The sequence below is a fragment of the Helianthus annuus genome, chromosome 1 (assembly GCF_002127325.2).
Source record: "Helianthus annuus cultivar XRQ/B chromosome 1, HanXRQr2.0-SUNRISE, whole genome shotgun sequence".
NCBI classification, from domain to species: Eukaryota; Viridiplantae; Streptophyta; class Magnoliopsida; order Asterales; family Asteraceae; genus Helianthus; species Helianthus annuus.
In genome coordinates this window covers 119,022,731-119,094,819 of record NC_035433.2, presented here as the reverse complement: position 1 = coordinate 119,094,819, position 72,089 = coordinate 119,022,731, and the positions used below count along the sequence as shown (strand labels likewise).

The 72,089-nt window shown below is 39.0% G+C and overlaps 3 protein-coding genes, 1 long non-coding RNA gene and 1 other non-coding gene across 11 annotated transcripts in view; 2 read left to right on the top strand and 3 right to left on the bottom strand.

Annotated features, from left to right (window-relative positions):
- LOC110875651 (probable glucuronoxylan glucuronosyltransferase F8H) overlaps window positions 1–2,173 on the bottom strand; it is a 2,531-nt gene extending 358 nt beyond the window's left edge. The window contains exons 1-4 of the mRNA XM_022123852.2: window positions 1,685–2,173; window positions 1,217–1,575; window positions 871–1,109; window positions 1–784 (exon numbers count right to left, since the gene is read on the bottom strand). The exon at window positions 1–784 is cut by the window's left edge and continues 358 nt beyond it. Of these exons, the coding sequence (XP_021979544.1) occupies window positions 319–784; window positions 871–1,109; window positions 1,217–1,575; window positions 1,685–1,919 (1,299 nt within the window). The 5' untranslated portion in view covers window positions 1,920–2,173 and the 3' untranslated portion in view covers window positions 1–318. The remainder of the gene's footprint in view (window positions 785–870; window positions 1,110–1,216; window positions 1,576–1,684) is intronic.
- Window positions 2,174–27,330: 25,157 nt separating this feature from the next.
- Window positions 27,331–52,457, bottom strand: LOC118479559. The gene is made up of 2 exons (XR_004859723.1): window positions 52,338–52,457; window positions 27,331–27,599 (listed from the first exon to the last, which is right to left on the bottom strand). It is a non-coding gene; the product is annotated as an uncharacterized LOC118479559 (long non-coding RNA).
- On the bottom strand, window positions 33,803–33,909 carry LOC118482873. The gene has a single exon (XR_004869093.1). It is a non-coding gene; the product is annotated as a small nucleolar RNA R71 (small nucleolar RNA).
- Window positions 52,339–55,527, top strand: LOC110875657. Of its 7 annotated transcripts, none has more exons than XR_004859721.1 (7): window positions 52,339–52,513; window positions 52,615–52,691; window positions 52,930–53,040; window positions 53,195–53,831; window positions 54,274–54,465; window positions 54,837–55,051; window positions 55,133–55,527. XR_004859721.1 is itself a non-coding variant. In XM_035974131.1 (7 exons), the coding sequence occupies exons 1-5, from the start codon at window positions 52,496–52,498 to the stop codon at window positions 54,366–54,368; spliced, it is 453 nt and encodes a 150-aa protein (XP_035830024.1). In that variant the 5' UTR covers window positions 52,339–52,495; the 3' UTR covers window positions 54,369–54,465; window positions 54,837–55,051; window positions 55,140–55,527. The 7 variants fall into 7 exon arrangements, 3 of the variants coding, with proteins under 3 accessions (XP_035830024.1, XP_035830021.1, XP_035830026.1); XM_035974131.1 differs by lacking the exon at window positions 52,930–53,040 and having other exon boundaries at window positions 53,195–53,316; window positions 53,691–53,831; window positions 55,140–55,527; XM_035974128.1 differs by lacking the exon at window positions 52,930–53,040 and having other exon boundaries at window positions 53,195–53,316; window positions 53,691–53,831.
- Window positions 55,528–66,035: 10,508 nt separating this feature from the next.
- On the top strand, window positions 66,036–67,277 carry LOC110875681. The gene is made up of 2 exons (XM_022123886.2): window positions 66,036–66,217; window positions 66,590–67,277. Exons 1-2 carry the CDS (start codon window positions 66,164–66,166, stop codon window positions 67,181–67,183), a joined length of 648 nt encoding a protein of 215 aa, XP_021979578.1. The 5' UTR covers window positions 66,036–66,163; the 3' UTR covers window positions 67,184–67,277.
- The last annotated feature ends 4,812 nt before the right edge of the window (window positions 67,278–72,089 follow it).

The window sequence follows — 72,089 nt, the reverse complement described above, 5'->3', positions numbered from 1 at the left end:
GTCCCCATCATGTACACAGTGAGGGACCATTCTACGATAGCCCAACCCAACCTTAACACCCTGGCTAGCTTGTCTGCTTCTCAATCCATGCAATAACCTGTCCACCCGCCCATCTCCACCAATCACATCCCGCCACCTCAACATCGAAACAAAACTTGCCAGCAGGGCTTCCAATAACACCATGTGGCCCCCACAAACACGGGCGTCACGGCTACATACAATTCTGGCATTTTGTCCCTTCACTAGTCCAGCTGTATTCCAACAACTTATCCACGTCATCACCTCAAAACCCAAACATTCTTTCCACGTGTCCACACCTCATTTGTTCACAGCCCTCCACCTCCTATATGACCTATCCAGCCTGTCACTCAATGCGACAAGAACATGCCACGTGGCGTCACCATCCTCCACGTCATTATTAAACAGTAAGGCATGCCGTACCTTTGGGTCCCACAACCTTCTCTGAATCCACGTCAGATTCGTCGCCGCCACGTCATCAAGTATTCCGGCCAACTTTCCGACGTCTTTCTCCGCCACCGTAACTGATATCTCCGCCCACGGGACGGCGGCCTCCAACGGTAGACGTATCTCGTCGGCGACTATCACCGGCACACATCCCAACGCTGCAGCTTCCACCACGCGTGGGCTCCACGGTGCCCATCCACGTGGACACAAACAAAACACCGACCGAGCTATTTCTGAATAATAACCGTCGAAACGATGCCGTTTCAAATAAAACCGCTTGTTCTTTCCAAACTTCTTCAATATCTCCGTTCTCACACGCCTAATTTATTAATTCATTGAAATAAAGTCAAAATTAAATTAAAAAGTCAAACAGAATTTAATTAATTTAATATCATTTATTATCACCTGCTGTAAAACCGCCCGCTGACGTTCTTAGGGTGGACTTCCATTTTACCCCTAAAGAACACAAAAATATCTCGATTGCCGTTGACTGGCGTTGACCGAACCTTTTCCGGCGAAACGTACGGCGGAATGACGACGTGCTCTACGTCTTGACACCGGTGACGGTGTTTCACGGCGAACGTCTGTAATATTATCGAGTTTTTCATAAATTCCGGTATTCCGTTAGCCACAGCTTTATCCTCCTACATTTTAACAAAATCAAATCAAATCATTTATTCAATGGCTAATGAACTTATGATATTAACAATTAACAGAATAGAATGATCTAGAATGTTCATGAATCAGTTACCATTGCATGAAAACAAGCTCCGTGATCGTGAGAAGCAACGAACACATGATCAGATCCATTACTCCGGTTCCAGTACGGAAGCTCTGAAGATATTAACTCAACTGCTGATTTGAGAAGAGATCGTGCGTGGCCGATGGCAGGAAAGCCGTTAGTGCTGAAATTGCAGGATACGTAAACCGGAACGAAGAAGAAATCAGCCTGTAATGGATCAAACGTCCGTATATCGCTGTTCATCAACGCCTTATGAATCGCAACTTCCGATGCAAACAAATGATTGCTACACCTCTCGTTCGTTAGCCAATCGAGATTATATCTCGACGGTAAGTTGTATATGTATATTTTCATATCGTTAAAAGAACCTGCAAGTGTAAAAATACGAATAATATGATTTACATAAAGTCATAAACCCTAGATATTTTGTTGTAACAGTTTGGAGAAGAAGAAGAAGAAGAAGAAGCACAAACGAACCGTGATTTCGACGGAGAAACGACACCGTATCTGATTCGGAAATCATATTTGAAACGGCATTGGAATGAGAGTGAGGGATTAGGTTTGTTCGTAGCGAATTCGTGTTAGGTTGATGACGGTTGATGAATTGAATGTAGAAGATGAAAGAGATAACAAGCCAGATGAGCAATTTGAAGTAACGGAATCCGTACCTGCTTCGTAACAACTTCATCTTCTTGTTTGTAAATCGATGCATTTCAACTGTTTTTCATGGATATTATCTTCTAATGTGGAGAAAAACTGAAGAAGATGACAATGGTGATATTCAATAGAAGAGGAAATTAGCAATGAAAACTGCACAATGCAATTAATATTGGATGGAACAACAGAGGGTTTGGTCGAATTGGGTAGTTTTCAAGATGAAGAATAATGATGATAGAATATTTAATGGATGTTCGTCTTGTTGTTGCAGGTCAGGTCTAGAGAGAGAGTAGGAAAAAATTTAAAGCTAGAGAGAGAAATATTGAAATGGCGAAATTGTCCTTTTGACAGAATGTTTAAATGTGCATTGATGGTAGAAGTGAACAAATCTTTATTTTTTTTTTAAATTGGTTCGGTTTTTAACTGAACCGGTAATTTTTTGTATAGGAAAAAAACGATTTTTTTTAAAAAAAAAAAAAACTGGTTTGCTTTTTTAACTGGTTTTTTACGATGGGAACCTAAATTGGTATAATCAGTTCGGTTCGGTTTATAACCGGTTTATGAAAAACGGTTTTGGTTTTTAAACCAGTTTCGAAGATCAAGATCCTTAACCAGTATACTAACCGACAGTTCGGTTTGAATTGGAACCAGTTTTGGTTTTTACCAGTTTCGGTCCCAAAACCCTTTTTTTACACCTCTAGTTGATGGGGGTAATCTGGTTGGTTTACTGTGGGGGGGGAAGTAACTAGAGGGGTAAAATGGGAAGTAAAATGTAGGGTGGGATTTGAATGCATCAAGAAGTGGAGTCTGAAAAGTAGTTTGAAAACAGCTGGTTTTTGCAATTTATTAAATAAGAGAATAAATTCAGGAAATAACTTAAAGTTTATTATATGTTTGTCATCGTGTGCATATTTACATATTTCAAAACTTAGAATAAGATGGAAATAACTTAAAGTTTATTTGTCATCGGGTGCATATTTACATATTTCAAAACTTAGAATAAGATTTGAGATATATATTTAATGTTATGTTGTTTGCTTCTTAAAAAAATGGTATTAAGTTTAAATTAATATGTAAAAAATTGATGTTGAAAACAAATATATAATTAAAACAAAATATTACACTAATTTGTCTTTTGAATATGATTTTTGGTGTTCATAAAATATAAAGCTTGTAATAGATAAAATATAAAGTTTAAAATAATACATGAATCAGTAAATGCGACAATGAAAGAAAAAAAAAAAGGGGAAATCACGAAAATAGCCAAGTCAGCGCCGTTTTTTCAATTTTGGCCAACTGACACGGCTCCCCAAGCCTTTACACAAATTCCAACCCGGCTTAAAAGATCTTTCCTCACGCCCAATGACCTTCTGCCACGTGTGCAGCTGCATTTTTTCTGCACCTCTGTCCATTCAGTCCCCTCTCTCTCTCTGTCATCTCCCTGTTTATTGTCAACTTCAAAGAAAGTCTGTCATCCACTTTGTTTGACCCAATTCAGTAGAGTTCTTCTTCACCAAGCATCACCACCACCCTCAACGAGCACCACCACCCTGCAACCAACCACCACCCTCACCGAGCACCACCACCACCTTAATTGTATTATACATACAATACAATCCAACCGTCACCCACAACGAGCACCACCACCCTGCAACCAACCACCACCCTCACCGAGCACCACCACCCTGACCGAGCACCACCACCACCTGCCTTCTTCTTAACTTTGGCCATCGCAGCAACCGGTTTCGCCGTCGAAACCACCTCGTAGTTGGGAGACGGTGATTGCTCCGACAAAAGAAACGGCGATTCGGCGGCTTTCTTGGTCGTCTTCCGCCGCCTGGTTATGCTGCTGCTGCTCCGGCGAAACGAGAAGGGGTTCGTTTTGCCCATTGGTTGATGTTATCGAAATGATGAGTTGAAAAGGATGTTTGTTTCCATAATCGGTTATTGTTTCCAAGTTTACTTTGTTTGCCATGTCATTAAATTTAAGGAAATATGATACATATATGAAATTTATTCAAGGAAAAATATGCAGGTGGTAGAAGGGCAGAAAGAGCGTGGGAGGGGTGATAGGCTGTTCAAATAGGAGAGAGAGAGAAAGAGGAAAGAGATGATAGCAGTTCTTGCATTTAATGAAAAAAAAGAAGAGAGAGAAAGGGTAAAGGCTGCAACAGGAATGAGTGGCACTGCACCATGAGAGGTGTCAAAAGGTGAGTGGCAATTGAGAAAAGTTCTCAACTTTTAACTTGAGCCGGGTTGGAATACGTGTAACGGCTTGGGGAGCCGTGTCAGTTGGCCAAAATTGAAAAAACGGCGCTGACTTGGCTATTTTCGTGATTTCCCCAAAAAAAAAAGACAATAAAAAAATAGTTAAAATACGGTTCATCCATTCAGTGGTGAAATTTGAGATTTCTGACCGAGGGGCGTAAGTCACCAGACCTAAAAACTTCTATAAAACAAAGAGGTCGAAAACGTATATTCCCAAAAATTTATATACGAAAACTACATACTCTGCACTATAGAGCGAAAAGTTCGGAGGGTTGGCCGCCCCTTAAAAGCTTCACCCATGCACCCATTGACACGGTTCACAAATTAAACAAATTGTCATCATACCGATAGAAGGCAACTTACAAATACTCAACTGGACCGGTGCTGTAGACAGTTGTTCGTCTGGTATGATTCTCATAACACCGGAAATTAACCTTTTTTTTTCTTATTGTTATTATTGTTTTAATTTATTTTATTACTATAAATAAGCAACAAAAATATGCAATACAACTTGTACCTTGTGTTTTGGGACCTTTTCAAAAAAAAAAAAACTTGATTTCTTACTTTTAATCCAAAGGTTTTTACCTTTTGCAATTTTAACCCTACATAATTTATTTTTTTAACTTTAACCCAAAACTTTACTTGGTTTTTTACTTTTAATCCAAAGGTTTTTACCTTTTACAATTTTAACCCTACATAATTTGTTTTTTAACTTTAACCCAAAACTTTTCATTATTTGCAATTTAACTTCACAACTTTTATCACTTATACTTTTCATCTTTGGCAAATTTTCATTTTACGTATAGTTCTAAATTTTTCGAGTTAATACGACGCAACATACGACTGTGGTTCAACTTTTTTATGTTTTGTTTAAAATTTTGCAAGTTAACACGACGCAACGTGCATGCGTAGTTCAACGTTTTTACCTCTATTTATTCATGTTTGACAGGTTGGTCGCAATACGCAGATCCTTGGTTGACTCAGTGTTGGTGGTCGATGACGGTTGTGTGGCATTAGTACTATTTGAAACCGTTTTACGCCCCGCCGCAACGCGGGGTGTGCTTTGAGGGGTTTTCAAAGAAAAAATTGTTATGCATATGGTTGTTGTAACCTTGGCTTTGGGGGTTTTCCAAAAAAAATTGATATTTTTTAACATTTCACCCAAAAGTATTTAATAAATTACTTTTAACCCAAAACTATTTGCTTTTTTACTTTTACCCCAAAACTTTTTATCTTTTGCAATTTATCCTCACAACTTTTTTTACTTTCAACTGTGGTAATTTATAGTTTTCATTTTCCGCAAATTTTTCACTTTATGCTTGGTTCTAAATTTTGTGACTTAACACATCGCAACGTGCGACTTTGGTTTAACGTTTTTATGTTTCGTTCTAAATTTTGAGAGTTAACATGACACAATGTGCGTGTGTGGGTGAACGTTTTTATATCATCTATTTTTTCCGTTTAACAGGTTTAACATAACGTGCGGGTTGTAGTTCGACTTAGTTATAACTAAAGAATCCCCGCCGCATTGCGGCAGGTCGCAATCCTAGTTTTTTAATTGTTAGTGCTTGTGATGAGAGAGAGAGTTTTCTAGAGAAGAACAGGATGTCTATAGGTCTTTATAAGTTGGTCTAGTGGTTAGTCACTTAATTTCTTTCCTTGAGGTCACAAGTTCAACTCCCACTAGCATCACTCAGTTCGAAACTGACCCGAACCGGGTTTTACCGCAGTGGGCTTTCGGGTGGGCGGGTTTTCCCCGAAACTAGTGGATCGGGTGTTGGAATATATATTATATAATATTTTCTTTCCCTCAATTCAATATCTTCGTTGTATTTGTGCCCCTTTTAATCCTTTCCTTTTCTTTTCTCATATTTCCATTGCTGAGCTTTTGGACTCGGTTGGGCTGCTTTCTCGATGTGGGCCTCTCCTGTTCATTTAGGGCAAAAGCCCTCCTCCTATTTATTGGTGGGGCGCTGGCTTGGGATTGATGCACACAAAGATATCATCTATTCATCACAGAAGTCTACACTTTTTCACCAGAACCTTCTACTAAGGTTCTTTACATTTTTGTCTGTCGCGTGTCTGTCTTGTGAGTCTTAGAGATCGTGTTTTTTATCTCAGTTTTGTAACAGATCTTTCCTGGTCTGAGTTGTGTGACTGTGAGATTAAACCGGTAACGTTGCCGGAATCATTTTGTACTCATTTGGGTTTAATCACGCCGATTGGTGTCTTAATAAAGCTCTTGTGTTCTTGATATCTTGTTGTTGACATGGTATCAGAGCATTAGGTGCTCTTGGGGTTCCTGTTCTGTCATCTGCTGCGTTCCAGGGTTCCGGTCAGATCCGGTTTGATCGTTGAAGGCCGTTGTTGTTTTCCGGAGTCTTGGTAGCCTCTATTGATTCTGCCGATTCCGGTTCTGATGGTATTCATCCTCTTGGAGGCTATAGTTTTTTTATTGAAGAATTAAAACCCTAATATCGAAGGGTTTTTTGTGCTGAGAAGAGTTCTTGTTGGTCTCTTTTTAAGGGCAAACCAACAGAATTTTGATTTTGGTCTTCTGATCAGTTGCTTGTAACCCTAAGTGAAGGTTACAGGCCTGATCCGCTGGATTTATACGCACTCTCTGTGAGAGTATTCTAACTCTTTCTCGTTTTACTCTCTGTTGCAATCTTGTTGATTGTTTGCTTTCTTGTTTTTTAATTATCTGTGATTGATCTGTGTTGGTTTGTGGCTCCCTGGACATAGTTTGTAGAGGCACCCTTTGAGTGACGAACCTCTGATCCTACTCCCTGTCTTGGCTTCGCCGTAGTTGTAACTGTATTTGTTTTCTTGATTGCCTCTTATCATGCCTGATAAGGATAGTGATTCTGTTAGTGGCACTCTGGTTAGTAAAATTGATGCTGGTGACCCAATTTACCTTCATCCTAGTGACTCGGCTAATCTGACTATTGTTAATATAAAATTGAAAGGCATCGATAATTACAATGTTTGGGCTAATGCTATGAATCTGGCTTTACAAGTTAAAAATAAGTTAGGGTTTATTGATGGATCCTGTGCTAGATCTACTACTGATGAAGTGTTAGGAAAACAATGGGATCGTTGTAATTCTATTGTTCTTACCTAGATTTTGAATTCTGTATCTGAAGAATTATATTTGTGGTCATATTTATTCTAAACTTGCCTCTGTTGTGTGGAAAGAACTAAAAGAAACCTATGATAAGGTTGATGGATCGGTGGTCTTTAATTTGTATCAAAAAAATAATTCCTTTTCTCAAAATGGCATGCCTGTCTCTGAGTATTACCATAAACTTAACTGCATGTGGAAACAATTAGATCAAATTCTATCTCTACCTACGTGTACTTGTGATGCATCCAAACAATTTAATGATTTCAATCACTTGATTAAACTGATGCAGTTCTTAATGGGTCTTGACAGTACTTACCAGTCTGTAAGAACTTCTTTACTAACTAGGGAAGTTCTTCCTTCTGTGAAGGAAGCCTTCTCTGTTGTTTCTAGAGAAGAATCTCATAGAAATTCAAACAATTTTTCTAAAAAAATATCTAGTAATCATGTCGGCTTTGCTGTTAAAACCAGTCAATCTTTTGATTCAAAAAAGAAAATTGTTAGACCCCCTAATCCAAATCTTAAATGCTCACATTGTAACAAGACTGGACACACTGTTGAGAGATGTTATGAACTGGTTGGTTATCCTTCTTCGATGAAATCTAAAAACAGTGGTAATAAGGGAGGTCGGGTTAGTAATAATGTGGTTGTTGATGCTTCTGAAACTGCTTCATCGTCTACTATGAATGGTTTAACTAATGAACAGATTGCTCAATTACTTAGCCTGTTGAATGATAAGTTCAGAAGTGAAACTCAAAGCAGCAACTTTGCTGGTAGGTCTAATTACGTTTGTTTTAACAGTTATACTAATGAGTTTAAACCTACATGTGACTTTAAACCTGCTTATTGTTTCTCCAACTTTGGAAATAATGGGAAAAAGTCTGGGTGGATAATTGATTCTGGGGCAAATCAACACATGATTACAGATAACACTAATCTTATAAGACTGCGGGGTATGGTGGGGCTTGGGTTGGGCGTGGGTTGGGGCGGGTGATGACACGTGGAATGGGAGCCCCCCCCCCACTGCCTGGTACGTGTCCGCGGGGTATGGTGGGGCGTGGGTTGGGCTTGGGTTGGGTGCACCGCGTGGCAGGGTAGTTTATAAAAAATATATATATATATATACAAAATTTAAAAAAATCACACAAACATTTATAAAAAAAAAACATACAACTTCATTAATATTTATAAAATTACATAAACCTAAAAATTACAAAATAAGAAACCTAAAGCGTTAAATAAATTTCAAAAAGGTCGATCTTGTCGAACGCCTTTTTTTCCTTGCCGCGAAACTCTATGTTCGCCACCGCCACCCGGTCCTCGTGGCTTAACTCGCTCCCGGGAACGGCTTCGTAGTAAGCCTTGAAACGCTCGAGCTTGGGACGTAGCTCGCGCCATTTATGTTGGCACACGTTCATGTTGTGGCGGTCGTTACCGACGTTTAGTCGGTAGGCCGCGAAAGCTTCCGGCCAATATTTGGTTTGGCCCGGTGGCCGCCCCTTCATAGCGTCAACGACGCTTGTGACTAGGGCAAGTTCTTCGTGGTGGGTCCAGGATGCCATAGCGGGTTCGTGGGATGTTGGGTTTGTGGTGACCGGCTGGGGCAGCGGGTGGGTTTTGTCGAATTTTTGGGACCACGGTGGGGGTTGGGATGGACCACCCGGTTGGGGTTTGGGGGTATTTATAGAGGATGTTAGGGTTTGGGTGACCGCTTGGGGTGACCGCTTGGCCAAGCCAACGGTTTGAATTTAAAAATTCAAAACTTTTGGGATGGCCCGCTATGACGTGGCGGGTGAGCCAATGATATTCAGCCAACTAGGATGGCCAAACCGCCCCACGCCCGGCTTGAAACCCATGCCCCAAGAGCCACGCCGAAACCCATGCCCACCCGGGGTGGTGGCTTGGGCGTTTCCCCCCTACCCACGCCCAAACTCCCGCCCCATACCCCGCAGTCTAAATCAAATGGATGTTACAGAATATAACATCAAAGTTAAACATCCCAATGGGACAAGTGCCTTAGTAACTAAGATTGGCGATGTTAAACTAAGTGATAAGGTCATTCTATATGATGTGTTTGTTATTCCTAATTATTGTGTCAATCTTGTTTCTGTTCATAAACTTGCCAAAGATTGCAATCTTACTGTCTCTTTTGATGAACATAATTGTTATATTCAGGACTCTCAAACAAAGAAAGTCCTGGTGACTGGTAGTCAACTTGATGGTCTGTATTTCTGTGGTAGTTCGTTAATGTCTGACAAGGTGTGTAATGCTAGTCTTGATGTTAATCTTTGGCATGCTAGATGAGGACACCCTGCTGAACCTGTGTTGCATGTTTTAAGAGACAAACTAGATATTAAAAAGGATGTTAAACTTGAACCTTGTGAAACATGTCATAGGGCAAAACAGCATAGGGAACCGTTTCCTTTAAGTGAACATAAGACTAAGTCTTTAGGAGACCTTGTTCATCTTGATGTATGGGGTCCCTATAGGGTTCAAAGTATGGAAGGTTTTAGATATTTCCCCACAGTGGTTGATGATTACACACGGGCGGTTTGGGTCTACCTTATGAAAAATAAAGATGAAGTGTTTTATAATATTAAGGGTTCTTTAACATGCTTAAAACCCAATTTAGTAAACACATTAAGATATTCAGGAGTGATAATGGTACTGAGTTTATAAACAAACAAATGAAAGATTTTTGTTACAATAATGGTATTATTCATCAAACCTCGTGTGTTCATACCCCACAACAAAATGGGATAGTTGAAAGGAAACATAGGCACCTGTTAAATATTGCTAGAGCCTTATTATTCCAAGCTGGTTTTCCTCTTAAATTCTGGTCTGAGTGTATTCTAACTGCTTCCTATTTGATTAACAGGACTCTGTCTTCTGTCTTAAATGGTAGGTCTCCTTATGAACTTGTGTTTGGTTTTGCTCCTGTGTTGAGTCAGCTTAGGATTATTGGGTGTCTTTGTTTTAGCATTGTTTTAAACAATTCTGATAAGTTTAATTGTCATGCTGAAAAACGTGTTTTAGTTGGATATTCTAATGAGAAAAAAGGGTATAAACTATGGAGTCTAGATCAAAGAGTTATGTTTTATTCTAGGGATGTCAGATTCTATGAATCCGTTTTCCCTTTTAAAGAAAAGAAAATCTCTCTTGATCCAGATTCTAAAATTAATACCTAGAATTTTTTTAACTTATTTGATCAAAATGACACCCAAAATTCTAAATCTGACTCTTCTCCCTATGATGATAACACAAGCATGAATCCTGCAGTCCTTAATCATTCTCAGCAACCTGTTAATGACTCTGACAATACTTTAGGAAGGGTTGATATACAGCAACCAAGTAATGTTGAGTTAGAAACTGGTAGGGTTGAGCCTGATTTAGACATTGAGGAAAACATTAGCAATTCTGAGGGAGATAATATAGAGCAACCTAGTAGTGTTCTAAGGAAATCTTCTAGGAATGTAAAATTTACTTCTAAACTTGATGACTTTGTTATTGATGGCAAAGTTAAATATGGTCTTGAAAAAGTGTTGACTTATGCTAATCTTGATTCTGAAAGTATGTGTTTTGCTTCTATGCTTAATAAGAGTTGTGAACCTAAAAACTACTTTGAAGCTAAATCGGATAACAATTGGGTTATTGCCATGAATAATGAGTTAGAAGCCTGACACATGAATTATACGTGGGAAATAATCGATTTGCCTCCCAATAGGAAAGCTATAGGATGTAAATGGATTTACAGAATCAAATATAAAGCCTCAGGTGAAAATAGAAAGGTACAAGGCTAGACTTGTTGCCAAGGGTTTTAGTCAAAAGGAGGGTATAGACTTCTTTGAAACCTTTTCTCCTGTTGTGAAAATGGTTACTGTTAGATGTGTTCTAACTATTGCTATTAACAACGGTTGGGATGTTCATCAACTTGATGTAAATAACGCCTTTTTATATGGTAATTTAAATGAAGAAGTTTATATGACCCTTCCTGATGGTTATAATCCCAACCATGTTAATAAAGTTTGTAAGCTTAAAAAGTCTCTTTATGGTCTTAAACAAGCTCCTCAGATGTGGAATGAGAAGCTTGTTGATGTTTTGCTTGAACTTGGTTTTGAACAAAGTAAGTGTGACCACTCCATGTTTGTCAAAACAAGTAAGTCTGTGTTTTTGTGTTGCTTGTTTATGTGGATGATATAGTCATAACTGGTAGTTGTTCTACTGAGATTTCTAAAATTAAATCCCTTCTTAAATCTAAGTTTTTGATTAAAGATTTTGGAATGTTAAAATATTTCCTTGGGATTGAGGTTTTAAAAACCAAAGATGGCTTGTGTCTATCACAAAGGAAATATTGTCTTGACTTACTTGCTAAATTTGGTTTGACTGGGTGTAAACCAGTTAACAGTCCTATTGAACCTTATCATATTTTAACCCACTTATGTGAAAAAGATAATCAAACGTTACTTGATATGTGTTTATCAAAAATTAGTGGGAAAACTAATATATCTTTCTCATACTAGACCTGATATTGCCTATTCAGTTCAATATCTAAGTCAATATATGCACAGTCCCACTAATGCTCATCTTAAAATCACTTTAAGACTCTTAAGATATCTTAAGGGTTCTCCTGGGAAAGGTATATTATTTAAAAAGGGGGATTCCTTAGAGCTTAAAGCCTTCACTAATTCTGACTGGGGCAAATGTGTAAACTCTAGGAAACCTATCACTGGTTTCTATGTCTTCTTAGGAAACTCTCTTATTTCATGGAAAAGCAAAAAGCAGTCTACCATTTCTAGATCATCTGCTGAGGCAGAATATCGTGCTATGTGTGCTGCGACATGTGAAATCATTGGCTTCTTAACATATTAAATGAACTTAAAATTAATGTCAAACTTCCTGTTTCCCTTTTCTGTGATAATACAGCAGTTATTTCAATAGCTGCTAATCCTGTTTTTCATGATTGGACAAAACATTTTGAAATTGATCTCTTCTTTTTAAGAGAAAAAATCTCAAAAGGTGTTATTAAGACTGTTGGTATCTTGTCTGAAGGTCAAACTGTAGATGGTTTTATGAAAGGATTGCATGTTCAAGCTAATGACAAGGTTTGTGCCAAACTTGGTCTTTTTAATTGTTTTGCATATTGAATTGAGGGGGGGGGGTGTTGAAGTATATATTATATAATATAATATTTCCTTTCCTTCAATTCAATATCTTCCTTTTATTTGCGCCCCTTTTAATCCTTTCCTTTTCTTTTCTCATATTTCCGTTGCTGAGCTTTTGGACCCGGTTGGGCTGCTTTCTCGATGTGGGCCTCTCCTGTTCATTTAGGGCAAAAGCCCTCCTCCTATTTATTGGTGGGGCGATGGCTTGGGATCGATGCACACAAAAATATCATCTATTCATCACAGAAGTCTGCACTTTTTCACCAGAACCTTCTGCTAAGGGTTCTTTAAATTTTTGTTTGTCGCGTGTCTGTCTCGTGAGTCTTAGTGATCGTGTTTTTGATCTCAATTTTGTAACAGATCTTTCCTGATCTGAGTTGTGTGACTGTGAGATTAAACCGGTAACGTTGCCGGAATCATTTTGTACTCATTTGGGTTTAATCACGCCGACTGGTGTCTTAATAAAGCTCTTGTGTTCTTGATATCTTGTTGTTGACATCGAGTATGCATCCAACTCTGACCGTTATGAAGGAGGGGATATATTTACTCAGTTAAGGTGATTTAGTTGGCCGTTAAAAAAAATAGGATGCCTATAGGTTTAAACATAGTAAATTCAAGGTTTTATTGAGATGAATATGTCTTCGAAAGTTTTCATTGATGGCCTTCCGCTAGAGAGAAAATGGTAGACAAAGGTATTGATATTCTTTCTTTGGATGCATACATACGTTGTAGACTTCTCGAGTTAGAATCCTAGCACAACAATTTATATATTATTAATTTAAAACATAGTTGGGCAATAGGTGGTTATACATTATGCATAAACTGTTTTTTTGTGCTCATATATATTATACGATGGGTTGTGTTAGTTGTACAGTGAATATGGTTTGCTGAAGAGTCGGCACAGGGATACGTGGCTTACAATCTAACACTCCAACACTAACCTATCTCCATCATATCTCCATTACATTGCCTACCTTTCTTTCCTCGTCCCGTTTTAGAGGGAGAGATGGACGTGCTTATCAACCGCTCCACCGCCGCACCGGCGTCACCATCAGCCACCGCTGCCTGCTTCTGATTAGGATAGTTTTGTTTGAGTGAGGAGATGGAGTTAGTTACGCAATCATCCCAGTTTTTTGTCACACCCTGGCTTTTGCAGAAGCGTGGATTATTTTGGTGTGACTTCTTAATACCATAGCAACAATCATAACAATGCTATATGATAAAATACAAGATGGTCATCCATTCATTAAGTTAAAAATACCACAACAACATTGTTTGAAAGTGTTGACACATAAAGTAAGTTACAACCATGACATGATTAACAGAGTTCACAATGACTCAACAAAAGCACTGAATAAAAACCCAAGTTTAGAATTGTGCATCCCGTCCAGGAAAAGGATCCACCTCCTAAACTCAACGACTCAGATGACATCTTTATTCACTACGCAGCCTTGACACAACGCATACTCCGCCAGATCCACTAATTTCCTGAAATACATGTAATTTGAAAAATCAACAAAAGTTGAGCGAGTTCATATGTATGTAAGTGTGTAAAACCTTTAAAAATATGTCTGTAAGTATGAAAATCCCTGGTATGTAGCAATTAAGGAAAAAACTGATCACCAATGGGTTGCAAAGCCAATGGTATGTGTGAACTGGTGCAGGAAGACTCAAACCTAGCAAATTTGTCTCCGGTATGAAGACATAGTCACCACTATGAGCCGCCCCGGCCTCACGGGTGTGGGCTCGCTACATCCAAATAGATCTATCACTCATGTCCTTTGGTCCTACAATGAGGATTAATGGCCTTAAGTGTCGTGCCCACCACTCACATGATCGCGTAGTAAAAACCCGCCCTAAGCTAACCATACCATGTAAATAAATGTCTGTAATAATTGTAGCATGTATTTCACCCCCGAAGTATAAAACTGAAAACAGTTAAGAGAAAAGGGGGACATGAACTCACAGAAGTGCGTCTCCTGTATCGTAACGTCAATCTCAAACTTGATCAGCTACCCGACGACCTACAACGTACTAATGTCTATTAGACGAACGGGTCGTGCCTTGGTTTAGGGTTTAATGTTTTGAGTTGCGTTACTTTGATATTATACCAAGTTTGTGACTTTTTGTTAAAATAATAATAATTATTTTAACTTAAATTTTGTTTTTAGGAATAATAGTTAGGCAACTATTTCGTATCCACACTTCTCAAGTATTTTACATGTGTATTTCCTTCCCAGGGATGGGGGTATTTACACATGTACATTTGTAATTCCGAAAAATATATATTTTAAGTCTCACTTAGAAAAATATATTTAGATTACTTGTCTAAAACATCTTAATTCAAAATATATATATTTTTCCCAAAGATATTATATTTTACTTCATAAATTTCCAAAATAATATTTTACCAAAAATGTATGTGTAAGAGTATTTTCTGAAATATCACATAAGTTACGTTTTAGCGTTTCGTATTGCAATAACAATTGCTTGACTTAAATATTTATTTCGTGAGAGTTTTGGTATTATTTTGGAGTCGTAATTTCATGGTATTCATAAGTTACGTTATTTTATCCTAAAAATAATATAACTAGTTCACAAAATAAACAAATAATCACACAAGAGTTTTAGTATAAAATATATATTCTAAATATATATTTATCAAATTTTATTTACGAAAATCAACCTCCGGCACTTGGTATTTTTGTAATAAAAATCATGGCGAAGTTTATTTTGAAAACAAGGTTAAAATATGTTTGTAAACACTTGCTAGAAAAATATTTTCTAAGTGTTGGAATTTTAGAAAAATTTCGCCAGAGTTTCCTTTGTAAATGGAGGTGTCCATGCTTACTAGCATATCATTTTCTTTTCAAAAATTCATTCAAACAATTCTCAATCAACAACATACAACCTCTACTTACCAAACTTGCCAAAAACAAGCATAAACTATAAACTCATGAACTTGAAACTTTATAAAAATAGGTAGTAACTTACTAGCATACTTAGTAAGTCTTGTTATCTTTTAAAATGTGATTAGTTATTTAAAAACTTTATTTTTAAAGAGTTTAAGTGTTTACAACTTCCAAACTTATTTTCTAAAAATATTTCTTCATGAAATTTTCTTGTCATACAAGTGTTTCTACACTTGTTTATCCACCAAAAATGTGATTAGTTTATGTAGGATCCAAGCTTTAATGAAACTTATATTTTTCACTTGATTCTTTCGAAAAACCACTCATGAATCTTTAGATCTACATGATTATAACCTACCTACTTTAATCTTTATTTTTCAAGTAAACATTCATTCATTCAAGTTCATAGTTTATGTGTGGATGATTCCATCATCCTACAACATTTTTACTTTCTCATCTTGCTAGACCATGTTTTTAATCATGATCTAGCAAGACCATATGATGATCCATATCAACTACATGAGTAAACAATAACCAACAAGCATCACCACACATGAATATCATGATTTCTTAATCATTTTAACAATACTTCATCACCAAGTTAGTTTATGTTCAAGACTTTGTTTATGGTCTTTAGTGTTTCTTGAGATTTCATCATACTTTAACTATTAACCATCAAAAACATGAAGTGGATGAAGATTCAAGAGACTTACCACTAGCTCAAGGCTAGAGGATTTCAAGTGACGAAATGTGGTGGTTAAAAGAAGATAAGAGAGGTCCTTGAGCTTCCGAACACACCGAGCTTAGTTGTTTGCACTTTAACACCTATGGATGCTCTTAGAATGGTTGAAAGTGATTGGATGATGATGGTGATGATGGTGGTGGCTCACGACAGAGATAGAGGAGAGGGAGAGAGTGTTTGAAGTGTTGGTGTGTTTGTGAATGAGAAATGGCTATGTCTTAAGGTCTTTAAGTAATGGTCCTCCAACACTTCTTTGTCCATTAGGTCTAATTACCCCCATAAGTACATACAAATCCATTATACTAATCAAGAAAATCAAGTGCTGGGGTCCCACTTCACAACCGGTTATGGGGGGGGGGTTGGTTTAGTTGAGTTTCAATGGTGGTTAACTTAGTTAGTTAGATATTAAGTAATTTAGTTAGTGGTTTATGTGTGTTTATGCAATATATTGTGTGTTAGGGTGTTCGGGGACCCTAACTAGCTCAGAAATAGAAAAACAATGCTTCTAGCATTATTTTGGTGTTCCGGGTAATGTCCGGTTGTTTGGTTTGATACTGTCCTGTTAAAGTGCTTTGAGATGTGCAATTGCTGACGATCTTAATATTTTTACCTCTGTTTGTGAAGCTTTGAGGGTGTCCGGACAATGGTTATGTGGTGAGTGTATGTGCCCGCATGCTTTCAGTCGGGCGTGCCACCATGAGGATAACGTTATTCGGTTTGTGCCAGGTGAGAGAGATGAACAGGGTTTTATTGTTGGCATCACTAGACCCGGTGTTGAAAACGTTGATACCTCGTCGGAAGAGTTGGGTGTAGATATTGCTTTGCTTGACCGTGTTTTCTCTCTCCCCATCAAGACTGTTAAGAGTATCCCCCTTAGTTGTCGTATGGCATTTGCCATAGTCTTAACTACGGCTTTGGACAAGGTGGTTGCTATGCCTGATTCTGTTGAGGCATGGGTTCGACTTTTGATATTACCACGTTGCACCTTGCGGGTGTTCAAGCCTGTTGGTCGTCAGGAAAAGAGGTCGGGCAATAGGAAGACGGGACAATGCCTTAGCATCCAACGGTCTTTGGCTCAGTGGGGTGATCGTGAGGGTTTTGCCACTCTTGTCCAATCGTTGTTTGATCAACCCGCGAGGGGGGTTACAGATGGAATAAAAAATGGCACTGAGGATGATAATGAGTGTGGGGGGACCAATGTGAAACAATGTTTACGTAAGATTGCTGGTGGTCATTTCACTGCAGCGGTTAAGGTTTTATGCTCCTCGGGGGTCGCCCCTCTCAATAAGAATACTCTGGAGGCTTTAGTGGCTAAGCACCCATGTATGCCCCCTCCTTCCATGCCTGCCTCCTTGCCTTCTGAGTCTCCTCTTGTGGTGGAGTCCGATTGTGTGCTCGGTGTATTAAATCGTTCCCCAAAGGTACGTCGTGCGGGAGAGATGGCTTAAGGGCCCAACATCTTTTAGATGCTTTTTGTGGGGAGGGGTCTGTGATTGCTGATAGCCTGCTTAGGGCTACTTCAGCTATGGTTAATTTGTGCTTGGAGGGGGAGGTGCCCGAGGAGTCTGGCGGAGTTTGTTGCTTCTGCTCCTCTTACACCTCTTCACAAACCGGATAATGGGATTAGGCCTATCGCTGTTGGGTCGATTTGGAGGAGGGTGATCTCCAAGGTGGCCATGAAAGGTGTTGGGAATGAGATGGCCAAATACCTTGGCGATTTCCAGTTTGGGGTAGGGATTCCGTGTGGGGCAGAGGTCGTTCTTCATAGTGCGAACAGGTTCCTTAATGAGTACCACCAAGATGGGTCTCTTGCTATGCTTACTGTCGATTTTTCGAACGCTTTGAATTTGGTTGATAGGACAGCCCTACTGTACGAGGTCAGGAAAAGGTGTCCTTCTATTTCTACGTGGGTCGATTTTTTATATGGTCAACCAGCTAGATTATATGTGGGGATGAGTATATTTGGTCTTCTACTGGCGTTCAGCAGGGGGACCCCTTGGGGCCCCTCCTTTTTGCCCTTGTTCTACACCCCCTTGTTCACCGAATAAGGGATCATTGCAAACTTCTATTTCACGCCTGGTACGATGATGGAACACTTATTGGAGATGCCACCCAAGTGGCTAATGCTTTAGATATCATCAGAGCTGAGGGTCATTCCTTAGGGCTTCAACTTAATATAAAGAAAACTGAAGTTTTCTGGCCAACCTGCAATGGTGTAAAGGTTCAGGAGGGCTTATTCCCTCGGGGGATTGGGAGGCCGGTGCTGGGTGTGAAACTCCTGGGAGGTGCCGTTAGTCGTGATGCAGAGTTTATTAGTGGTATGGCTCTTAAAAGACCAAACTGTGCAGTCGAGCTGATGAGGTGCCTTAAACGCCTACGGGACCCTCAGAGCGAGCTCCTCTTGCTTCGTTCTTGTATGAGTGTTGCTAAATTACTGTTTGGTCTTCGAACGTGTCAACCTTCTTTGGTCGGGGGAGCTGTCTCTGTTTTTTATGAAGGCCTCCGGGGAGCATTAGAGGATATTGTTGTTTGTGGGGGTGCCTTTTTTGGTGATCTCCAGTGGAGGTTGGCTTCTCTCTCGACCCGGTTCGGAGGCTTAGGGATTTGTACGGCCGAGGATGCCTCTACATATGCTTTCGTGGCTTCAAGGGCCCAATCTTGGGGTTTACAAGACCACATACTCCGAGAATGTGGTGGGGATGTTTTAGACTGCGATTACATGAGTGCGTTGGACCTTTTGCATAGTTCTCTTCCCGACCTTGATATTGGCGGTTTCTACATTAAAGACACCGCCCCTCCTAAATCCCAGAAAATTATGGCGAATGCCTTATATGGCGAAATTGTCAAGAGGTTTGAAGAGAAGTTTGTTTTATCCCCTCGGCAAAGAGCTGTGTTTGAATGTCTGCGTGCCCCACATGCTCAGGATTTTTTGTCTGTCGCACCTATTGAAGGCTTGGGGCAACACATTTCGGCTGTGGAATACCGTGCTATCCTTAGATACCGACTGATGATTCCTTTGTTCCCAGTTGACGAGCCATGTCCGGTATGCCGCAAAGCGTGTTTGGATTCTTTCAGCGAGCACGCGATCCACTGTAAAGAGCTATCAGGGTTTAAATATCGGCATGATTGGGTGAGAGATGTGTTATGTGATGTTCTTAAGCGGGCCGGGATCTCTGCCAAAAAGGAAGCTCCAGTAAATTTCCTGACTGACCCCTTAGAGGGGAGGTCCACTTTACGCCGGGCGGACATCCTTGTGTTTGGATGGGAAGGGGGAAACACGCTTGTGTAGATCTAACTGGAGTCTCCCCCCTTGTCGGGCTCAAGGACAAGGGCTTTGTCGTAGGGCAAGCGGTGCTCAAGGCAGAGGCGAGCAAAGTGGCAAAACATGATAAAGCCTGCCGGGAGAATCAACATGTGTTTGTCCCGTTTGCGTTTGATACCTTTGGTGGTCTCGCTCCTGACGCTGTGCGACTCTTGAATCGGGTTCAAAAAGTCGTTAATAGCAATGCTTTGTCGCTAAAGGTTTCAAACTTTGTATTTAGAAGAATTGGTTTTTCTATTCAAAAGGGGGTGGCGGCGCAACTTGTTGCCCGACTACCTGCTATTGCTTTGTAATTGCCCTTTTTCGTGTGGAATAAAGGTTGCTAATTTGAAGTAAAAAAAATCCGTAAGGTGTCTTTTGTAATACTTTTTGTGACACTTTTAATCCCCGACACTTTGGAAAGTATACAGGACCATTTTGTCAAGTTTTTGCACATTACTAGCATAGTTAAATGCTGAATTTTGTTATTAAGTGCAGAATTCTGCATTCAGAGTGTGTTTTAGGCACTTCCCGGCACTATAACTATCGCCTAGTGACGTGGTTTTATGGTCCTCACTTCCCTACACTCCCTACAAGTGTAGTACCCTGTCTCTGGCTCATACTGGCCTCAAAAAAACATTGTCTGTCCAGGTGCTGGCATTGTCAGCATGTTTTCTGGGTTATCCGCTCAGTGTGCTAACTGTGCTTTGTGCATCAAGTTTGTCACTAAAGTTTGTGTGAAATAAATGGAGTGACAGTATGAAATGTGATGCATATATATGTATGTAACAAAAATCAGAAAGCAGTTTAATCACAGTTGTAATCAAGCACAATCATTGAGCACAAATTAAATATTAATTAAGTGTACGGATACCTGTAATTGTGAGGGTTGTCGCATTCTCCCCCCGTTAAGAAAATTTCGTCCCGAAATTTTAGGTTCTGCTTCTGGATGCATAGGTCTTGGGGAACAAATGTGGGTATTTCTCTTTCATACGATCCTCACGTTCCCACGGGAATTCTGGGCCGTGTCTTGCATTCCATCGAACTTTGACGAGCTTGACATTACTCCTGCGTGTTTTGTTAACTTTCCAATCAGTGACCTCAACTGGTTCTTCAATAAAGTGGAGCGTCTCGTCGATATGAACTTCGTCAGCAGGAATGACTACTGTTTCTTGTGTTGGACTCTTTTCAGGTTTGATACATGGAATGTATCATGAACGCCATTAAGTTCAGTAGGTAGGTCCAACTTGTATGCTACAAGCCCAATCCTTTGCAGAATTCTGAATGGGCCAATGTAACGCGGATTCAACTTCCCACGCTTCCCAAAGCGTGCCACACCCTTCCAGGGTGAAACCTTCAGTAAAACCATATCTCCTACCTCAAATTCCAGAGGTTTCCTTTTTCGGTCCGCATAACACTTTTGACAATCACGAGCCGCTTTGATGCGTTCCCGGATCTGGAAAATCTTGTCTGTTGTTTCTTGAACCACATCCGGACCAACTAACTGTCTATCTCCCGCGTCGGCCCAACAAACCAGTGATCGACACTTACGCCCGTAGAGAGCTTCGAACGGTGCAGCTTGAATACTTGCATGGTAACTGTTATTGTATGAAAATTCAACCAATGGTAGGTGAGTGTCCCAACTTCCACCTAAATCCATTACGCAAGCTCGCAACATGTCTTCTAATGTCTGAATTGTTCGTTCGCTCTGTCCATCTGTTTGCGGGTGAAAGGCAATACTCAAATTTAACTGAGAACCAAATGCTTCTTGAAAGGATTGCCAAATCCTTGACACGAATCTTCCGTCTCTATCAGAGATGATTGAGAGAGGCACTCCATGACGTGCAACAATCTCTCTCAGGTATATCTCGGCAAGTTTGCTCGTGTTGTCTTTCTCCCTAATTGGTAAAAAGTGCGCAGATTTCGTTCAACGGTCTACTATCAGTCTATCACCCAAATCGTATCGTGGCCCTTAGCCGTCCTTGGCAATTTCGTTATGAAGTCCATTGAAATCTGTTCCCATTTCCATTTGGGTATTTCTGGTTGCTGCAGAAGACCTCAAGGCTTCTGGTACTCGGCTTTCACTTTGGCGCAAGTTAAACATTTGCCCACATATATCGCAACATCGCCTTTCATCCTTGGCCACCAATAGAAATCCTTAAGATCTTAGTACATCTTATCCGCTCCTGGATGAATCGAGTACCGTGACTTGTGAGCCTCGTCGAAGATAACCTTTCTCAATCCACCAAACAAAGGAACCCAAATTCGTTTCATAAAGCATAAAGTTCCTTCCTCGTTTGGTACCAACTGCTTCTCCATCCCACGGAGATTCTCATCCTCAATATTCCTTTCTTTAAGAGCTTCTCTCTACGCTGCACGAATGCGCAGTGAGAGGTATGTCTGGACAATCATTTCTAGAGCCCTAACCCTTATGGGCTTGATTCTTTCTTTCCGACTTAGGACATCGGCGACCACATTTGCCTTCCCTGGACGATACTTGATTTCACAGTCGTAGTCGTTCAATAGTTCAACCCAGCGTCTTTTCCTCATGTTAAGCTCTTTTTGATCGAAAATATGCTGTAGGCTCTTGTGATCTGTGTAAATTGTGCAACGCGTGCCATATAAGTAATGTCGCCAGATCTTCAATGAAAATACCACCGCGCCTAACTCCAAGTCATGCGTGGTGTAGTTTTTCTCGTGAACCTTCAATTAGCGAGAAGCGTATGCTATAACCTTCTGACGCTGCATTAGCACGCAGCCTAAACCCTGACGCAAGGCGTCGCAATATACCACGAAGTCGTCCGTGCCTTCGGATAGTGATAAGATTGGTGTGTCGCAAAGTTTGTTCTTCAACAACTGAAACGCTTCTTCTTGTTTGTCTCCCCAATCAAACTTCTTGTCTTTCTGCGTGAGGGAGGTCAAAAGTTGAGCGATTTTCGAGAAATCCTCGATGAACCTTCGATAATAACCAGCCAAACCTAAGAACTCTCGAATCTCGGTTGGCGTCTTTGGAGTCTCCCAGTTCTTTATCACTTCGATCTTTGTGAGATCCACATGGATTCCATTTCCATTAACCACATGTCCAAGAAACTGGACTTCGCGTAACCAGAACTCGCACTTCGAGAATTTTGCGTACAACTTTTCCTTTTTAAGTAGCTCCAAAATAGCTCTTAAATGCTGTTCGTGCTCATCCTTCATCTTCGAGTAGATCAAAATGTCATCGATGAACACAATCACAAACTTGTCGAGGTACGGCTTACAAACTCTATTCATCAAATCCATAAAAACGGCTGGCGCGTTTGTCAACCCAAACGGCATCACCAGAAACTCGTAATGTCCATATCGAGTTCTAAAAGCAGTCTTGGGAATACTTTCCTCTTGTATCCTTAACTGGTGATAACCTGATCGTAGATCGATCTTTGAATAGAAACTTGAACCTTGCAACTGATCGAATAGGTCATCAATTCTTGGCAAAGGATATCTATTCTTGATTGTCAACTTGTTCAGTTCCCGGTAGTCGATACACATGCGAAAACTACCATCTTTCTTCTTGACAAACAAAACTGAAGCTCCCCAAGGTGAGAAGCTTGGCCTGATAAATCCTTTGTCTAACAGCTCCTGGAGTTGCGTTGACAACTCCTGCATCTCCGAAGGCCCAAGTCGGTAGGGTGCCTTAGCCACAGGCGCGACGCCTGGAACTAAGTCAATGTGGAACTCGACTTGTCTTTGTGGCGGTAATCCTGGCAAGTCTTCTGGAAAGACTTCAGGATATTCTTTTATGACTGGAATGTCTTCTATCTTTGGCTCAGCGGCTTCTTTACCTACGACATGTGCCAAGAAGGCAACACATCCCTTCCTCAAACACTTTTGAGCTTTGAGACAGCTAATGATCCTCAGAGGCGTATCGCGCTTTTCTCCGTGTACTTCGATCGTTTCTCCATCCGCCATTGGGATGCGAATGGTCTTCTCGTGACAAACAATCACAGCTTTATTGCTCGATAACCAATCCATCCCTACCACCACGTCAAAGCTTCCCAACTCGACTGGTAGTAGATCTAGTGTAAACTCGCGTTCTCCCAGCTCAATTACGCATCCTCTGATGACTTCATTGGTTTCAACTAGCTTTCCATTAGCCAGTTCAATCGAGTATGGAACATCTAATTTACTAGCAGTTAACCCAAGCATATTCTTAAATTCTAACGATACAAAGCTATAGTCGGCACCGGTATCAAACAGAACAGATGCAAAGCGTTGGTTTATAGGGAACGTACCAGTGACAACGTTTGGATCCTGGCGCGCCTCCCTTGCTCCAATGTTGAATACCCTCCCACGAGCTTGATTCAGTTTTGGGCATTCCCTCTTAAAGTGCCCAACGTCTCCACAATTGAAACATCCCGGTCCCCGACCATTACCATTTCCATTTCCACCTTGAGCGTTGTTTTGGTTGCGATTTCAACTCCCAGCTTGGTTCGCAAAATTTCCACGGTTTCCATTTCCGCCATTTCCTCCCTGTTGGCGGTTTCCATTACCATTCCCATAGCCTCAATTACCACCACGCCCAGCACCAGTTTTGGCCCAACATGTATCCTTCGAGCGGCTATTCTTCCCACATGACTCGCATTTCCTCAATCTGCACTGGCCGGAATGATGGCGCTGGCATACCTCACACTTGGGCAAAGTGCCCATGTAACCTTTCCCTTTGTTTTCACTGCCAGTCTTTACTTCAGCTGGCGGATTTGTATCTCTTTTCTTGCTGGCACTGCCGGTACCTTGCTTGAAGTTGGAAAATTTCCGTTTGTTGTCACCAGACGACTCCACATGAGTCTCCTTCTTCTTCGGTTCAGAAATTGAAAACTTGTTCAATCTAATGGCTTCCTCAGTAAGTGCCACACTGAGATCGATGGCTTCAGTAATCGTTGAGGGCTTGGACGTAGTTACCATGCTCATGATCTGGGGTGCCAATCCCCAGATGAAGCGCTCAATGCGTTTAAATTCGGGCGTGACCATGTACGACACCACAAGGGACAAATCATGAAACCTCTGAACATATTCTGCAATTTTAGGACCTTCCATTTTTAGGTGCCAGAACTCAGTTTCTAGCTTCTGTATTTTAGCTCGCGAACAATACTTCTTCCTCATGAGCTCATTCAGCTCATTCCACGTTAACGCATATGCCGCCGCTTCTCCCAAGGTTTGCACTTGCAGATTCCACCACGATAGGGCACCATCAAGAAACAGCCCTGAGATGTAGGTAACTTGTTGCTCAGGAGTACACTTGCTCATCCTTAGGACAAAATCTGTCTTTTCTGCCCACCTGACGAATGCAATAGCACCTCCGTGCCGTCGAAATTTACGGACTTACAGTCAAGGAATTGTTTGTAGGTGCACCCTGCACATACGTTAGAATTTACAGATGGTATTAGCGGATGTGCTAGAAATATCCAAATGTACCGTAATATGTCTCAAGCGACTTAACATTACCATTGGGTGGATTGTTATTGTCGTTGTTGTTCAAGATATTCCCGCTTGTTTCTACTTGGGAGGCCGCATACTGTGTTATAGCTGCGGCAATTATCCCCTGGAGTTCTGCCTCAATAGTGGGCATGCGCGCGTCTCGTCGTGGCGGCATCTTCTAAAAGATGATCATGTTGGTCAGGTCATAATAAGTATAATAAATATGCATATATAGTAACATCCATCAACCACATAATATCCCATGTTATAATATAAAACAAATAATTCAATAAATCATATAGTGAGAACGTTGCCATTGAGCTTTCATTAATCACGACCGCAATATAGTTTTACAGCACATCGTATATCCAAAATAAGATCATAGGGTTACATCACCCTCAAAATACAAGTTAATCTACACAGATCATATATAAAAGTGTGGTCTTCCAAAAGTCTTCGTATGCTAGCCCAATTGCGACTTTCTCACCAAAATGATCTACTTGCATCAAACCAAAAATATTTATGCTGATGGCGGAGGAGGAAGAGGAAGATAAGAGAAAAGCAACCGACGCATGTGCACCCTATCCTCCTCTAGGGCATGAATGACGCGCAGCAAATAGGCAATCTACTGCTCAGATGTAAGGAAACGAACATCCGAATCAGGGGAAACGGAAGGGGAGTGTGTGGTGCGGCAAAAGGAGTCTGACAGTGACATGGAGGACGTGGTGTCCTCTCTAACTCCTGAATGTGACGACTAAGTGCGTCCTGCTGTAGCTGAAGGGAGATGAGTATGTCCTCTGTCGTGTACCCCACATGAAAAGGGTGGTACGGGTCTGATAACGGCATAACATTTGGCGAAGCCCACAGAAACGGCTCGCCCAAAGGTATAAAAGATGGTGTAGTATGAGGGAACTGGGACATGAACGGAACAGATGACGATACAGGTGGAACAAAAACAGGTGGCTGCCTCGATGAACCCTCCCCAGGACGAGGTGGCGGAATGTCCTGGAGGAATGTGATGGGAAGATCAGTGTGATGGACGTCAGAGGTGTGTGGGTGGAACAATGGAATCTCAATGTGAGCGACAAACGGTGCATGGTCAGCATGCACAGGGGCCGAAACAGGCACTACCGGTGCAATAATGGGTGCATCAATAACAGGAACATCGGGAATCGGTGGTACAACGGCGGGCGCAACAATGACGGGTGGTGCTACGTCTGATATAGCGACGTGATCAGGCTCAGGTAAAGGGTCTGGCAAATGTGCAACAGCTGGGGCATCAATGGGGTCATGAGCAACGACCGGCTCCGGACCAACTAGAGCAGGCTCATCAGGCAAAAACTCGACCTTCGGATCTGGGTCAACGTCGTGGGGAACGAGGGGCGCAACAGACATCGCCATGTCTGAGTCGGAGTCAGAGGAATAGAGCTGTACGCCCTGGGCGTGCAGTGAAGCGGACGCTACAGACTCGAATGAGTAAGGACCAAACAAATCAAAAGGAGCCTCCTCGATAGGAGCCCCGACTGGAACAACAGGATCAACAATGTGCACATCAGCAGGAATCTCAGCCAAGGGAACGATAGGGTCGACAACGGGATCAGCAAGAGGGACATCGGCATCCATAAGGGCCACACCATCCTGGTCACCCTCCGGGAGACCCTCTATGAATAAGTCGATGTCATCATCAGCAAACTCATCATGCGGCAGATCCTCGAGAGGAACTGCGGGGAGCGGTAGATGAGCAGGGACCTCAATGAGAGGTAGGTCCCCGCCGAAAGGACCATCAGCAATAGGAATATCATCCCCAAAATCAGGAAGAGCAAACGGCTGGAAGTCATCCTCATCCGTGCTAGTAGTGTCTGACGTGTAAACCTCTCCCTCGGATGGCATCTCATCGTCTGATACAACCGCCATGGGATCCAACGTGTCTGATACTCCCGTATCGGAATAAGAAACCATAGTTTCTGTAACACAACCACACATATGCACATATATCAACATGAAATCAAATTAACATGTAACTCACAATAATGCAAGCAAGTAATCCTCCTAGTCTCCCTAGACTACCACTCACAGCCTCTCAGACTGAACTCCCTAGTCTCTCAAACTAACCCCCTAGTCTCTAAGACCAATCTCCCAGCCTCTAAGACTAAACCTCCCCAATCTATAAGATTGAACCCCTCAGTCTCTAAGACTGAACCTCCCTAGCCTCTAAGGCTAAACTCCCTCAGTCTCTAAGACTGAAATACAAATTTTGAAAAGTGCATTTGTGTCTTTTGTTTGTAAAAATGTTTGTACCCTAGATCTGGATGTTTAGTGTATGCAATGTGAAAATGTTTTCGTGAGAGCCCTAGTGATCATAGTCTAGACTCGAGAAGGAATCCTAGTTTGCTATGATCGAGGCTCTTATACCAAGCTGTCACACCCTGGCTTTTGCGGAAGCGTGGATTATTTTGGTGTGACTTCTTAATACCATAGCAACAATCATAACAATACTATATGATAAAATACAAGATGTTCATCCATTCATTAAGTTAAAAATACCATAACGACATTGTTTGAAAGTGTTGACACATAAAGTAAGTTACAACCATGACATGATTAACAGAGTTCACAATGACTCAACAAAAGCACATAAATAAAAACCCAGGTTTAGAATTGTGCATCCCGTCCAGGAAAGGGATCCACCTCCTAAACTCGACGACTCGGATGACATCTTTATTCACTACGCAGCCTTGACACAACGCATACTCCGCCAGATCCACTAATTTCCTGAAATACATGTAATTTGAAAAATCAACAAAAGTTGAGCGGGTTCATGTGTATGTAAGTGTGTAAAACCTTTAAAAATATGTCTGTAAGTATGAAAATCCCTAGTATGTAGCAATTAAGGAAAAAAACTGATCACCAATGGGTTGCAAAGCCAATGGTATGTGTGAACTGGTGCAGGAAGACTCAAACCTAGCAAATTTGTCTCCGGTATGAAGACATAGTCACCACTATAGGCCGCCCCGGCCTCACGGGTGTGGGCTCGCTACACCCAGATAGATCTATCAACCATGTCCTTTGGTCCTACAATGAGGATTAATGGCCTTAAGTGTCGTGCCCATCACTCACATGATCGCGTAGTAAAAACCCTCCCTAAGCTAACCATACCATGTAAATAAATGTCTGTAATAATTGTAGCATGTATTTCACCCCCGAAGTATAAAACTGAAAAGAGTTAAGAGAAAAGGGGGACGTGAACTCACTGAAGTGCGTCTCCTGTATCGTAACGTCAATCTCAAACTTGATCAGCTACCCGGCAACCTACAACGTACTAATGTCTATTAGACGAACGGGTCGTGCCTTGGTTTAGGGTTTAATGTTTTGAGTTGCGTTACTTTGATATTATACCAAGTTTGTGACTTTTTGTTAAAATAATAAAAATTATTTTAACTTAAATTTTGTTTTTAGGAATAATAGTTAGGAAACTATATCGTATCCACACTTATCAAGTATTTTACATGTGTATTTCCTTCCCAAGGATGGGGGTATTTATACATGTACATTTGTAATTCCGAAAAATATATATTTTAAGTCCCACTTAGAAAAATATATTTAAATTACTTGTCTAAAACATCTTAATTCAATATATATATATTTTTTCCAAAAATATTATATTTTACTTCATAAATTTCCAAAATAATATTTTACCAAAAATGTACGTGTAAGAGTATTTTCTGAAATATCACATAAGTTACGTTTTAGCATTTCGTATTGCAATAACAATTACGTAACTTAAATGTAACACCTCGAAATTTTGTGTCCAATAATGTGTTAACACGTGTCATGAGTTTACACGTGGCATTAAATATTAAATAAAGGACTAAAGTTGACAAACCTTGAAAGTATGTAAATTCGAGGGTTATAAATGTCAACAAAAGGTAAATATACTGTATAGTAACCCTAAACGATGCTCGTACCTTCAAACGAATAAATCATGGATCGTACGGAGCGAAACGCGGAAGAAAGTGAGAGATTACAAGCTACAGGGGTTAACTGTGTCAACATGTTTAATTATACCTCTGAGTGACCCTTTGACGAACCCGAGGCTTTGTAACAGTAAAAAATACTCACTAGAATATATTATATAAATTTCGCGAAGTTCCGTTTTAATACGAGAAAGTTATGATCAAATTCGTATGAGAGGGGTTAAAAGCGTCAACAATAAAAGTTAAGGCTTTTCGGATAGTAATTAAACTAACCGGGGACTTAACAGTGCGGGTAAAAGGCACGAGGCCCTTAACGGCAAATAATCAAGGGCCAAATCGCAAAGTTACCCCTTCGAAACCGAAAGGTCAAGTTAATCATTACAAAAGATTTGAAAATCTTGAAATTCAGGCCTCAGGCGGCCCGCCTGAGTGAAACAAGCAAATCAATGCGGGCCACGAGCCACCTGTAGATACGTTTCCTGACATGAAGATCCAGGCGGCCCGCGTCCATGTTGCATGATCCTAATGCGGGCCGCGTACGAGTCCCAGATGCAGAAACTTTGGACAGATTCAATGATTTAGCTTGTGAACGAACTTGTGAGCATTAATTGAAGCATGGGCGCCCTCTACTTGCCCCCTAGCACCAAGGGCCACCTGCTGATCATCCATGACTCAATGTAGGGTGAGTTGTGATGATCCTAAGCTCAATATCTCACTATAAAAGCCAATGCATTGTGCACAATTGAATCACACCTCAAAACCTGCCTTCTGATCATTCTTGGAGCCCTCAAGCATTCCTCTATCATTCTTAGTCGTGCACCAAGCTTTTGTAAGTTGCCTAACCCTTTGTGGTTTCGTTTTTCCATAGTTTTAGCCTAAAAGTCAATCCGTCGTAATTAACGATTGACTTTGCGATAAATCACGAATGATCCAGTGATTTGTCGAATCAAAGATAGTAATATGATGGCAATCATATGGGCATTAAACCCCTAAAAGGGCACCCTCTGATTCCCACTCTAACTAGATCAAATATCGAGTCAAACGTGCTTAGAAAAAGTCAACAGAAGTGTCATTTTGCGATTTCTTGCATAATCTGTAATGTAGATGATATGTAACCTGTTTGAACACTCATAAAACATGATAATAAGTATATAAACTAATCTAAGCTTGTTTGATCCGACCATTTTCCGTTTAGACCCGGTTCGGAGCCGAAAGTCGCAAAAGTTTGACTTTTGCATTGACTTCAGTTCTGACCCGTTAAAGTTTGATTTAGATATGCCTTAGGACTCTATTAGGACCAGGTTACATGATGGTATAACCCTCTGGGACCGGTTCGTTGTTTGTCCGAGTCTTTTACACATTTCCGTTAAATGCTTAAAAGTTGACCGTAACGCCCTTTTTAATTTAAAACGAGAATTTCGGACATGTGAAAGAATCATAACCTTAGTTACTGATTTCTAAGCATGTCCCTAAAATTTCATGTCAATCCAAGGTCCAGAATAGGAGTTATGCTAAATAGCGCAAATTACGAAACTTTAGTAATTAAATAGCGCAATTAGCATAACGCCTATCTAAACCCGGATTTCGACACCAAACCTTTTACTCACTGATGTAAAATAATATTTTGGGATTTTTAAAGATTTTTAATTATTTTTAACCTGCTCATAACCTGCGGTTATGGCAACGGTTCGGTAAATACCGAATATACCCTTTTCGGCCATAACTTGAGTTCTACAAGGTCTTTTGACCCGATTCCAGTTGCTACTGATTTTAAATAATAAATAAAGTATTTTAGACTTTATAAACTGTTCGAGAAACTCAGATTTCCTGTAGAACTCATAAACCCCTTTTATAATCTTTAAAAAGACTGAAATACCCCTGAGGGGCATAATATCAACTTAAACTCGTTACGGGCATTATGGAAGGTATCCTACTGATACCACAACCTCTTTAAAGCATGTTGACTTAGGAAAACAGTGTAGGACTCTTACGGTTACCCGTTGCGCCTTTTGCGCGCACGGTTCGGCTTATGTAACTAGTTTACATAAATTAGCCGAAACGGGTCAAACCGTATTGTTTTGACCCCAAAATCCAGAGTATGATTATCATACCCATATAAAACAAGTCTTCAAACTTGTTGGGTCAAAATCACATTCCATTCACGGTTTTCGCCTTTCACACGATTAAACCGTAACTATACTTTGAAACTGACCGGTCTAAGCTGCGGCTAAATTAAAGACCCGTTAGGATTCTAATAGGTTAAATTAAACCTTTGTTCCAGATTAGGGGACCAGTAAAAGCTATCTGCAATTTATTTCAATTTAAGGAATTATACTTGCAAAGGTAAATACTTTTAACTTATTTTCCGTTATACGGGCTTGGGTTACGGTATCTAAAATACCGCTTGGTCGGGTGATGTGTGTAAAATGCAACATATAAAACACATCAATTAAGGCATAAAACTAACCCTTTTTAAGTACTAATGTTGGAAAAAGAGTGTTTTTGTCTTCCTTTTGTATTTTCAGGATGAAATGAGCTCAAAATCACAAAAGAAGCAAAAAGACCACTAATTCTACCATAAATACAAGAAAAGGAACAAAAGTGGACTGCCCGGACCCTCAACGGCACCTCCCAAGGCAAAAAGAAGGAAACAGAGTCTGAACACGCCCCGTGTCCAGCGAACACGGGGGCGTGCCCAGGAAGCAGCAGAAAAGACAAACCAGTAGAAGCTTCCATTGCCCACCACGGGGCCGTGTCCAGCGAGCACGGGGGCGTGGTGAAAGTACAGCAGGCGCATTAATTGTAATTCGCAATTACAATTAATGAAGAGAGAGAGTGTCAGGCGGGCACGGGGCCGTGTCCAGCGGACACGGGGCCGTGTCCAGCCTTCTGTTCTGCCTATAAATAGAGGAGCTTGGATTCATTCTCTCTCATCCCTTGGCACACCACCTCTCTCACACCTCATCCACCACCCACCACCACCATAACACCATCATCCACCACCATCATCCATTGTCCATCGTAGAGTGTGTGAGTCGTCTCGGGATCCAAGATTGATCGTAAGAGTTCTTGACAATCAAGGCCATGTTTGCCTAAGTCTCTTACATCACTTGGTGAAGACAAGTGTTTAGTATAATACTTTTTATTTTTAATCTTTTGCACTTTTTATTTGGTTTTGTATTAATGACTTTAATAACTAGTTACTTATGTTGAAGGTGATCTTTCCTTATCGTTTGTCCGTGGTGTCTTGGCGTTATTTTACTGTCTATATAAAATAAAAGATTTTCACCATTCATATCTCCACGGTCTATATGGAGGTATGTTGGCTACCTGGTCGGGGGTTAAGGGAACGGTTTGGTAAGGGTCTTGCCCTTGTTCAGCGTTTAGAGGTCCTGCTTGGGACCTGGGTCAAATTTAGTAGGATCTCCTTCAATGCCCATATGTATTGGATGGCGGGGATCCAAACTCTTTGACCCCCTCATAAGTTAACTACTATTAATACTATAACCCGGCTATTTAGGACTGTATCCCTGCTGACTCAGACTACTTAGCCGAGGGTAACGTCACCGCCAGAAGCGGGGCCTACCACAATTTGCATTAATAACTTAATTCATTATCTTTCAATAATCCGACCCTTTAGGATTGTATCCTTGCTGACTCAAACTACTGGGTTGAGGGTAACGTCGCCTTCAAAAGAGGGGCCTACTACAATAACTAAGATAATCTCTTAAACAAGTGCAAAAGTGCGAAAATAATCAAAGGTTATACTAATACACGTGTCGGATCCAAGTGATTCATCTTGTCTATCTGTTTTTATTTTATTTTTATTTTCAGCATTTAGTTAGTTTTTATTTTTCTTAGTTTAAAACATTTTTCTAACCTTTTTGATTTGATTAGACGTTGAGGATAAACCGGTATTAAAAGCTCTTGTGTCCTTGGACGACCTCGGTATCTTACCAACACTATACTACGTCCACGATGGGTGCACTTGCCCATATGTGTGTTTAGTGTTAGTAAATATCGTGTTTTATAAATTTAAAACTTGGCTAAAAGTGTAAAAAGGGCTTAAATATATATCTAAAAACATATATACACTAACACGCATCAAGTTTTTGGCGCCGCTGCCGGGGACACAAGGATTTTAAGAAAGTTAGGAATCAACGGCCTAATCATATTTTTTATTTTTTTTTTATTTTTTAGGATTTTTTTTAGATTTTTAGCTTCTGCAGAGCTCAGCACGTGGCCGTGCCTGGTCGGACACGGGCCGTGCTCAGCAAAGTTACTGGCAGTTTTTGTTTTTCAAGTTACAGAAGGCTGACCACGGGGCCGTGCCGGTGCAACACGGGGCCGTGTCCAACTTCCAGTAACTGGGATCTGGAAAACAATCACTGTATTTCCGACCACGGGGCCGTGTTCGCTCAACACGGGGTCGTGGTGAACCTTCTGACCGACATTCTTTTTTTGTTTTTATTGCAGGACTTGGAACCCGACACCATCCTCACGTAGTGTATGAGCTCCAGTTCCAATAAAGACATAAAAGAACCGCTAGAAGAACCCGAACGCTTTCTCAGAAAAAGGTTAAAAGCCAAAAACCAAGAGAAGGTTTCGGGTGATCCACCCCCAATGGCGGACCAACGTACCCTTATGGATTATCTACGGCCCACCGTAGGTAATCTAGGCGCCGCTATCAATGCTCCAAATGTCGAAGCCAATAACTTCGAGCTCCGACCGCATTTGATACAAATGCTCCAAAACTCCGCAACCTTCCACGGGCTTGCGGACGAGGATCCTCATCTACATATAACTAATTTCTTAGAAATATGTGATACCTTTCGGATCAATGGAGCATCAAACGACGCCATACGCCTCCGTATGTTTCCGTTCTCACTAAAAGACCGAGCGAAAGCTTGGCTCAACACCCTCCCAGCTGGATCGGTAAACACCTGGGATGAACTAGCCCAAAAGTTTCTATATAAGTATTTCCCTCCTTCTAAAACTGCTAAATTAATGGCTGAAATTAATACATACTCACAAGAGGACGGGGAATCCTTGTATGAAACATGGGAAAGGTTCAAGGAGCTATTACGCAAGTGTCCCCATCATGGCCTCGCAATATGGCAACAAGTATCCACTTTCTACAATGGATTGTTGCCACACACTAGGCAGACACTTGATTCTAGCTCCGGGGGACTTTTAGGTAATCGACGCCCACACGAAATATATAATCAAATTGAGGAAATTGCTCAAACCAATTTTCAATGGCACACTCCCCGGGGAAATAAGTCTATCGCCCCGGGCGCCCATAAGGTCGACGAAAGCACCTCTTTACAAGCCCAAATCGAGGCCCTTTCTTCAAAAATAAAAAAACTAGAAATGACAAAAACAGTCTCGGTTATGGCTTGTGAAGGGTGTGGTGGGTCACATGAAAATTGGAGTTGCATGAAAGAAACGGACGATCAACAAGAAATGGTAAACTACATTGATAATAGACCTAGGCCGTCGGGTCCTCCAACGGGAACTTACAACCAAGGATGGCGAAACCACCCAAACCTTGGTTGGAGGGAAACCGGCAATAGTAGTAACCAACAAACCCAACGAACAAACTTTCAGCAATCAAGAAATGAGTCACAAAATTTCACTCAACAACAAGGTGGACGAGAAAGGCTCGAAGATACTATATCTCGCCTCGTCTCCGACACTGATAAGAAAAACTCGGAAAGATTTCTACAATTAGAATCTAATTTTAGGAATCAACAAGCTAGCATTCAAAACATAGAAAAACAAATAAATCAACTAGCACAAAATTTTTCCGAGAGACCGCAAGGCGCATTACCTAGCAATACCGAAACAAACCCAAAGGCGCAAGTTCACCTCATCACACTACGAAACCGCACCGTAGGGCCTGCAGAAGTAACTCAACCAACGGAAGAAACAATGCCAACACATCTGCAGGAAAAGAACTCTCCTCCATCACCAGAACCTACCAAGGCTCCTCGAGTTCCATACCCCGGTAGGTTAATTCGTCAAAAAACCAATGAGCAATTCGCAAAATTCGAAAGTTTGTTAAAACAATTGCATGTCAATATTCCTTTTATCGAAGTCCTAACCCAAATACCCAAATACTCTAAATTTATGAGGGACTTCCTTACACATAAAAAGAAAATTGAAAATTTGCAATTAGTTAATTTAGGCGAAGAATGCTCTGCCCTCGTACTCAATAAACTACCCCAAAAGAAAATCGATCCCGGAAGTTTCACGATTCCATGTTCAATAGGGGAATCACCCGTTCGCAATGCCTTGGCCGACTTAGGGGCTAGCATTAACCTCATGCCCTCATCAATGTTCAAAAGGCTTGGCTTGGGAACCACGAGCCCTACAAAAATAAGCATACAACTCGCTGATCGATCAGTCAAATTCCCACAAGGTGTCATCGAGAATGTCTTGGTAAGGGTAAGCAAATTCGTCTATCCCGTTGACTTTGTCATACTCGACATGGAGGAAGACACCGAGGTCCCCCTTATCCTAGGGAGACCCTTCCTTGCCACAGCACAAGCAGTGGTAGACATGAATGAAGGGACACTGACTTTGAGGTATGGGGACGATGAGGTGAAGTTCGGAGTTGGGAAGAAAATAGAGGACGACGACCCAGTCAATTACATGAAGGTTATTGATTCAAGCTTGGATGCCGCTCTCCGACGGTGTAACTTGGGAAGCAAGGCACTCCACTCAGAAGAGATATAACCAGGAATCGGGTCTAGCCAAGGACCCTTATAAACGTGGCGCACCACGGAGGCATTCCGCGGATCTATCCTTAGTTTAGTTTAGTTTAGTTTAATCTTTTAATTTTTGCAGAATAAAACACACTCCTGGTGGTAATGGATGAAAAAGGGAACGAGAAAAATGGAACCATGCACGAAGAACAGAGCAACCCGACAAAAATCTCCGTCACAGAAGGCTCAACACGGGCCGTGCTCAACCAACACGGCCCCGTGCTGAACCCCTGCAGAAAAATCACCCAGTTCAGGTAACTGGACACGGGCCGTGTTCAGCGGACACGCCCCCGTGTCCAGGCTTCTGTTTCAATTCTGAAATTTTTGTTACTGGCACTTGACCACGGGGCCGTGCCCGGTGAACACGGGGCCGTGTCCAGACTGCCAGTAACATAAATCTTTGCTTTTTAACACACTTTTATACATTCTAATCAACCAAAAATATTATTTTTGGACACATTGAGGACAATGTGTAATTTAAGTGTGGGGGGGATGCTAAAACCTTGAAATTTTGCAAAATCCTAAACACAAGCCTTACACAAAACTCTATTGGAACCGCTAAACACCCCAATTTTTTTCAAAAAACTTTTTCTTTTTTTTTATTTACTTGTCTTGGTTTAAGTTAAGAATAACAAGTTCTAAAAAGGTTATATTTTTTACAAGTTTACAACCGATAGCGTCGTGAAAAAAAAAAAAAAGGAACCAACATAAGAAAATTATGAAACGGCATAACAAGTCTAGTTTAAAATTCGATTATATATGCTTGGTCACATTAAAAACCCATTCCCACAAAAGTGAGTTTTGAGCCTTTATTGAGCATAAAAATACACATATTTAGATTAAATGCTCATTTTTCGTTTCTTGTGTGAATAGCCGCTCGGTCCTTACAAATCTAGAACTTGCCACAACAATACATTCCCGGTCCTTACCAACTTAAACCCAAGTAAGTAAATGATGGAGGCATTAGGACTAACTATTTTTTTTTTCAAAACCATTATTTTTCATTTTTTTACCTACCCAAAAATCCCCCTAGAAAACCCCTTTGAGCCTAAACCTTTCATTTCATTACCCCAAAACAATTTTTTTTTTACCCACCAAGAACCTTTTTCATTTTTTTTCTTTTATTTTAGTAACAAGCTCGGTTTTTCGTCAACTTGCCCTTTCATGTGACATCAAAAAAAAAAAAAAAATCTTATATGAAGTCAAAAACAAACAAAAGCTACAAAAGCTTGTTTGGAGAAATACTTCAAAAATAATAAGTCACTAAAAACAAGGTATTTTACGAAAACCGACACTTGTTACGATTTTCGCCCTTTTTTTTTACTAACCACTAACCAACCACCCACCTTTAAAACCCAAGCCTTCACCCAAAAAGTCCTCTTGATATTTACAAAGGTAAAAAGTTAAAAAGGAGGAGGATTGATTGCTTGGCAAGCCTATGGAAAGACGTAAGTTCCGTGCCGCTCTCGAGTGATTCACTAAAATATACACCTTCGGCCGAGTGTTGAGTGATCTCCCGTGAGGTATGTGAACTTGTATATAAATGGAATTTTAATAAAACATGTTATGCCCGAATAAGTAATTTATCTTGTGAAAAGTTCAAAATAAATCATAACGAATAGGATTGTAAATAACTAAAAATAAAACCTATAAAAACCTTGGATTCCCGACACTCCAGGACAAGCTAAAAAACTTCTCTTCTACCTATTCCATTTGGGAGTGTAAGCCACATTTAAAGAGTTTTGCTTGAGGACAAGCAAAAGTTCAAGTGTGGGGGTATTTGATGTGTGTAAAATGCAACATATAAAACACATCAATTAAGGCATAAAACTAACCCTTTTTAAGTACTAATGTTGGAAAAAGAGTGTTTTTGTCTTCCTTTTGTATTTTCAGGATGAAATGAGCTCAAAATCACAAAAGAAGCAAAAAGACCACTAATTCTACCATAAATACAAGAAAAGGAACAAAAGTGGACTGCCCGGACCCTCAACGGCACCTCCCAAGGCAAAAAGAAGGAAACAGAGTCTGAACACGCCCCGTGTCCAGCGAACACGGGGGCGTGCCCAGGAAGCAGCAGAAAAGACAAACCAGTAGAAGCTTCCATTGCCCACCACGGGGCCGTGTCCAGCGAGCACGGGGGCGTGGTGAAAGTACAGCAGGCGCATTAATTGTAATTCGCAATTACAATTAATGAAGAGAGAGAGTGTCAGGCGGGCACGGGGCCGTGTCCAGCGGACACGGGGCCGTGTCCAGCGGACACGGGGCCGTGTCCAGCCTTCTGTTCAGCCTATAAATAGAGGAGCTTGGATTCATTCTCTCTCATCCCTTGGCACACCACCTCTCTCACACCTCATCCACCACCCACCACCACCATAACACCATCATCCACCACCATCATCCATTGTCCATCGTAGAGTGTGTGAGTCGTCTCGGGATCCAAGATTGATCGTAAGAGTTCTTGACAATCAAGGCCATGTTTGCCTAAGTCTCTTACATCACTTGGTGAAGACAAGTGTTTAGTATAATACTTTTTATTTTTAATCTTTTGCACTTTTTATTTGGTTTTGTATTAATGACTTTAATAACTAGTTACTTATGTTGAAGGTGATCTTTCCTTATCGTTTGTCCGTGGTGTCTTGGCGTTATTTTACTGTCTATATAAAATAAAAGATTTTCACCATTCATATCTCCACGGTCTATATGGAGGTATGTTGGCTACCTGGTCGGGGGTTAAGGGAACGGTTTGGTAAGGGTCTTGCCCTTGTTCAGCGTTTAGAGGTCCTGCTTGGGACCTGGGTCAAATTTAGTAGGATCTCCTTCAATGCCCATAGGTATTGGATGGCGGGGATCCAAACTCTTTGACCCCCTCATAAGTTAACTACTATTAATACTATAACCCGGCTATTTAGGACTGTATCCCTGCTGACTCAGACTACTTAGCCGAGGGTAACGTCACCGCCAGAAGCGGGGCCTACCACAATTTGCATTAATAACTTAATTCATTATCTTTCAATAATCCGACCCTTTAGGATTGTATCCTTGCTGACTCAAACTACTGGGTTGAGGGTAACGTCGCCTTCAAAAGAGGGGCCTACTACAATAACTAAGATAATCTCTTAAACAAGTGCAAAAGTGCGAAAATAATCAAAGGTTATACTAATACACGTGTCGGATCCAAGTGATTCATCTTGTCTATCTGTTTTTATTTTATTTTTATTTTCAGCATTTAGTTAGTTTTTATTTTTCTTAGTTTAAAACATTTTTCTAACCTTTTTGATTTGATTAGACGTTGAGGATAAACCGGTATTAAAAGCTCTTGTGTCCTTGGACGACCTCGGTATCTTACCAACACTATACTACGTCCACGATGGGTGCACTTGCCCATATGTGTGTTTAGTGTTAGTAAATATCGTGTTTTATAAATTTAAAACTTGGCTAAAAGTGTAAAAAGGGCTTAAATATATATCTAAAAACATATATACACTAACACGCATCATCGGGCAATTGACCCCAACTCATTAGTAGTTGGGTATTATCAATGTGACCCGTTTAAAAACTTGTTTTGTTGGCTTTACGCCTTTGGAGGCTTAATGACCATGTCCCGGATATCCTTGGCAGCATTTACGAATGGCCACGACCTTGACATCCCGGTGTAGGCGTACACCCGGCATTATGTCCATAACTATAAAAGTGTAGCCGTTAGTTACCCGCCACGGTTTTATGCTATGTGGTGTGTCTATTAAACTTTAACCCGGCACGACCCGGGCGACCGAACGCATAGTAACATGTAATTCTTTACAAGATTTGATTAGAAATTATCCCAAGTTATAAAGAGTTTGTGCCTTGAGCATTTAAACCAATTTTATTAAACATTTTACAAAAGTGTCAGTTGAATGTATTTACCAGTGTAAACTGATGTATTTTCCCAAAAAGACTAAATGCAGGTACTATGCGTAATTGGCTGGGATTTCTCCTTAGCATCATTAGAAGTCTCGCAAGCTTAAGATACCTGAAGTCTGTTGAACAATACTTTTGTTATTTTTGTTGATCCCCTGTGGATTATTATTTCGACAATGGTGATACATTGATATTACACTTAATGTTGGAATATATTTATCTTTATGCTTCCGCTGTGCATTCATATATATTGTGTGGTTTGACTATAATGTTGCCAACTACGTCACGGTAATCCCCCACCGGGACCACCGGTGAGACACGTGGAAATTGGGGTGTGACAGGTTGGTATCAGAGCCAACACTGAGTGAATTAAACACTAGCCTTTGTGTTTAATCTCAGTTACACAATTGCACATACTTGAGTCTAGACAAGAACATAGGACAAATTCGAATTGTTATTCCAAGTTTGTCTTTTTATTGGTTATTGTTATTTAAAGTTTTGAAAGCAGGAAATATGCTACCTGCAATTAGACGAGGAAGAGGAGGAAGAGGCAGAGGAACGATCATTACTCACAATGATCACGAGGCTGGACCTTCGAACATGCGAGCTCCTTCCAGTACAAGAAGTGAGGAACCACAGAGACGAAGGAGAAACCTTTTTGAACCTGCGAGACATTCTACCTCGCATAGCTCAACACCCTCATACCGACATTCTTTCGGACCAGACTCGGAAAACAATCCCAATAACCCTCAACCATCCTTTATACCTCTACAGCGATCTGCTTCGCACCGATCTTATGGCGATCCTTCACCTTTCTTCATAGGACAATTTAACCCGGCGGATTATGTCCAAGAGCCGATAGGGTATAACCCTTTAGGACCAGAGGACCACTTTTCTGAAGATAATGCAGTGGATATGGACGAGGATACAGACCCTGTCGAACCTTCAAGGGGTACTCCCAATCATCCAGTCGAGATCTCGGATGGGTCATCCTTCCATGGAACGCCCTATCAAGGTCCCAATAGCTACCAGGCGAGGTTTGACCAATGTAATTGGTACTTTACACCTTCACATCATTACTCGCCACATGATCAACAGCAACAACAGGATCCTTCTGAGGATTCGCGGTTTGTGGCAGTTATACCACCGCCACCGCCACCGGTTCAACCAGTAATTCCAGATCTGCCAAGGCGAAGAAGATCAGGCGCACGGATGTCCACCCGAGGAGGGGAATTTCATTTCAGCACCCCTCGCCACTCGAGTGCGAGTCACTTTCCGTCAGTACCTGAAGAAAAACCACAATTAGGGGAACCTTCTGGTCACCCTACAGAGGTGAATTCTGCACCAGTTGCACCACCTCCGCCACCGTTCGGATATGACAATCCGATACCAGCGTACGGCGCTTCCACGGCGTACAATCCGTTTGAGCAGCCGACTCACACGCACTACAACTATAACTATGATGCTGATCCATATGTGGTAGCGGCAAATTATAATGCTCTCCATGGAACCTCTTGGAGACCAGATTACTCAGCTCATGGGTATCCAATACCTCCTAGACCTCCGGTTCAGCAACCGGCACAGCAGCCACGTTTTTCTCCACCGGAGCAAGAAGAAACACTCCACCGCTTAAACCGTGTGGAACGAGACTTCGAACAAGAACGTAAGAGTAATCACGGATTTCTCAAAGGCTTAGCAAACCTACTGAAGGGAAGGAAGAAACGAGACCATTAGTCTCCTTATGTAATGTTGTATTTGCAATTTAGTCCCTGCGTGGACATTTATCGTATTTCAGTCCCTACGTGGACTTATCTTTATAGTCCCTGTGCGGACATCTATATTGTGTTGGTCCCTGCGTGGACTTGTTTTTCTATAAACCTCTGCGTAGGTAGTTATTTAATTATAAAGTCCCGTTTAGGGCAGCGTGTAATCGTATTCGAAGTTTATGGAATGTTATGTTATAAATTTCATTTTTGTTATTACTATATATGAAATAAATCAAAATCATTCCTTTTAAATTTAAATCTGCCTAAATAAAGAATCTTAAGAGTGAAACCTAGCCAGGTGTCTTTATAAAGATCCGGCCAAGATGGTAAGACCTGATTAAAAGATTCAGATTCCCTGTTAACCTCTGTAATCATGTTAACATTCATGGCAGATGTGATTCGTTAAAAAAAAAACCGCACGCGTCATTCTGTATAAAAATCCTTCTAAGGATTTCAAAGCCCAAATAAATGATTTATAAATCATAGGTTAAATCATCAATAAAGATGATCACTTGTTAAGCATCCATTAGTGATGTAGTGCCTACGGGCCAAACTTATTAAACATCCATTAGTGATGTAGTGCCTACGAGCCATAATTATTGTCATATAAGACAAAAGACAGTGGTGGTCTATGACTCCCTGTCAGAAAGGGTAAAAGGACTACGGTTCAAACCTTCATACCTTGATTCTCTGTAATCTCGGCTAATATTATAAAAACGTCCTCGTGACTAGGCTTTTATGCCACTAGCAATATTGTTTGTAATTAGGATAATTATGTTCAAATCCTAAATAAAAGTGAGTAACAAATTAACCAGATATGGTCTCTGTTACCATGGTTAATGAATTACCATGAAAGACAATTCCATAATAAACTCCTAAATAAAATTTTCGTTATCTTCTGTAACAGATTCAAGTTACCATGGCTGATCCTAGTGGAGAAAATAGCCACTCGAAAGAAGACGAATATGATAACGCCCAGGTTCATTTGACGGGCGCAGAACTGAAAGCTCTTGTCGCAATGCTGTTAAGGCAGCTCTGGATCGACAATATGAGGAATATACTGAATCTCGGAGCAGAACCATATCCAAACCACACTCCAAGCCGAAAACCCACTCAAAATCTCACAGCAAACCACCGCCAAAGCCTAAAAAGGACGATGATAATCACTCGTCCAATGAAAACAGTGTCCGTCAAGAGAGAGTGTATACTGATGCGTCTCGCGCCAGGGGCTGTACCTACAAGTATTTTGTATCTTGTAAGCCCCGAGACTTCACTGGGGAGAAAGGCGCAGTCGATTGTATGACGTGGCTTGACGAGATGGACACCGTGGTGGACATCAGCGGCTGTGCAGAAAGAGATGTGGTAAAGTATGTGTCACAATCATTCAAGGGCGAGGCCCTGGCTTGGTGGAGGTCGTTGGTTCAGGCCTCGGGAAAGGCTGTTCTATACAGCATGACATGGGAGGAATTCGTTTCTCTCATCAAGGAGAATTACTGCCCTCAACATGAGGTTGAAAAGATAGAGACTGACTTCCTGTCCTTGGTGATGACAAACCTTGACTGCCAAGCTTACCTAACGAGCTTCAACACGATGTCCCGGTTGGTTCCATATCTGGTAACCCCGGAGCCAAAGAGAATTGCTCGTTTCATCGGTGGGTTAGCCCCCGAAATAAAGGCAAGCGTAAAGGCCTCTCGGCCAGCGACCTTTCGATCTGTAGCCGACATATCTTTGTCCCTCACTCTTGATGCGGTCTGACAAAGATCGCTGAGGAACAAAGAGGCTGAAAAGAGAAAGCGTGAAGATGATACTTCACGGAGGTCGGGCAAGAAGCACCGTGGAAACGGTGATAACAAGAGGGGGTCGGAGCCAAGGAAGGATGGGCAACAGTCTGGTGAGAAGCCCAAGTGCAAGACTTGCAAGAGACATCACTTTGGAAAGTGTAGGCTCGAATCAAACTCGCAGACTCAGTCGAAGTCGTATGCTTGCGGGTTGTGCAAGTCCAAGGACCACAAGACCGTGGACTGCAAGAAGAAAAAATTTGCAACCTGCTATAACTGCAGCGAGAAAGGGCACATTAAAAGCAACTGCCCTAAATATGCCAAGAAGCCGGAAGAGGCCAAGAAGACCAACGCAAGAGTCTTCAGGATGGAGGCAAAAGAAGCAGTGCTGGATGATAACGTGATCACAGGTACTTTTCTCGTAAATGATATCTTTGCAAGAGTACATTTTGATTCGGGCGCTGATAAGTCTTTCGTAGATCATAAATTTTGCAAATTGTTGAATATGCCTGTCAAAACCTTAAATGTGAATTACGAGGTAGAGCTAGCAGATGGAACCATAGAAACCGTCTCCACTGTGTTAGATGGATGTGTGATATCCATTAAGAATCACTCTTTTCCTCTATCTCTACTTCCCTTTAAATTGGCCGGTTTTGACCTAGTATTGGGTATGGACTGGTTATCTCACAACCAGACCCAAATCGTCTGCAACAGAAAGCAAGTGGTGATAAAGACTCCGTCTGGTGAATCGCTTACCATTCGGGGAGATACCCAGTACCGATTGCCTGAGCAAGTGACTATGCTCAAGGCTTCAAAATGTCTAAAGAAAGGTTGTGTCATTTACATGGCACAGGTGATTATTGAAGAGCCTAAACCGAAGATAGAAGACATTCCCGTCATTTCGGAATATCCAGAAGTTTTCCCTGAGGATCTACCTGGTTTGCCACCAGATAGGCAAGTGGAATTCAGGATCGATATCATCCCTGGAGCAGCACCTATTGCTAGAGCACCTTACAGGCTAGCACCAACCGAAATGAAGGAGTTGAGGACCCAGCTGGATGAACTATTAGCTAAAGGTTTCATCAAACCTAGTTCGTCTCCCTGGGGAGCACCTGTCCTGTTTGTTAAGAAGAAGAACGGATCGATGCGTCTGTGCATCGATTATCGCGAGCTTAATAAGGTCACGATAAAGAATAGATATCCCTTGCCGAGGATCGACGATTTGTTCGATCAGTTACAAGGGGCAAGTTACTTTTCGAAGATTGACTTGAGGTCAGGCTACCATCAACTGAAAGTCAGAGATGAAGACGTACATAAAACCGCATTTAGGACTCGTTACGGTCACTACGAGTTCCTAGTGATGCCTTTTGGGCTCACTAATGCACCGGCTGCGTTCATGGATCTCATGAATCGCGTCTACAAGCCGTACTTAGACAAGTTCGTCATCGTTTTCATCGACAACATTCTTATATACTCAAAGAACCAAGCTGACCATGAGAAACACCTTCGCTGTATTCTCAAACTTCTACATCATGAGAAACTCTATGCCAAATTCTCCAAGTGCGAATTCTGGCTACGAGAAGTCCAATTTCTAGGACACATTGTCAGCGAGCGTGGTATCCAGGTGGATCCCGCTAAAGTAGAAGCTGTCATGAATTGGCAAGAGCCAAAGACGCCTACTGAGATTCGTAGTTTCCTGGGGTTAGCAGGATATTACAGGCGTTTTATTGAAAATTTTTCAAGGATTGCTGCGCTCTTAACTTCCCTGACCAAGAAGAAGATAAAATTTGTTTGGGGCCCTAAGCAGCAAGAGTCCTTTGATATTCTGAAGCAAAAGTTGAGCAACGCTCCTGTACTGACACTACCAGAAGGTACCGAAGAGTTCATGGTTTACTGCGACGCGTCACACACTTGCATGGGATGTGTGCTCATGCAGAAAGGCAAAGTTATTGCCTATGCTTCGAGACAGTTAAAGGTGCACGAGAAGAATTACACCACCCATGACTTGGAGCTGGGTGCCGTTGTGTTCGCACTAAAACTGTGGAGGCATTATCTGTATGGTATCAAGTTTGTGATCTATTCTGATCACAAGAGCCTTCAACATCTGTTTAATCAGAAGGAGCTAAACATGAGGCAACGCCGTTGGATGGAGACTTTAAATGATTATGATTGTGAAATCAGATATCATCCCGGCAAGGCAAATGTAGTCGCTGATGCCTTAAGCCGAAAGGAGAGGGTGAAACCCATCCGAATCAATGCCAAGAGCATTGAAGTGAAGAATAATTTGATTGAAAGGTTGTTAGCTGCACAGCGAGAAGCTGTGTTGGAAGCTAACTATCCTAAGGAAAAGTTAGGAGTAACTGAGGAGCAGTTAACTCTTAGCAAGGACGGAATTTTACGATTAAATGGACGAATATGGGTTCCAATTTATGGAGGACTACGAGATGTTATCCTCCAGGAAGCCCATAGTTCCAAATATTCTGTCCACCTTGGAGCTGATAAGATGTATCAGGATCTAAAGGCAAATTATTGGTGGATAGGCTTGAAAAAGTCTGTAGCCGCTTATGTAGCAAAATGCTTAACTTGTGCGCAAGTCAAGGCTGAGCATCAAAAGCCATCTGGCTTGCTACAACAGCCTGAACTTCCTGAATGGAAGTGGGAATGTGTAACTATGGATTTTATTACCAAGTTACCCAAGACAAGGAAAGGAAATGACACAATATGGGTTATAGTCGATAGACTGACTAAGTCAGCTCATTTCTTACCCATCAAGGAGACTTATAGCTCCGACATGTTAGCCCAGTTATACGTTGATAAGATTGTAGCCTTACATGGCATACCTGTGTCTATTATCTCTGACCGGGATACTAGATACACGTCGCATTTCTGGAAGAGTTTCCAGCAATCTTTGGGCACACGTTTGAATTTTAGTACGGCTTACCATCCTCAGATAGACGGTCAGAGTGAGCGTACTATTCAGACGTTGGAAGACATGCTACGTGCATGTGCTATCGATTTGGGTGGTAGTTGGGATAAGAACCTACCATTAATCGAATTCTCCTACAACAATAGCTACCATTCCAGCATTAAGGCTGCGCCTTTCAAGGCATTATACGGTAGAAAGTGTAGATCGCCTGTTTGTTGGCGGAAGTTGGAGATGTCCAATTATCAGGACCAGAGATAGTTTTCGAGACGACAGACAAGATTGTCCAGATTCGAGACCGTCTCAAAGCTGCCCGAGATAGGCAGAAGAGTTACGCGGATCCAAAGCGTAAAGATTTTCACTTCGAAGTAGGTGAAAAAGTGTTACTTAAAGTATCACCCTGGAAGGGGGTGATGCGTTTCGGTAAGAAAGGCAAACTAAGCCCGAGATACATAGGACCTTTCGAGGTTATCGAACGTGTCGGGTCAGTTGCCTATAAGTTAAACTTGTCAGAAGAGCTCAATGGAATTCACAATGTGTTCCACATCTGCAATCTAAAGAAGTGCTTTGCTGATGAATCATTGGTGGTCCCACACACAGATGTGCATACAGATGAGAGCTTGAAATTTGTGGAGAAGCCTTTGTCGATTGAAGATCGACAGGTAAAGAAGCTTCAAAGGAAGCATGTACCTATAGTAAAGGTCAAGTGGGATGCCCGTAGAGGTCCCGAATTCACGTGGGAGGTTGAATCCACAATGAAAGAAAAATACCCTTATTTGTTTGAGTAAATCTCGGGTCGAGATTTATTTTAAGGGGGTGAGGATGTAACACCTCGAAATTTTGTGTCCAATAATGTGTTAACATGTGTCATGAGTTTACACATGGCATTAAATATTAAATAAAGGACTAAAGTTGACAAACCTTGAAAGTATGTAAATTTGAGGGTTATAAATGTCAACAAAGGGTAAATATACTGTATAGTAACCCTAAACGATGCTCGTACCTTCAAACGAATAAATCATGGATCGTACGGAGCGAAACGCGGAAGAAAGTGAGAGATTACAAGCTACAGGGGTTAACTGTGTCAACATGTTTAATTATACCACTGAGTGACCCTTTGACGAACCCGAGGCTTTGTAACAGTAAAAAATACTCACTAGAATATATTATATAAATTTCGCGAAGTTCCGTTTTAGAACGAGAAAGTTATGATCAAATTCGTATGAAAGGGGTTAAAAGCGTCAATAATAAAAGTTAAGGCTTTTCGGATAGTAATTAAACTAACCGGGGACTTAACAGTGCGGGTAAAAGGCACGAGGCCCTTAACGGCAAATAATCAAGGGCCAAATCGCAAAGTTACCCCTTCGAAACCAAAAGATCAAGTTAATCATTACAAAAGATTTGAAAATCTTGAAATTCAGGCCTCAGGCGGCCCGCCTGAGTGAAACAAGCAAGTCAATGCGGGCCGCGAGCCACCTATAGATACGTTTCCTGACATGAAGATCCAGGCGGCCCGCGTCCATGTTGCATGATCCTAATGCGGGTCGCGTACGAGTCCCAGATGCAGAAACTTTGGACAGATTCAATGATTTAGCTTGTGAACGTACTTGTGAGCATTAATTGAAGCATGGGCGCCCTCTACTTGCCCCCTAGCACCAAGGGCCACCTGCTGATCATCCATGACTCAATGTAGGGTGAGTTGTGATGATCGTAAGCTCAATATCTCACTATAAAAGCCAATGCATTGTGCACAATTGAATCACACCTCAAAACCTGCCTTCTGATCATTCTTGGAGCTCTCAAGCATTCCTCTATCATTCTTAGTCGTGCACCAAGCTTCTGTAAGTTGCCTAACCCTTTGTGGTTTCGTTTTTCCATAGTTTTAGCCTAAAAGTCAATCCGTCGTAATTAACGATTGACTTTGCGATAAATCACGAATGGTCCTGTGATTTGTCGAATCAAAGATAGTTATATGATGGTAATCATGTGGGCATTAAACCCCTAAAAGGGCACCCTCTGATTCCCACTCTAACTAGATCAAATATCGAGTCAAACGTGCTTAGAAAAAGTCAACAGAAGTGTCATTTTGCGATTTCTTGCATAATCTGTAATGTAGATGATATGTAACCTGTTTGAACACTCATAAAACATGATAATAAGTATATAAACTAATTTAAGCTTGTTTGATCCGACCATTTTCCGTTTAGACCTGGTTCGGAGCCGAAAGTCGCAAAAGTTTGACTTTTGCATTGACTTCAGTTCTGACCCGTTAAAGTTTGATTTAGATATGCCTTAGAACTCTCTTAGGACCAGGTTACATGATGGTATAACCCTCTGTGACCGGTTCGTTGTTTGTCCGAGTCTTTTACACATTTCCGTTAAATGCTTAAAAGTTGACCGTAACGCCCTTTTTAATTTAAAACAAGAATTTCGGACATGTGAAAGAATCATAACCTTAGTTACTGATTTCTAAGCATGTCCCTAAAATTTCATGTCAATCCAAGGTCCAGAATAGGAGTTATGCTAAATAGCGCAAATTACGAAACTTTAGTAATTAAATAGCGCAATTAGCATAACGCCTATCTAAACCCGGATTTCGACACCAAAACTTTTACTCACTGATGTAAAATAATATTTTGGGATTTTTAAAGATTTTTAATTATTTTTAACCTGCTCATAACCTGCGGTTATGGCAACGGTTCGGTAAATACCGAATATACCCTTTTCGGCCATAACTTGAGTTCTACAAGGTCTTTTGACCCGATTCCAGTTGCTACTGATTTTCAATAATAAATAAAGTATTTTAGACTTTATAAACTGTTCAGGAAATTCAGATTTCCTGTAGAACTCAGAAACCCCTTTTATAATCTTTAAAAAGACTGAAATACCCCTGAGGGGCATAATATCAACTTAAACTCGTTACGGGCATTATGGAAGGTATCCTACTGATACCACAACCTCTTTAAAGCATGTTGACTTAGGAAAACAGTGTAGGACTCTTACGGTTACGCGTTGCGCCTTTTGTGCGCACGGTTCGGCTTATGTAACTAGTTTACATAAATTAGCCGAAACGGGTCAAACCGTATTGTTTTGACCACAAAATCCAGAGTATGACTATCATACCCATATAAAACAAGTCTTCAAACTTGTTGGGTCAAAATCACACTCCATTCACGGTTTTCGCCTTTCACGCGATTAAACCGTAACTATACTTTGAAACCGACCGGTCTAAGCTGCGGCTAAATTAAAGACCCGTTAGGATTCTAATAGGTTAAATTAAACCTTCGTTCCAGATTAGGGGACCAGTAAAAGCTATCTGCAATTTATTTCAATTTAAGGAATTATACTTGCAAAGGTAAATACTTTTAACTTATTTTCCGTTATACGGGCTTGGGTTACGGTATCTAAAATACCGCTTGGTCGGGCAATTGACCCCAACTCATTAGTAGTTGGGTATTATCAATGTGACCCGTTTAAAAACTTGTTTTGTTGGCTTTACGCCTTTGGGGGCTTAATGACCATGTCCCGGATATCCTTGGCAGCATTTACGAATGGCCACGACCTTGACATCCCGGTGTAGGCGTACACCCGGCATTATGTCCATAACTATAAAAGTGTAGCCGTTGGTTACCCGCCACGGTTTTATGCTATGTAGTGTGTCTATTAAACTTTAACCCGGCACGACCCGGGCGACCGAACGCATAGTAACATGTAATTCTTTACAAGATTTGATTATAAATTATCCCAAGTTATAAAGAGTTTGTGCCTTGAGCATTTAAACCAATTTTATTATACATTTTACAAAAGTGTCAGTTGAATATATTTACCAGTGTAAACTGACGTATTTTCCCAAAAAGACTAAATGCAGGTACTATGCGTAATTGGCTGGGATTTCTCCTTAGCATCATTAGAAGTCTCGCAAGCTTAAGATGCCTGAAGTCTGTTGAACAATACTTTTGTTATTTTTATTGATCCCCTGTGGATTATTATTTCGACAATGGTGATACATTGATATTACACTTAATGTTGGAATATATTTATCTTTATGCTTCCGCTGTGCATTCATATATATTGTGTGGTTTGACTATAATGTTGCCAACTACGTCACGATAATCCCCCACCGGGCCCACCAGTGAGACACGTGGAAATCGGGGTGTAACATTAAATATTTATTTCGTGAGAGTTTTGGTATTATTTTGGAGTCGTAATTTCATGGTATTCATAAGTTACGTTATTTTATCCTAAAAATAACATAACTAGTTCACAAAATAAACAAATAATCACAGAAGAGTTTTGGTATAAAATATATATTCTAAATATATATTTATCAAATTTTATTTACGAAAATCAACCTCCGGCACTTGGTATTTTTGTAATAAAAATCATGGCGAAGTTTATTTTGAAAACAAGGTTAAAATATGTTTATAAACACTTGCTAGAAAAATATTTTCTAAGTGTTGGAATTTTAGAAAAATTTCGTCAGAGTTTCCTTTGTAAATGGAGGTGTCCATGCTTACTAGCATATCATTTTCTTTTCAAAAATTCATTCAAACAATTCTCAATCAACAACATACAACCTCTACTTACCAAACTTGCCAAAAACAAGCATAAACTATAAACTCATGAACTTGAAACTTTATAAAAATGGGTAGTAACTTACTAGCATACTTAGTAAGTCTTGTTATCTTTTAAAATGTGATTAGTTCTTTAAAAACTTTATTTTTAAAGAGTTTAAGTGTTTACAACTTCCAAACTTATTTTCTAAAAATATTTCTCATGAAATTTTCTTGTCATACAAGTGTTTCTACACTTGTTTATCCACCAAAAATGTGATTAGTTTATGTAGGATCCAAGCTTTAATGAAACTTATATTTTTCACTTGGTTCTTTCGAAAAACCACTCATGAATCTTTAGATCTACATGATTATAACCTACTTTGATCTTTATTTTTCAAGAAAACATTCATTCATTCAAGTTCATAGTTTATGTGTGGATGATTCCATCATCCTACAACATTTTTACTTTCTCATCTTGCTAGATCATGTTTTTAATCATGATCTAGCAAGACCATATGATGATCCATATCAACTACATGAGTAAACAATAACCAACAAGCATCACCACACATGAATATCATGATTTCTTAATCATTTTAACAATACTTCATCACCAAGTTAGTTTATGTTCAAGACTTTGTTTATGGTCTTTAGTGTTTCTTGAGATTTCATCATACTTTAACTATTAACCATCAAAAACATGAAGTGGATGAAGATTCAAGAGACTTACCACTAGCTCAAGGCTAGGGAGTTCAAGTGACGAAATGTGGTGGTTAAAAGAAGATAAGATAGGTCCTTGAGCTTCCGAACACACCGAGCTTAGTTGTTTGCACTTTAACACCTATGGATGCTCTTAGAATGGTTGAAAGTGATTGGATGATGATGGTGATGATAGTGGTGGCTCACGGCCGAGATAGAGGAGAGGGAGAGAGTGTTTGAAGTGTTGGTGTGTTTGTGAATGAGAAATGGCTATGTCTTAAGGTCTTTAAGTAATGGTCCTCCAACACTTCTTTGTCCATTAGGTCTAATGCTCCCCATAAGTACATACAAATCCATTATACTAATCAAGAAAATCAAGTGGTGGGGGCCCACTTCACAACCAGTTATGGAGGGGGGGTTGGTTTAGTTGAGTTTCAATGGTGGTTAACTTAGTTAGTTAGATATTAAGTAATTTAGTTAGTGCTTTATGTGTATTTATGCAATATATTGTGTGTTAGGGTGTTCGAGGACCCTAACTAGCTCAGAAATAGAAAAACAATGTTTCTAGCATTATTTTGGTGTTCCGGGTAATGTCCGGTTGTTTGGTTTGATACTGTCCCGTTAAAGTGCTTAATTAATCCGTAAGGTGTCTTTTATAATACTTTTTGTGACACTTTTAATTCCCGACACTTTGGAAAGTATACAGGACAATTTTGTCAAGTTTTTGCACATTACTAACATAGTTAAATGCTGAATTTTGTTATTAAGTGCAGAATTCTGCATTCAGAGTGTGTTTTAGGCACTTCCCGACACTATAACTATCACCTAGTGACGCGGTTTTATGGTCCTCACTTCCCTACACTCCCTACTAGTGTAGTACCCTGTCTCTGGCTCATACTGGCCTCAAAAACATTGTCTGTCTAGGTGCTGGCATTGTCAGCATGTTTTCTGGGTTATCCGCTCAGTGTGCTAACTGTGCTTTGTGCATCAAGTTTGTCACTAAAGTTTGTGTGAAATAAATGGAGTGATAGTATGAAATGTGATGCATATGTATGTATGTAACAGAAATCAGAAAACAGTTTAATCACAGTTGTAATCAAGCACAATCATTAAGCACAAATTAAATATTAATTAAGTGTACGGATACCTGTAATTGTGAGGGTTGTCACATTTTTCAGTCCGATATCGCTGCCGCAAAGCGCAATGGCGTTCACCGGAGCTCCGGTGGTTGAGCGGTAGTTGTGAGTTCTTATTTAGAAGTTGAAACGGGCCACCGGCTCTTTTGTTTAGAGTTATGTTGGTTCGATGTTGTGCGCTCTTGATGTAAGCCCTAATTTTATGGATGATATCTGATGTTGTTTTACTTGATGATGGTGATGTAAACCCTAATTTTGGGGTGATCTGAGGCTTGGAGACTGTGGCAGTGTAGGGCGGAAGTAAGTCGTTGCCGGCGGCCGTTTCAACTTCTAAGTTCTATGACGAAGATCATTGATTGTTTGAGGTAATCCACTACTTTTTCATTTAATTTTACGTTTTATGCTTCGTAGCATACATATTTTTTCTTGGTTCCGAGAGTGAAAACTCAACAGGAGGTCGGGTGTTAAAGTGTGTGTGTTTCTTTACATAAAGTGTCATCCATAAAGCTTTAAGATTTTGAACTTAAGTTTCTTAATAAGTTAATATACATGCATTATTTGAACTTGACTTCATTTGGGTTTTACAAATCGTGAAAATTGTAGTTGAGCTCGATAAGTAGTTGAAAAATGGAGATCAAATATTTCTGAAATAAGCTTGAGCTTGAGAGCTTGATGTAAAAGCATGAAGAGAAACCCAATCATCATAACATCAAGGTACCAAAAAGATTAATTTTTTCATGAAAATATGATGCTCATCAAGAGTAGGGTTTCATCAAGAACTTTCTTTTAATTTTTTTTATTATTATATTTAGTCTTACTTTTCCGATGCAAATAATAATAGGGCTGAGTGTCCTGACCTGAATTGCAGATCCATTGTTCCAAAGGAAGTCTTGGAAAGATGGAAGAGCATTCTGTGCGAGTCTGTGATCATGGAGTCTGATAAGTTCTACTGCCCGTTTAAAGATCGTTCTACAATGTTGGTTGATGACGGTGGGGTTGCTGTGACACAATCAGAATGCCCGAATTGCAACTTAAAATGAATGAAGAAAAAAAGACTTTAGGTCTACAACCCAATCCAGGACGAAAAAGCTTCAAGCAGCTGTTTTTTGCTAATATTGTAGACCTAAAGATCTTTTGTGCTTCATTTGTTTTAAAAATTCTGTTTTTTTTTTTTTTGTTCTATTTCAATAATTTTTATAGAAATTGGTCAGTTGGGTGTTTGGGCGGAGGTTTGATCGAACCGAATTCAATAAGGTTTTGAACAAGATGATCGTGTTGAACAACAGAAGCATTTTATGGAACTTGCTTGCAATTCTTGAAAATATATTATGTGTTTAAGAAAGTGTTTATTTTTAGATTTTCAGATTTTAATAGGTGTCCAATTCATCTGGTGGATGAAGAATTGATTGGTTATTACCTTAAAGGGAAGGTCCAAGGGCTTGAAATCAAACTTGAAGTGATTCCGTTGGTAGAAACGTCCAAATGTGATCCATGGGAGTTGCCCGGTGAGCTTCGTTTTTTTAACAAAATTTGATGGTTTTAATGCATGCAAGGTGTTTGCTTTAATGCCTCAATGAAAAAATTCACTTCACATGTGGTTGAATTGATTCGTTTTAAAGTCTCGGTGTGTCTTTTTCTTTTATGTCAAGATTAAGAACTGAGATCATGAAACTTTTTAGAAAATAATATGTTTATAGAATCTTTTTTATCTTTAAAGATGGGTCATGCAAAGTATATAGTCGTTTACTATGCTATCCTTGGCACATAATATATAATCCTTTACATCGTTAGTTTGACCATGTCTTTAAAATGTATATAATCGTTTACATTGTTAGTTTGACCACGTCTAATAAGCATTATATGTCGTTCTGCGGATTAGGGACAACATAATTCTCTAAATATAATTATTGTGGATGGATATAAATTGTTTATTGTTATAATCTAAAGGTGTTATCGAAGAACTCGCGTCTGCGGTGGTTGGAGGAGTGGTGTTGTTTTCGGTCAACGTGCCTAACAAAGATGCTGAAAGAAGATTCGAGTGAGATTCTGCGGCTCCGATTTTGACGAATTTGAGTACGATAGTGCCGAAAAACGGATTCTGCGGCATAAGTTTATGGCGAGACGGTTGGCAAGAACAAGGTAGTTTTCTGATCATGAGGGAGTTATCAATCCTTTTGGTGATGCTAAATATGTAGAATTATGTTGGGTTTTTTGAATATATCATGACCACTTATAATATTAATAAAAATATGAAGATTATCCACCTTTTTATTCTTAATATAAAAAGATTCTATATCACATTCAACTATCCTAAAGCATGGTATTAGTGCCTCTATTTTTATCATTTGTACATTTTTTGATAAACTCAAAAAACCTAACAGACGTCTTTTGGTATTAGTGCTTGCATGTTAGAGCCTCTGCTTTTGCAGTTTGTACATTTTTTGAAAGAATATGCTAGCATAGTAGTTTTACTATGCTCCTTTCGTTTTGCCATTTCCTTTTGACATCAGACGCCTTTAGTCCTTAAAAGACAATAGAGGTGCCATAAAATCCATTGTCAACGGGGTCTTCAATAGAAATGCCGAAACAACAAATACCGTTGGCACACCACCTGTCAAATCCACCTCAGCTGCGACTCAAGCAACTCCAATTCCTAACACACCAGCTGCAACTGCAACTGAAGATGAACACGCATTCGCAAAACGACAGCTTTTCCAAACACCAGGTATGTACTTATATAGCTCACTAATAAACTCACATAGTTTAGCTCATTTGACAGCACAAGGGTATGACGTTGTAATCATAGTTTACAGTGTAATGAAGCACATACCCAACGCTGACTCCTGCTATTAGCATTGGGTTAGGCATTGGACAGAAAAATGAGGTGTTCCTACTAGCATGCCGGAGGCTATGACGGCGCAGAAACGAAAGGCCTTTTAAGTGCTATAATACTCCCTTTCGGAAGCTGATCGAGTTATTGGTGGGTTGTTTCCCAAGTGGAAGAATATATCATAGGATAACAGGTCGAATGGAGTTGAAGACAGATTTCTATGTAGGTCTCATGGTGGTTAGGTTAGGCTATGCTCTGCTTCGATGCCAGTTTCAAGTGTACAATATGTTCTCATATTCATGTCAAGCCTTATCTATTTGATAAATGGAAAAATATAAGATTGTCGTGTTAAAGAGGCGTGAAAAGAAAAATAAGGGGCGTATTGGGGTTAAACTATTGGGTGATTGTGGTGGAATCCGCAGCGCATCGCGCGCGGGATTAAATCTGGTTTGTTTCAATTTTGATCTTTTGCGCAATATAGAAATAGAGTAATAGTGTTATTTTTGTTTGTTTCACGTATTTTGGTGGCTACAACTCCTATTATTATTATTGTTGTTGTTGTTTTGTCTTCTTTTAATCAATAATCTTTTTTGTTACTTATTCCTTCTTTTTCTATAACTTTTATGGGGTTTTCTATCCATCCTAATATTTTTTTTAATCAAATCCTTTTTCAAAAATTTATTGACATTTAAAAAAACTGACATACGTTCTTTCAGCGGTGTAGTACAGATTGAACCTTACTAAACATAATATGTTATTTTATGTGTATATATCTATATCGTTTTAGTCATTTCACAGCCTTATTTTTTATGTTTTCTCTTTCCTTGTTATTCCTCATTTCATACGTTGTTGATTTGTTTACTTGGAAACAACCCATATATAACGTTGGGTTTTGTAAACCCAAGTCTTTTAAGTAACGGGCCCAAAGAGGAAAATAGTAATGTATGTCAAAATACATGTTTTATTTTTATTTTATTTTATTTATTTCACCCACCGAAAAAAAAGGAAAAGATGTTATCATGTATGTTTTCTTTTCTGCTCGTTCGATTCAAGTGGTATGGATTTTTTTTACCAAAGTGGTCGCCACAACAAAGGAGCTTGATGATACGACATGTTTAAAGAAAAATAGGCGTCGTGTGATTGTGAATTAGCTCATGAAGTTTTAATAGATTACTTCGTTCAAAACGGTAATTTTAAAAATAGTTATTTTTAAAATTGTTGGGGATATAAATGAAAATTTGAGTGGTTTCAAGAAGGTTACGACACGTGATTAAAAAAGAGCTTCACGCTGATTCAGAATTGCACCTCAGTTATTTGTCATCTCACAACCGGTAATGTTCCTATAGAATACAACAATTTGTTAACTATGTCTGATAGAACCTCACATAAATGTCTAGAATATTTTTGCAATTTTATTATTAAGTTTTACGGTAAAGAGTGTTTACGTAGACTAACTGTTAGCACAGAGGGGACCAAATGGATATTTCTGACAGGGACGTCTCGTTCAATCCTCTTCATCCTTCCGGTTATAAATACAACACTCCATCAAGGTGAAATCATTCTATGCTCTCTACTCTTACAACTTATTCTCACACTGGACGGTGGTTACGAGAAGAACCTTCCATCTCTCCTTCTCATAACGAGTCTCATGGTATTCTTAGTTTTGCAGATTCATCAAGGTTTTAAGGCTTGTAAAGGTCAGATCTCTCCATACCAGATTGAACATTCATCTGGTCCACTCAATTAGATTAATGTTTTTTCGTTCTTTATTGTTATTTTTTCTTTGTTGTTGTAATATTATTTTTTCTTTGTTGTTGTAAACTAGTATTGGAGCTCACGCTTCGCTGCAGGGTCGTAGAAAGGTGCTGATGATGATGTATTTGTTACATGATATATTGATGTGTTTTTATAGACTACACGAGTTTTAATCTCAACGATGGTAAAATAAGCAAGCAACACGATTTAGTAAACATATCTAAAGTTAAAAGTTAGCTTTAACTATAACAAATATAATAAATATAAAAACGATTAAAGAACAAATATTTGTTATAAATATTAACAATTAACTTTATTAAACTTAAGAGCCCATATGATAACTCTATTAAAGTTTGAGGGGTCAAAACGTGAATCGTTTATAGAAAAAAAAATTATTATTAAACTTGTGTATGTTATTTTTTTTTAATCTAAGAGTACAAACGTAAATTATTTATAAAAATTATTAAAGTTCAAAGTCCTACGATATCTTTACTAAAATTTAAAGTTAGAAACATAAATTAATTAATAAATAAAAAATAATAATATTCTAACTCCATAAATTAAAATATCATGGACGAATCAAAGATTTCTCATCTACACAAATTGAATTGTTACTATACAGAATAGCTATGTATAAACTACATATGAACCATTTGTTCAATGTGCTATAATGGGGTACACAGACGACATTACTTTTGTCTTTATTTATATAAATAAAAATAAATAAAGAAATATAAACTATATAAAAAATGTTTATTTTGTTGTGTTGAAATAGGATTTTGTTGCAAACGAATCAAATGATTCGTGTTCGCTTGTTAAGAAATATATGTGTTCGCGAACCGTTCACAAACACTTATCGCACGAGATTTTGTGTTTGTGTTCATTTGTTAAGGAAATGAACTTGTTTGTGTTCGTTTGTATTTGTTTGTTAATTTTAGGCAACGAACAAAAAGCGAACGTTGACGAACACAAATAGAAACAAACGAACACAAACAATCGTTCATAAACAGAATATATAATACACTCACACTTATTAGATATTTAATTTGTCGGAATTTTGAAGTATTTAAATAAATATAAAAACTAAAAACACTACTGAACTATCGAACACAAACGAATACGTTACCGAACGTTCACAAACGAACACGACCTCTGTTCATGTTTGTTCATTTAACTAAACGAACAAAATTTCTTGTTCGTGTTTGTTTTCATACAAACGAACACAAACAAACTTCCCACCAAACAGTTCACGAACTGTTCGTCGAACATTTGGTTCATTTGCAGCCTAGTTTGAAATGAGCTCTAGCTTTTGAAAATAAAATTACTCAAAAGCCTTTTGCATATCATTATCTAATAAATATTTTATACGTCTGTGTTATATTTTGTCAACCACAACTATCAATTACTTTATTAAACATTTATACACAGCTATAAACTTTAACTCTTTTTAGGCAATTTACAGTTTCCAATTAATATTACTTCTAAATTAATTACTATAAATCTTTTGTTGAACATGTTTACAATGTGACTATTTGCACTATTTTTTTAAAGCTAAATATAATGTAATGAATTTTAACAATAAAGACAATCATTCCAATCGATATTTAACAAGTGATTATGAAGTTAATAATAAGCTCACTTTTATTTAGTTTAACTTGTCTCTAGACTCTAGTTAAATTTTAATAAACAAATTTATTTTTATTAAATAGGGGCAAAGTTCTTGTACAAATAATTTTAACAAACTAAACATACAAATTGAAGGAAAACTCAAAAAGACAAAGTAGGATTTTTGTAATTATCAATAACTATCAAAGTTACTCTACAAATATACCTAAAAAAAACCAAAAAACCTAACCCCCCACCCCCAAAAACCTAAAAAAACCCTAACCCCCCCCCCTCCCCAAGCTAAAATGCTAAACACTAAACCCTAAAAAAATCTTAAAAAATAAAAAAACACACAAATTATTTTATTTTAGTTTTTTAACATTTTTATTAAAAATCGCTACTTTTAGTAGCAGCAAAAAAAATTATTTTTTATCTATTTATTTTTTGCTAACGAAATGTAGCGATTTTTTAATAAAAAATGTTAAAAAATTTTGTGTTTTTTAGGTATTTTTGGTTGAGTTCACATTTGTATAGTAACTTTGATAGTTGGTGGTAATTACAAAAATGTCACCTTGTCTTTTTGAGTTTTCCTTCAATTTGTATGTTTAGTATGTTAAGATTATTTGTATTTGATCTTTTGCCTACTGAATAGTATGTAACAGTGATAACCATATAATATCTTCGTCATCGTTGTTATCAAAGGAGAATTACATATGTGGTCAATATGATTAGGGCTGTAAATGAACCGAACGAACACGAACAAGGCCTTGTTCGTGTTCGTTTGTTAAGGAAATAAATGTGTTCACGAACGGTTCATGAACACTTACCGAACGAGATTTTATGTTTGTGTTCGTTCATTAAGGAAATGAGCGTGTTCGCGAACGGTTCACGAACACAAATAAATTTGGCGAACGCGACGAAGGATAAAGATAGATGACCCAGAGAGTAGGACTCGAACTTGAATCCCTTATTGTGGAACAGAGGTCGATTGTATTTGTGGATGTAAATAATGAGAAATGAAAGGGGAATGATGCATAAATAAGCTGAAAGTGGGTTTCATAGTTTAATTGTTAGGGAAATAAAATAAATAAAAGTTTAATAATATAAAAAATACAAATAAAATATAAGAAAGTACAAAGATTTTCAATTAAAACACAAACATACGAATATAAACGAACGCAAATCACCGAATGTTCACGAACACGTTCATGAACACCTTACCGAACGTTCACGAACACAATCGAACGAACGAGACCTCTGTTCATGTTCGTTCATTTAACTAATCGAACGAAATTTCTTGTTCATGTTCGTTCGTTTATTAAACGAACGAATATAAACGAACTTCCCGTCGAACGGTTCACAAACTGTTCGTTGAACGTTCGATTCATTTACAGCCCTAACTATGATAGTATGGTGTATATGATTACTGAGTTGATCATGTATACTTATGTTTACCTACAAACATCTTGCTTTATCCAAACATCTGTCTAATTGAAAATGTTTACATCACGTTAGTAGATGTTTATGAACTAAAAAGTTGTTTTTTCAATAAAAATCATAATTTGTAATGAATGTTTTCATTTTGACTATTTTGCTTTCTTTAATTTTATAACATATAATCCCAACTACTTTTCCATCAAGATACATCATGACTGTTTTTTTTTAACGGTCAACAGAAATTTTATTAATACTAGCAAGGCGCTAGATACCAAAATTACATCAAAACCAAAGAAACATCACACCAAAAGCTGAAAACAAAATAATCATAAAACCGAAAATCTACTCCAATCTTCCCATGTTATGGACGTCTCTTTCAACCTATCTTTATCCAAAGATAACCAAGCGACTTCACTTCCTCCAAAACTTTATAGACATTCGGCCTTTTGTCACTGAACAGTGCATCATTTTGGGTCTTCCATATACACCAAACAGCGATCAATACTATGGCAAGTATAGCTTTCTTCCGTTTCCTCGTGCCCGGACTAAACCCGTGTAACTCCAACAAATCCTTAATCTCGAATCATCATGATTGTGGTTTTATTAAATACTCTTATAGAAAAATGTAAATGGTAAATACAAAAACACTATGTTAGACGGTGAATATTAACTCGGTCATGTGCCCTTTTGTAATGAATTCGAGAAAACGGTGGATCATTTATTCACGACTTTTTCGGTGGCGGTTTGTATGCGGTCGGCTTTCAGCGTTTGGTGCAATATCCTGCCACTTTCCTTTTTTGAGTTCAAAGACATTTTAGACGTCCATAAGTTTATTAAGAGTGATAAGAAGGCAGAAAAGATCATATACAGGCTAGCAATTATCTCTTGTTAGTGCATTTGGAAAGGAAGGAACAAAGCGGTTTTTAATCAGATAAGTGTAGTCCGCAAGATATCATAGGTGAGCTAAAATCGAGATGGTATGCTTGGGTTAAAAATAGATCCCCATGTAATTATATTAAGTGGGCGAACTGATGTAAATATCCATTGTATATGTTGTAATTTCCTGCCCTTTGCCCGTTTGGGTCGGAGGTGTGTTTTTAATGAAGTTTATTTAAAAAAAACACTATGTTGCTTACTAAATACTAGATATTCATCAACCTTCTGTGTATAAAATGGTTTTCGTTATGAAAGAGTCGGGTTATGATAAGTGGCGGAACTAGAACATTAACTTAGGGGTATTAAAAAAAATTTCACTGTGCAATCATACAATATTAAAAAAACGACAATAAATAAATAAAGTAAAACAAATACCTAATAGATTTGTCTTATTCTTTTTTTCATAGCTTGAAATCGTTCCATCACATCGTCGTCTTTTACTTCACGTAAAAAATCATTTTCGACCGCACAAACCATAGCATTGTTCAAAAATTCCGGGCCCATTCGATTGCGTAAATCCGTCTTGACAAGCTTCAATTTCGAAAAACATCTTTCAACGGTTGCGGTTGCAACCGGTAAAAGCAAAGCTAGCTTAACTACCCGATAAACAAAAGGACAAGAACTATGCGTTCCCGTTTCAACCATAACACGCGCAAGATCACTTATTTCATTCAAGTTTGCAAATTTATCATCATCGCTTATAGTGTGACGAAATGACTCAATATCACCCAAAAGAGTCCATATTTCTTGTGTAGTAAAATCATCCGGGTACATCTTAGCAAACGCCAATATCTTCGATGAGTCAAACTTAGAAAAACCGTTATAAGGATTTAAACCCGGCATATTTATTATCAAACTAGTTGTCACCTCACTAAATCAATTTCCTAATTCTTGAATTTGCATGTCCAAAATCTCATTAAAAATGTCAACTTCAAAATGATGTCGATTTGTAATGACATTAATGACATTCTTTCGGTTTCTTGGATTACTATAACTTTCTGTCTTGTCCAACATTGTGATGTTGTATTTTTTACAATAGGAAGTCTCTTTTTTCCCTAAACAAAAAATTAAAATAGACAAACAACCAAGCCTATCAACATTCGGAGGAGTTGTTTCATTTGGAATTGTATCATCATCACCAACCCGATTTTCATTAATTTTTTCGTAATTTCTTTTGAAAAAGTTCCCAATTAAAGATTGTTTTTTAGATTGTGGTTTCGTCATCACTTCAAAGAATTCAAGATTAAACAACAATCCTGGTTTAACATCGAAAAAATAAAAGTATAAACATACAAAATCACCAACTACCAAGAATACATCTAATCAGACTAATCAAACAAGAAAAGAAATAAAGAATACTCACAACTCACAATTAGCACAACAACAGCGACTTCAGCCAATAATCAGCCTGTTCGATGATTGTTGTTGGACACTTGGACCTGTTCTTTAATCGAAAAAAAACAAAAGGTAAAGATTATTGAAGACATTAAACCTACGATCTGATCATGTATGTATAAACATTGATGAACACATTAAACCTATGATCTGATCGTCTGTGACTCTGTTCGAAGTGCGGCCAATATGTTCGTCTGTGACTCTGTTCGAAGATGATCACCAGCAAGCAACAAATCCCTTTGGTTGACATTTGATATCCCCTGCTAATGTGCCACCCATTCAAACTTCAAAGGCTTGGGCAGTTGGGCAGTTGGGCTGTTATTTAGTTATTTGGGCTTATTATTTAGTTTCTAGTTGGGCTTATTATTGGTTTGTAAACAATCTGGGTAGCTGGGCTTATTATTGGTTTGTAAACAATTTTTTAGGGGTGTCCTCGTAGTTGTTTAGGGGTGTCATTTGTATAAAAAAAATTACACTACCGGTAAAAAGTTGAGCCGTAGCTCGTGCTACGACTGGATATAAGCTAGGTCCGCCCCTAGTTATGATGGTAGGATGTTGGTTTGCTATAATGTTTTGAAATATTGGATTTTAAGAATCCTAATTATTGGTCGTTGGCCGCCAACAGTCCTAATTTTAAAAATAATCACTAACACTCCCAACTATTAACATATTGGACTCCAATGAACCCTGACTAACAGAATTCTGACGTCGTTAGTCTTCGGTCGACGGAAAAACGTTTTTGGCCAGAAAACTCCTTTTTGGCCAAAAAAAACCTCAACATTTTCATCCCAAAAATCTTTGTAACCTTATTACGGACCTTTAGCTTATTCTAGTAAAAGCCCCAATTACTGAAGTCGCCGGAAAACTCTCTTTTCGCCATAAAACTTCTTTTTGGCCGGAAAACTTAACATTTTCGTCCCAAACCTCTTTGTAACCTTAGATTAGACCTTTAGGAAACTTTTTGTAACCAAAAACCGTTTTTCGGCAACCGGAGACTAACAGCGTTAGGGTTCTGTTAGTCAGGGTCTATTGGAGGCCAATGTGTTAATAGTTGGGATTGCAGGTGGTTATTTTTGAAATTAAGACTGTTTGATGGCCAACGAATAATTGAGATTACTAAAATCCAATATTCCTAATTTTTAGTACTAGATCTTATTTTTGTCTATACTGAACATGGAAAACCAAAATAACAGCTGATTTCACTTCAAGACACGAAAGTCTTTCAAAGTGTTCATTTGAAACAATTACTCTTAGTTATACATATATAATGGTGCACTTGGCATATATCAAACTCACGTAATATATAAATCCAGACTTATGTTGTGCATATTACATTTAGGCCCTCCGTAGCGGGGCTGCATATCATGCCGGAGCCATCTATAGCGCCCTATAGTGCCCAGCTACACCGTTACGACCGGCGTTATAGGGTAAGTTTTTTGCCTCCCCGCTATGTATATCACGACGCTACCATTCCTTTCCCACTCACACACATATATATACATACATATATATAAAGTCTCATACATATATAACCCCACTACATACTTAAGTTATATAAAGCCCCATAACCCTTTTTCTTATACAATTGTCACTTGCCACATAACATTCCACTATGAAGCTCCATAGGACTCTACCACTACACTTAGGAAATCCTACCACGTACGCTTATCCAAAAGTCACATAATTCATATATTGTGATCCAGTTGTACATAAGGTTAAGGTTAGAGTAATAGTTCTCAATTATCATATTTGTGAGATTTGTAGTATTTAACATCATAATTGAGAGAATCAAAGTTTTCAGATGTCACAAAGGGAATTTACCCAATGTAAAAGATTTGTGATGGTGATGGAAATTTGTTGAGTTCACTTTACTTTTTTGACGATTGATTTAGAATATACCACTTTATACGCCTCATATTTATATAAAAAGCTTATATTAAGTTTCTAGCTAAAATTTTAAAGTTAATAGTTTGCAATCTTATTTGTATTTGGATAAGTAAAGGATGAGTTGTCAATATGATATTTTTACAACTTTCGGTTTGAAACCCAATTTGGAATAAGTAGGAGTAAGCAAAGATTTGTTAATGTGTTCAAGTACTATAATGGAGATGTAGATCTAGAGGTATTCTTAGTTCCAAGAAAATGAAGAACAATCGGTGTAGGTGTGCGTGAGAGGTGTGTGTTTTGAATGTGTGTGAAGAACAGACGAAAATGGACACGTGTATGTTTATCTTGTATGAAGAAAAAATGTGTGTTTACGTCAATAAAGATGAGGATGTTGCTTGAGATGGTGAAGAACAATGAGTGCATGTGAGACGTGTGTAATTTACACGAGAAACAAATAAAGGGGTGTGTGTTTAGTGTTTAGTTTACTTTATCAAGTAGATCAAGGTGTGTAAGCGCATACACGTTTGTATACTTATGTGTTAAATATGCTACTTGTGTGAGGTGTGTATATTGTATTTTACTTTAATTATTAACAATAAAAATAAATTTTCAAGTCTAACACACAAAATAACAAATAAGGCAATGTAGTTGATTTTGACCGGTTGTATATGTAAGGGGTTATTAAAAGTGCAATAATGTAGCACAAATTGAAGCTTGAATGACTATATTTATAAAGATTAATGAGAGTTAACAAATCCTAAATATAGTAATATTAGTGAATCACATCTTCAACTCGATGGCTTTATTAAAAAGATCTATTTTTGACTTACGGTTTAAACATATATAGACAAAGATAAGACCACTAACCTACTTATGCTCCTACTCTCTTCAATGGACCCCTTTTGCTCTCATCTTTGTCCTTTTTCACCGCCTTTTATACTTCTAAATTCAAAATAAATTAAAACACATAATCATATATAAAATCGTATACAACAACAACAACAATAAGAATAACAAGTTGTCTTATGGAGTTACTCATTGGCTGATTATGTGAAATTTAAAACCCAAAATTATAAGTTGCTTATTTCAAATCATTTTATCGCACTAGTAACAAGTGTTGCTACAAAGATCAAAGATAAGTAAGCCGTTTCTAAGCTTATATACACATGCAAACAATAACGGATTCATCATAAGAGGGTCTTCTTGTGACGAAATTCGAGTTAAAAATCAATATTATGTTTGTAGAGAGAGAGGGGTAAATGGCATGTAGTGAGAATTCAATACCGTCTATTGTACGAGGAGAGGGGTATTTACACGGCATAACTCAATTTAAATTGTTCTGTTAAAAGATGTGCAAGGCTCAAGTTATATGTTACCGTGTCGGAGTGTCTAAGGTCCGAGGTATTATTCCACAAATCCGTTAGTCTGTATGTCAATGGGGTATTTTTTGTTAGATTCTTTACTGTTAGCAAAACATTTAAGGCTCGGTGGTCAGTGGCGGACTTATAGTTTTAATAGGGGTAGCACGGGCTACCCCTCAACCCCGTCTCCGTAGTATAAAAATACCCCTTAACTTCATTTCCGTAGTGTAAAAATACCCCTCAACTTCGTTTCTGTTATATAAAGGATACCCCTGATCCTAAAAAAAATAAATTAGGATACCCCTAACTTTTTGGGCTAGTTCCGCCACTGTCGGTGGTCATACGCTTAGAGTTCCAAATGTTATCGGCTCTAATCGTATGTTGCTCGATGAGTGACGTAACGCATTATACTTTATATAAGTAATAAACAATCTCAAACATCTCCTAGTTGTATCAAATGTGTACCAAACGTGACTCAAAACAGTAGCTAAAATAATATACAACGCATTCACACTGTAGAGATACAGTAGCTTAAAATGTCACTAGTGCCAAACCACTCCTTATAACTCCCAACTCAACCCACCCCCTTTTCATTATTCATCTACAACAGCATTACCATTTGCAAGGATACATGGAAGACCAAACCAACTTTCTTCTTGATTGGGCATATTTTAGCCATGGAAAGGTCAAATTCTATCTATTTTTCTTCATTATTTTGCTTAAATATTAAATCTTTTTTGTGGGTTTTGATCATAGTTGTCAATAGTGAATAGCGGAGAATAGCGACAAGCTATCTACACGTTGCGCAGTCATAGCAATGATATAGCGAGCGCTATTTCATGTTTAGCGATACACCAGAAGAAAATTTTAGAAATATCTTATATGTATATTTTACCAAAAAATTATAAAAAAATCCTAAAAAATTATAAAAAAATCCTAAAAAATTACAAAAAATCTCGCTATTTACCGCTATTTGTTGCTATCAGCTATATAGCGACACATGAGCGCTATGCTCGCTATTAAAAACTATGGTTTTGATTAAATTAAATTGAAGCAGAGTATGGAGGAGCTTACAGAAACTCTTTTGATCACAACAATGGAGCTTGAAGCAACAAGACACAAAGCACAAGAACAACTAAAACAAAAAGATGACCAGTTACTTCACCTCAAACATCTTCTAAACACAGCAGTAAACGAAAAACTCGAAGCTCAGAATCAATACCAGATGCTCATTCAGCATCACCCCACTGTATCAAGCATAGAAGATGATCTTGATCACAATACCACTGGTGGGTTCTCTTCCTCAGACTGTGAAGAAAGCATTGTTTCATCGCCTGTAACCGAACCCACTCAGTTTTCGGAGCACGGATTCGGGTTTTCGATCAAGGCATTGCCTGAAAAGGGGAAGTTTTTGGAAGCAGTGATGAAAGCAGGGCCTTTGTTACAAAACCTTTTACTGGCTGGACCGTTACCGCATTGGCGCCACCCTCCGCCGCCGCTAGATGCTTACCGGATTCCGCCGCCACCGGTGGTGCCACCAGCTATGCTGCCGGTTAACTGTTTGGTTGGGAAATTTAGCAGGAAAAGAGGTTTTCCTGAAGGCTGTGATTCTTCTATTGATAGTAGATGTCAAAGAATTAATATTAATTAACATGTATGATGTATTGATTCATAGCTATGTATGATGTATTGATTCATAGCTAGGGCATTATTAGTGTAATTAATTTTCGGAAAAATTACCAATCTAGCCATTAAGCAACATCGTTTTCAAATATAGTCATCTGAGGCGTCTTTATTTAAGACGCCTCATTGAAACCCAAGCAACTGAAACGTCTTTTGCAGACGTTTCAAAAAGGCTCACTTAAAAATGTCCACGTGGTGTTATCTATTCCCACTAAAAGTTACAGACGTGTCCCACTAAGATTGCTGACGTCTCTTATTTCCAAGAAACTCATGATCAAGATTTTAAAGAGACGTATGTAATCTTAGTGGGACACGTTTGTAATTTTTAGTGGGAATAGGTAATGCCACGTGTCCATTTTTAATTGGATGTTTTGAAACGTCTGCAAGAGACGCTTCAGTTGCTCGGGTTTCTATGAGACGTCTTCATAGAGACGCCTCAGCTGGCTATATTTGAAAATGATGTTGGTTCATGGCTAGATTGGTAATTTTCTCTTAATTTTAGGCAAAAATTTCGATCACTCACTTAAAAAGTTTAGTTAAACCCCGATTGTCGTCAGAAAATAAATCCTAGTCGTCGGGTGTTCATGGTGCATGGTGGATGATGCATGATGAATGGTGGTTGATTGATGATATTTAATTAAGCTTTGGATGCTAATGGTGATTTGACAAGATGTATGTGCCAACTACCGGAAGGTAGGAAATGTGGGACCCAAGAATCAGAATCAAGATCCAATATAGAGTCATTTGTTTTTAATTTATTGTTTTTTTACCATTTATAAATAATGTCAAGGTTTACAAAGCATAGTTATAGTGCAATCCGACACAAAAACTTGACATGACTAAAGATTGTAAAAATGGTATAAACAGGTGTACACAAGAACAACCAACAACAATAACACCAGAAATAGCGATAAAACGGTGACACAAAATTTTATTATTTAGCCAACCCAGAAAACACCCAAACCACCCTTGATCTTACAAAACATAAGATCTATGAACAATACAAGAACAGATAATCAACTGATGATAAATCAGTTGATTAACTAGAACGATACAACCAAAACAACTGAGATCCACAGGATCTAACAACAGAAAATACAACTAAAACTGATCTGGAACAGATCTTCAACAGCAGCAATCCAAACTTGAAGAACTGAGCGATCCACAAGTCTGCGTAACAAGAGAGAAAGAGAAGAGTCTCGAATAATGAAACCCTAACAAGACAATCAGCTTATATATGATGTAACAATAGATGTTATACTTTAGTCCTCAAGGATATGATGTAACAACCGGAGCCCCTCAATATAAACACTTTCAACCCTTGCACTTATAACAATGTCACAAATAGCCCATAATCAGTTACAACAAGTTGCAACAAAATATATTGCACAGTAACAACCTCAACAGGCCAGTAACAACCTGAACAGGCCCAGTCAACAGGAGCCCAGTAAATAAGAGCCCAAATAAATACCCACTGAATGAATTAGAGAAACAATATAAGTCCAATACTTCTCAACATCCCCCCATAATTCATACAGTGAAAACATCCAACATGCCCAACATTTCACATAAAGTGTCATGTTGTGACCCATTCAACCCTTTGGTAAACAAATCAGCTAATTGCTGCTCAGAAGTTACCTTAACTGGAACAACAACCCCAGCTGAAATTTTTTCTCTCAAAAAATGCAAATCAAGCTCAAAATGTTTAGTCCGTTCATGAAACACAGGATTAAACGCAATAGAGATAGCAGACTGACTATCACAAAACAAATTCACAGGTAAACTACACTCAACATATAACTCTTTTAACAGATTTAAAATCCACATAACTTCACAACAAGCAGAACACATAGCTCTATACTCCGCTTCAGCGGTAGACCTAGCAACAACACTCTGTTTTTTCGACTTCCAGGACACAAGAGAATTACCCAGAAATATACCAAACCCAGTCACAGACTTTCTAGACGTTAAACACTTGGCCCAGTCTGAATCGACATACCCTTTCAAAACAAAGTCATTTTCCTTTTTAAACACAATCCCTTTCCCAGGGGATTGTTTCAAATACTTGAGTAACCGTAATGCAATTTGTAAATGGCATTCCTGTGGAGAATGCATGAACTGGCTTAGAAACTGAACTGGATAACTTATATCAGGCCTAGTTATAGACAAATATAATAGTTTGCCAATCAGTTTCTGAAATCCAGTAACATCTTTAACCATAGACTGATTTTGACTTAACTTATTACTAATAATATGACTTTGCTCTATAGGTGTGTTAACCGGCTTAACACCTAAATATCCAAATTCACTAAGTAACTCTAAGCAATATTTACGTTGATTCAAACAAATACCATAATCAACATACAACACTTCAATTCCCAGAAAATACTTTAAAATACCCAAGTCTTTTATCTGGAAATTGTCACTCAAAACAGCTTTAACTCTCATAATATCAACCTCAGAATTACCCGTAACAATTATATCGTCAACATAGACAAGTAACACAACAAACACAGACTTCACAGACATAACATACATAGAATGGTCACATACACTCTGAATAAACCCCATTTTAAGCAACACGTCATTCAATTTTTCATTCCACTTCCTTGGGGCTTGTTTAAGCCCATATAAAGACTTAATTAACTTGCACACACGAGTCTCATTTTCAGGAAAGTAACCAGGTGGGAGTTTCATATACACATCTTCAGAAATAGACCCATAAAGAAACGCATTATTAACATCCATTTGATATATTTGCCATTTATTTTTAACAGCTAAGCTTAAAACACATCTAATGGTTACCATTTTTACAACTGGAGAAAAAGTTTCTCCAAAGTCTAGACCTTCACGTTGACTAAAACCTTTAGCAACTAATCTAGCTTTGAATCTCTCAATCTCACCATTAGACTTATACTTTATCTTGTATATCCATTTACACCCTATTGCTTTTCTATCTTTAGGCAAATCAACCAATGTCCATGTACCATTTTTATACAATGCTTCCATTTCTTTATTCATAGCTTCAACCCACCTAGGGTCTTTCACGGCTTCATTAAAACTAGTAGGTTCAATTGTTTTATTCAGGTTAGACACAAAGCACATGTTTTCAACAGACAAGTTAGAGTAATTCACAGACTTTTCTATACCATACTTAACCCTCCCTTCAACAACATACTCATCAAACCTTTTAGGCATAGAAACATTTCTAGAAGAACGTCTAACACATGGTGTGCCCTCAGATTGGACAGTGTCACCATGTGATCCTGAAGTGTCCTCTGCCCTACCACTGTTACCTACACCACTACTGCCAGCCTGTTCTGTTTGTTGTCCAGGCTCAACTCCAGAAACAGGGGCTGATGTAGAGGGCGACAGTGGTTGCTGATCATCACTAACAGGACCATGTGCACCACTTGTACCCTCTTCATCATTGGGCATGTTAGGAACTTCAGATGTTATAAGATCAAAAAAATTTAAATGATTCAGATTCAATTCAAAAACTTTTTCTTGATTACCAATTGTTTTAAGTTTAAAAGGGTATATATTTTCATAGAATTTCACATCTCTAGAAAAATAAATTTTCTTATTGTCTAAACTCCACACTTTATACCCTTTTTTTATGTTAGAATAACCAAGAAAAACACACTTGTCTGCATGAAATGCAAACTTATCAGGTTCATTTAAAACAGTACTGAAACACAAACATCCAAAGTTCCTTAGATGAGACAAAGAGGGTTTAAAACCAAACATAACCTCAAAAGGACTCCTACTATTCAACACAGAAGAGGGTAACCTGTTAATCAGGTATACAGCAGTTAGAACACAATCTGGCCAAAACTTTAAAGGTACACCACTCTGAAACATCAATGCCCTAGCTGTGTTTAAGAGATGCCTATGTTTCCTTTCCACCACACCATTTTGCTGTGGTGTATAGGAACATGTGGTTTGATGTAAAATTCCATTATTTTTACAAAACATATTTATGTTATTATTAACAAACTCAGTCCCATTATCACTTCGGAACACTTTAATTCTTTTCTTAAACTGAGTTAAGATCAATTCATAAAACCCTTTTAAATTCTCAAAAACTTCAGTTTTACTTGCCATAAAATAGCACCATACAGACCTGGAAAAATCATCAACAATTGTCAAAAAATACTTAAAACCTTCATAACTTGTGACTTTGTATGGACCCCACAAGTCCAGATGTACTAAGTCACCTACACATTTGGTTTTATGCTCACTTAGAGGAAATGGGACCCTAACTTGTTTAGCCCTATGACAAATATCACAAGGACTATGATCACTTGAATTTAATTTAAGATGTTGTTTTAACACAGCCAAGACTTGATCAGAGGGGTGCCCTAACCTAGAATGCCATGTGACAGACTTCACAGAACTATTGAAACAAGCATAAGAAAAATTACCATTATTTCCTACAACATACAGCCCACTATCTTGCCTACCACTCATCAGGACTTTCTTTGACTTGGAATCCTGAAGTAAACAACACTCCTCATTAAACACAACAGACACACAATTATCCTTAGCTAACTTGTAGACAGACAACAAATTCACACAATAGTCTGGAACATAGAAAACATCTTGTAAAATAACACCTTCAGTTAGCTTAAGGTTACCAATTTTCAACACTTTAACCTTTGTTCCATTAGGATGACTAACAGTAATGTTAAATTCAGAAACATCAATACTATTTATCAAATGTTTATCAGACTTAACCATATGTTGACTCGCCCCTGAGTCAACAATCCATACAAGACTATTGTTAAACACATTGGAACTTGAACAACTCACAAAATTAGACACATTAAAGCACTCACCTCCTATATTAGGATTCTGTGACTCTGACCCTG

Excerpts from the sequence above, each read along its gene's own strand:
- LOC110875681 (XM_022123886.2), top strand. The coding sequence starts at position 66,164 with ATGGAAGACCAAACCAACTTTCTTCTTGATTGGGCATATTTTAGCCAT. Across the intron at positions 66,218-66,589 it reads CATATTTTAGCCATGGAAAG|AGTATGGAGGAGCTTACAGA; the intron begins GTCAAATTCTAT and ends AAATTGAAGCAG.
- LOC110875657 (XM_035974131.1), top strand. Across the intron at positions 53,317-53,690 it reads TACAATGTTGGTTGATGACG|ATTTTAATAGGTGTCCAATT; the intron begins GTGGGGTTGCTG and ends TTAGATTTTCAG. Across the intron at positions 53,832-54,273 it reads TGATCCATGGGAGTTGCCCG|GTGTTATCGAAGAACTCGCG; the intron begins GTGAGCTTCGTT and ends TATAATCTAAAG.